The 70,083-nt window shown below is 43.4% G+C and overlaps 2 protein-coding genes and 1 long non-coding RNA gene across 7 annotated transcripts in view; all 3 read left to right on the top strand.

Annotated features, from left to right (window-relative positions):
- Positions 1–9,761: 9,761 nt before the first annotated feature.
- On the top strand, positions 9,762–51,792 carry crtc1a (CREB regulated transcription coactivator 1a). Of its 2 annotated transcripts, XM_041992361.1 has the most exons (14): positions 9,762–9,944; positions 12,004–12,120; positions 16,939–17,064; positions 17,423–17,484; positions 19,150–19,244; positions 19,756–19,841; positions 19,918–19,958; positions 20,274–20,464; positions 20,584–20,729; positions 22,844–22,936; positions 26,383–26,487; positions 35,481–35,564; positions 35,683–35,860; positions 48,602–51,792. In XM_041992361.1, the coding sequence occupies exons 1-14, from the start codon at positions 9,819–9,821 to the stop codon at positions 48,805–48,807; spliced, it is 1,656 nt and encodes a 551-aa protein (XP_041848295.1). In that variant the 5' UTR covers positions 9,762–9,818; the 3' UTR covers positions 48,808–51,792. The 2 variants fall into 2 exon arrangements, with proteins under 2 accessions (XP_041848295.1, XP_041848296.1); XM_041992362.1 differs by lacking the exon at positions 26,383–26,487 and having other exon boundaries at positions 9,763–9,944.
- LOC121644443 lies at positions 40,375–43,084 on the top strand. The gene is made up of 3 exons (XR_006011275.1): positions 40,375–40,406; positions 42,077–42,078; positions 43,007–43,084. It is a non-coding gene; the product is annotated as an uncharacterized LOC121644443 (long non-coding RNA).
- Positions 51,793–65,343: 13,551 nt separating the features above from the next.
- crsp7 (cofactor required for Sp1 transcriptional activation, subunit 7) overlaps positions 65,344–70,083 on the top strand; it is a 5,823-nt gene continuing 1,083 nt past the window's right edge. For 2 of the 4 annotated variants that reach the window (XR_006011248.1, XM_041992113.1), the window contains exons 1-3: positions 65,344–65,702; positions 66,702–66,776; positions 66,856–70,083. The exon at positions 66,856–70,083 is cut by the window's right edge. Coding sequence is in view for 1 of the 4 variants with exons in the window: in XM_041992113.1 (XP_041848047.1) it covers positions 65,631–65,702; positions 66,702–66,776; positions 66,856–68,502 (1,794 nt within the window). In the remaining 3 variants the exon portion in view is untranslated. The remainder of the gene's footprint in view (positions 65,703–66,701; positions 66,777–66,855) is intronic. The other 2 variants (XR_006011246.1, XR_006011247.1) reach the window with 2 other exon arrangements.

The following is a 70,083-nucleotide window of genomic DNA, read 5'->3' on the forward strand; positions in this document are numbered from 1 at the left end:
AAATCCCACCGAACTGAGTCAAACGCTTTTTCAGTGTCAAGGCTGAGAACAATCAAGTTAATTTTTCTTTTGTTTATCTGTTCAATTATATATAGGGCCCTCCTTATATTATCCTGGTCTGTCTATTTTTAAGAAGCCAGTTTGGGTCCTCATCAATTAGCGAAGGCATCACAGCATCCATTCTCCGGACTAGGATAGCAGTGTATAATCTATAATCAATATTTAAATATACTTTGCAGTCCAATTTGTCTTTTCCCTCCTTAGGTATCACCGATATAAAGGCCTCTTTCCAAGAAGGAGGTACTGGTCCCCCTTTCAAAATATAATTAAAACTGATTTCTAACAAGGGTACCAGACCTCTCATTGCTTTATATCATTCAGGAAAACCAGTTAGAACCAAGCGATTTGTTAGATCTAAGACCAGAAATAGCCCCATTTATTTCCTCACGTGTTATTACTGATGTTAGCCTATTATTTGTCACCCTGCCAAGTGAAGGGAGGTCCAAGGAACCCAAAAAGGATTTTATCACATTCTCATCAATCCGTTCAGACTGACTGTACAAAGATTTATAATATTTTTCAAATGAGTTTTGGATCTTATCTAAATCGGTTTCAGTTTTATTAGTTTCAGGGTCCCTAATTTTGTAGATTGTATTTTCAGCTTGTTGGTTTTTTGAGCCTCCACGCTAAAAGTTTAGAGGCTTTGGTTTCCTACCTCATAGTATCCTCTGTTTCATAAAGCATATATTTCTCTCCACTTCTTCCCTAATATCAGATCTATTTCCTGTCTAATTTGTCTAATTTGATGGGTTATAGTGGGACTTTTGTTCATCAAATGTGTTTCCTCTAAAACTTTCAATCTTTCCTGTAGCCGTGAGAATTCAATAGTCTTTTTCTTTTTAAGCATAGCTGACCTCTAAGGACAGCTTTAGCTGCGTCCCACACAATACTGGGATTTGTCTCCCCGTTATTATTGTCCTGTAGACACACGTTCAAATCTGAGGTCATTGCCTTTATAAATGTGGGATCATTCAGCATACCAGAATTTAGTCTCCACAATGTTTTCCTCTGTCTGGCCTCCAGGTGGATATGTAAATAAATTCCAGAGTGGTCAGAAAAATCTCTCTGACCAAGTCTACAGTCCTTTATCTTATTTAAGTCCCTATTATACATAAAACAGTAGTCTATCCTGGAGTGGACAGAATGACGTGCAGAGTAAAAGGTAAAACCAGAAGCTGATCCATGTATAGACCGCCAGACATCAGCGAGTCCTAAGTCTGATAACATTCTTTTTACACGTTTCTCTGTAGAAGTGCACTTTCTGTTGTTGTTAGTTGTGTCCAATTTAAAAATTTAAGAGTAGACTGAAGTCTCCTGCACAAATAAGAGAACCGTAAGTTTCTGTAGTAATCAGCTCAAACACCTTCTTGAAAAAACTTATATTACTCCCAGGGGGTGCATAGACATTTAACAATGTTACATCCTTTTGATCTATTCTACCCTTTACTAGAATGAATCTGCCTTCCTTATCACTTATTTCAGATATGAGTTCAAATTTGATTTTATTAGAAATTAGGATAGCCACTCCTCGTTTTTTACCACTTTGGTGAGATGAAAAATAGGTGTTCCTAAAGCCCATCCTCTTCAGTTTTACATGTTCTGGGTTAGAGAGATGAGTTTCCTACCAATAGGCTATATCTACCTTCTCTTTCTCCATTTTTGCGACGTGTTTACTCCTTTTTATAGGGTTATTTACTCCATTAACGTTTAGCGACAATATATTATACAATTTATAGGACATGACTTAACATGCGAGCATAATAAACCATCCCAGACCTCAAAACAATAACATCAGAACATGAACTCCTAAACCACACAACACTAAACAAGGCTTCCACAAGGAAGGACACAAAATTGTCCTTCGGTAGTGAGGGGACTGGCCACAAGGTGGGGCCCCTCGCCAAAACGAGCATCGGGAGATAAGAAAAAAAGAAAACGTAAAATAGAAGAAAAACTTTAATAAGCACGTCTGAAAGTTATTTGGTGACCCTCTTTCATGTCTATAGGCACCAGCCCCTTAGTAGAATATGAATTAGGACAGGGCTACATAGTCATTGCTTGTATGAGTATCTAAACCGAGAAAATCTAAGCAATGTGGAAATATCTAACTGTAAACTGGGTATATTCTCCCGTAAAATCCTCATTTATTTACCGTGTGTTTTCCTGCTCCCTCCAGAACTCTTTCAGTTTCTCCCGAACATGCTTCTGGAAATTCCCGCGGCGTGTCGGCTGTATCTCCCAGGGTAGAAGTCGCGTCAGTGCTTCCTCCGTTATCTGGGCTGATTTGGTTCCCATGACGAGTTTTTCCACAGCTATACCCTGCTTCTGAAGATCCTCCGCAGCCTGACTTGCGTTGCTGTACAGTACGCTGCCAGATGCATAAAAGACCTGCATTTTGCTGAGTGGCGTCTGAAAGCGAATTCCTTTCTCCTTCAGGACCCTTTTAATGGGGATGTATTCCTTTCTCCTTTTCTGCACTTCCAATGCATAATCATGGTCAAAATACACTGGCTTGTTTTGGATGCGCAGGCCTGCTCCCTTTTTCCAAGCGGTGCAAAGGACCTCTTTTTTAACGGAGAACCGGAGAAAGTGGACTATTATTGAGCGTGGTGAGGCAGTCGCCGGTGGTTTTGGTCCTAAGGCGCGGTGGGCACGTTCAATACCAAGGTCGCAGTCCGGGCCCATGTCAGTGCCTAATTCACACTTGATAAGGTTTTCAATGAAAGCCGTCACTGAGGTGCCCTCAGATTCTTCGGGCACGCCATAAATTCGAATATTATTTCGTCTAGCTCGGCCTTCTAAATCGGACACTTTGTCCTGTAGTGCCCTCTGATTCTGCGTGTTCTTGACGCTGATGTCCCATCTTTCTGTATCGGCCACATTATCCTCGACACGTTGTATACGGTCCACCACCTCTTCCACCTGATTGGTAGCGTCTCAGAGTTTTTCATTAATTTCTTTACTGAATTCGTCCATCTGTCTCTTTATATCCTCCCGAAATCCAGAGCAAATCTCCTGCAAGTCACTTCTAAATTCAGCTTGTAGCTTTGCCATCCCGGCCGTTATAGTCTCGCTCACAACCTCGCGGATCAAGTCCAGGCTTACCATGCGGTCGCCATGTTGCGCAGATGGTGATTCGTTAGCCAGGATTTCTTTTTCCATTTCATGGTCCGGATTATGTTGTAGCCCGTAGCCTCCTTTCTTGGTTTTGTCCCCACTCATTGCTGCATCAAAATATAACAATTTTATCCAAATAAGAACTCGAGTCTGGGGAAACACATAGCTAGTGCCAGAGATCAGCTTTTTATGCAACCATGCCATGTAGCGAGCCACCGGAAGTCTCTGACTAATCGTTTTGAAGGCCTGACTAGTTGACTTCAAAAATCACCAAAATTACACATCCCTGATGTATAAGTGTCCCTACAGGACCATCATTATTAACAACTATCATGTTATAACAACTGTGAGTTGACATTGAGGACAGATGGATGAGATTTTTTTATTCTTTTTTTACATGAGCAAGGCAGAATGGCTTCCATAGTCCTGGATTCTTTTTTCCTTGACTCTGGCTAAGGTTAAGGAGATGCTGTAGAATCCCACATGGCTGCTCTGCACAGGCCTCTAGGACTTTGGGGTTGACACATCTGGACATGCAGCCTTATTTCTGCTCAGTCTACCAAGCTGTCTTCATATATACAGTTACTATTTCCTAAAAATACTGTCTACAATTCCCAATATCTAGACCAGTTGTTTGCAGTGTGATGGTCAATGCTGCTGATAGACCATGACAAACACAGACAGGAACTCTGACTCAACAGGGCCAGAACTGAAACTGCTAGCTAGCTATGAGGACTTTTGCCTCCCTCTGTTGTCTGGTTAAGAACCAACATGCAAAACACATAATGCATGAATAGTTCAGGCACATTTCAGGTGTAATTTCAGAGCCTACATTCAGGGCAGTTAATTAACTGAAAGCTATGTGGTGTAAATGACATCCCTCGTTATTCACAGACCTGTGGAGAATTGTTTTTTCTACAAAAGCAATTCCATATGGAAACGTATTGCTGTTAATTTAGTGCACCATAAACAGCTACAGCATGTCTGAAATTTGGTTGAGGTTCAGGTTTTAACTGATAAAGGGAAGTGAGATTTTCTTGCTTGACGGTACTCCTGCTAGCCTATCTGTTCCTGCACGTCAACATGATCGGGGTGAGGACAGCTGGGTGCAAAAACCTTCTCTACATGTGCTTTACAACTTCAGGCCTTTTTTCCCTGGAAGCTTGTTCAGTAATGACTCAATAATCCTGCACACACATACACCATCTCTCCACCTGCCCTGGAGTTGCTTCCTTTACTATGTCACCATGGGAACTTCACAACTGAATTAAAAACTCCTTGTCGGCAGGTAACACAGCTCCACTGAGTTTTCACTGAATGGAAAAATAAATAAATAAATGGAGGCCAGATAGCAGACCACATGCCAAGATTATTCACTATTTATTATAGACATTTATTATTTTAAATTTTATTTATTCAAATTGATCTATTTATTTAAATAGGTAAATAAATAAATAAATGAAGAAATAAACATGTGACTTATGTTTGCTGTCTGGCCACACCAATTTAAAGTTTTTCAAGGACTGAAAGATCAGGAGATAAATGAATGAATGAATGAATGAATGAATGAATGAATGAATGAATGAATGAATACATTTTATATAAAAATATACATTTTTATTCCAAAATGTCGATGTTTTATTTTTTAGACTTAGTCAGCTGTTCTTGTGTTTACGGAAAAAATAAACAACACAAATAAAAATATTAATAATATCCACAATAATAATAATAGGTTAATTGGTTTGTTCTGTAATGACAACAGGAATAGACAAAATCATGTCTTAAGTTGTTCGGGGGCTGAATTTATTGAACTAGAATTACTCCTAAAAAACTTAACTTACGAATAAAAACATTCCTCACTAAAAGCTGCACTTAAAGTTACATATCGGGTGTCTCAGTCACACTTTTAGTGAACTCAAACTTAAATGTCAGCCACAGCGGAGTTACGACAATACTAGGTTAGCGCTGCAACTAATGACTATTCTGGTAGTTAATTAGTCATCGACTATTAAAATGACTAGTCGATCAGTTGCATTATCCATCCATTTTCTGCCACTTATCCGGAGTCAGGTCGCGGGGGTAGCTGCCTGAGCAGGGAAACCCAGACATCCCTCTCCCCGACCACATTCACCAGCTTGTCAGGGGAGATCCCGAGGCGTTCCCAGACCAGCCAAGAGATGTAGTCTGTCCAGCGTGTCCTGGGTTTTCCCCGGGGCCTCTTTCAGGTGAGACATGCCCGGAACACCTCACCAGGGAGGCTTCCAGGAGGCATCCTAACCAGATGCCCAAGCCACCTCATCTGGCTCCTCTCGATGTGGAGGAGCAGTGACTCTACTCTGAGCCCCTCTTGGATCAACAAGCTTCTCACCCTATCTCTAAGGGAGAGCCCGGCCACCCCGCGGAGGAAACTCATTTTGGCTGCTTGTATTCGCGATATCGTTCTTTCGGTCACTACCCACAGCTCATGACCATAGGTGAGGGTAGGAACATAGATCGACCGGTAAATCGAGAGCTTAGCCTTTTGGCTCAGCTCCTTCTTCACCACAACAGACCGATGCAGAATCCGCATCACTGCAGACACCGCACCGATCCGACTGTCAATCTCCCGCTCCATCCTTCCCTCACTCGTGAACAAGACCCTGAGATACGTGAACTCCTCCACTTGGGGCAGGACCCTATTGCAGACCCGGAGAGAGCACTCCACCCTTTTCCGGCTGAGGACCATGGTCTCGGACTTGGAGGTGCTGATTCTCGTCCCGGCCGCTTCACACTCAGCTGCAAATCGCTCCAGTGAGAGCTGAAGATCACGTCCCGATGAAGCCAACAGAACCACATCATCTGCAAGGAGCAGAGACCCAATCCTGAGGCTACCGAACCGGATCCCCTCAACACCTCGGCTGCACCTAGAAATTCTGTCCATGAAAGTTATAAACAGAATCGGTGACAAAGGGCAGCTTTGGCGGCATCCAACCCGCACTGGAAACGATTCTGATTTACTGCCAGCGATGCGGACTAAGCTCTGACACCGGTCGTACAGGACCGGACAGCTAGTACAAGCAGGTCCAGCACTCCATGCTCCCGGAGTACCCCCCACAGGAGTCCCCGGGGGACACGGGGACACCTTATCCAAGTCCACAAAGCACATGTAGACTGGTTCAGCGAACTCCCATGCCCCCTCAAAGATCCCAAAGAGGGTGTAGAGCTGGTCCACTGTTCCACGACCGGGATGAAAACCACACTGCTCCTCCTCAATCTGAGGTTCGACTATCCGACGGACCCTCCTCTCCAGCACCCCTGAATAGACCTTACAGGGGAGGCTAAGGAGTGTGATCCCCCTGTAGTTGGAGCACACCCTCTGGTCCCCCTTTTTGAAGAGGGGGACCACCCACCCCCAGTCTGCCAGTCCAGGGGAACTGTCCCCGATGTCCACGTGATGCTGCAGCGTGTCAGCCAAGACAGCCCTACAGCATCCAGAGCCTTAAGGAACTCTGGGCGGACCTCATCCACCCCCGGGGCCTTGCCAGCGAGGAGCTTTTTAACCACCTCAGCAACCTCAGCCCCAGAGATAGGAGAGCCAGCACCAGCTACCCCAGACTCTGCTTCCTCATCGGAAGACGTGTTGGTGGAATTGAGAAGGTCTTTGAAGTATTCCCTCCACCGCCTCACAACGTCCTGAGTCGAGGTCAGCAGCCCCCCATCCCCACTGTACACAGTGTTGACGGAGCACTGCTTTCCCATCCTGAGCCGCCGGTAGTGGACCAGAATCTTCTCAAAGCTGTCCGGAAGTCATTCTCCATGGCCTCTCCAAACTCCTCCCATGCCTGAGTTTTTGCCTTAGTGACCGCCGAAGCTGTGTTCCGCTCAGCCCGCCGATACCCATCAGCTGCCTCTGGAGTCCCACAGGCCAAAAGGGTCCGATAGGAGTCCTTCTTCAGCTTGACGGCATCCCTTACTGCTGGTGTCCACAAATGAGTTCAGGGGTTACTGCCACGACAGGCACCGACGACCTTATGGCCACAGCTGTGGCTGGCTGCCTCAACAATAGAGGCACAGATCACAGCCCACTCGGACTCAATGCCCCCCACCTCACCCGGGACATGGTTGAAGCTCTGCTGGAGATGGGAGTTGAAACTCTTTCTGACAGAGGACTCTGCCAGACGTTCCCAGCAGACCTTCACAACATGCTTGGGTCTACCAGGCCTGAAGGTGGAGGGAAGCTACCCTTTCATCCATCTGGTTAAACCCCAACGCACAGGCGCCAAGTCCAGGGGGCAATGACCACGCCCACACCAGCTCGGCACCTCTTACCAGGAGCAACTCTAGAATGGAAAAGGGTCCAGCCCCTCTCGAGGGCAGTTGTTCCAGAGCCCAAGCCGTGCGTCAAGGTGAGTCCAACTATGTCTAGCTGGAACCGCTCAACCTCGCGCACCAGCTCAGGCTCCTTTCCCGCCAGAGAGGTGACATTCCACGTCCCTAGAGCTAGCTTCTGCAGCAGAGGATCAGACTGCCAGGGTCCCCACCTCTGGCAGCCGCCCATTATGTATCTCATAATTATTAAATGGATCTTATTTCACTTTCAGCTTTGAAATTTTGGATGAGGTTGTTATGTAAGTCCTACATGCCTCATCTTTAAATATTCAAGCATTGCAGATGTACTTCTGTGGTACGCAAGGTCCACTTTATAAACCTCACATGTATTTAATATGGGGCGGCATGGCTTAGTGGGTAGAGTGGTCATCCTGTAGCCCAAGGGTTGCCGGTTCGATCCCATCTCGTCGAGCTCATGTCGAGGTGTCCCTGAGCTAGACACGGAACCCCTGATTGCTCCTGATGGGTCGTGGTTGAGCACCTTGCATGGCAGCTTCTGAATGGGTGAATGTGACGTACATGTAAAAGCGTTTTGGATAAAAGCGCTATATAAGTACAGACCATTTAATTTATTTTATAAGTTTAACGTGAAGTTATCCCAGACTTTTGACATCCTCTGCCGCCATTTTGCTCCCTGGTCCGCCGTCATATTTTTCCCCTGGCAGACTGGAAAAGAAGACGATGTGTCACTGTGTAGTTTTTTTTTCTTTGCGCATATGCAACTCTCAGGGATAGGGAAGCAGACAAACAACAAAAGATGGAAGAAGAAGTGTTGAATAACATTCGTTCAGGAGTTTACGTCCTTAAAAAGAAGAAAGAGGGTCAAATGGCTAAATCACAGGTTTGGGACAGGTTCAACGAGGTAATCAGTGCAGACAACAGCAGCAGCATTGGCTATGTGCTTTATAACACTTAAATGCTTTGAAACACTTTATTTATTTGCCTATTTATGTTTATAGGCTTAACGTTCAAATGAAAATACATTTTGTGTTGCCAGTTTCCAGTGCCAATTTAGGAGACCATATGCACCTTTCTCAGACTAAATAAAAGCATTCGTCAATATCATAACATGTATTTTAATGGGGCGGGTCGGGGCGGGGCAGGTCGGGTTAAAAAAATAGAAGCGGAGGTGCGGGGCGGTTTGGTGGGGTCCAATTTTTTTAAAAGAGCGGGACCCGCGGGTCGGAAAAAACCCAGACCCTGCTACGCACACGGTTACGAGGAAGTACTCCCTTGTGATTGGTCAGTTTGAGATTACGCGTTTCTGGATTTCTGGATCTTCTCACATTTGTGTGGTAACCGCCTTTTTAAAAAACAATAACCAGTGTATCAAATTGTTGAGAGGCTGTTTGCTTCCACGAGCTCATAAAGACACTGCAACATGTTGGACGTCTTTGCTTTTTTAAAACTGGAAATACTAAAGTGACCTATCAAAAAAAGTCCCTCCTGTTGAGTTTACCAGCCAATACCAGCCCTGCTGCCACCTTCAGATTAGGAAGAAAAACTGCAACATGACAACAAAACAAGGCTTTGCCCCTACGCAGCACGTCACTCACCAGCGTCAGCTACGCCGTGACGACCGCACGCACGCAGAGCTGCGCGAGTATAAATCCAGCTTTAGACCTGAGAAAGTTGATAAATAGCTTTTATTCTTAAGTTGAAAGTAGAACTAAATTCCACAATTTCCCAGCAGTTAGGACTAAAATGGCTCTGAGACACCTGATAAATACGGCCCCAGATGTGCCTCCACAACATGCCCGCGCATGAACGGAACACGCAAAGCATTAGTGAAGCAGCTGGGTCAAATTAGACAAACTAGCCAAAAATACCGGAAACCAGCGCCTAGGACCGTCACAATAAAGATACTTGTGGAAGAAAATAAAGTCCATCAGGTTTAGAATCATGAAAAGGAGTCATTTGCTCCGTCTAATTATACAAAAGAATGAATTAAAAGTGCTTCCTGGATTTTCTGGCAGCATAATTGAACAAGTAGCCTAGATGTGTTAGCATCTGCACTGTGACAGAAGTAAATCTTTGTAAGCTGCTAGCATACCAGAGCAGGGATTATATGGGCCTTTTTATTATGTTGTTGTTGTCCATCAGACGGATAAAACATTTTAACAGCGTTATATTTACTTTATTGTAGTCCTTTGTTTATTGTTTTATTTTGTTTTGATTTTCGCGCGGCGTGGATCTCTTACCGGAAGCTGCCCGGTCTTACTCCGTGTACCTTGACACTGAACACTGAAGGAAAACGAGCAGAGGAGCGAAACATGGCGACCTCGAACAATCCGCGGAAATTCAGCGAGAAAATCGCTTTACATAACCAGAAGCAGGCGGAGGAGACCGCGGCGTTTGAAGAAGTGATGAAGGACCTCAGCATTACTCGGGCGGCGAGGGTAAGGACCCGCATCTTCATGTTTCTCCTCTTCTTTTCCAGCGTTTGTTGTGAGCGAGCTGTCAGATGAGCGCGCGGCGGCAGCACGCAGCCAGGGCTCAATTGGTAAACAATAACAAACGACGGCCAGCTGGAGCTCTTCTCTCCCGCCGCTGACAGCGAGCCAAGCTGGCGGGAGACGTCGGTCCTGCGGGTTTTCTGTGGATTGCGGACACCTCGTCCTAAAAAAGTTATTGCATTTTTTCTCGTCCCACGCCAGTGAAAAGCAGAGGGGCGTGCATGCCTGTTTGACAGCGCGCGTCCCGCCACAGACATGGAGCTTTCAAAGGCGATTTTACATAAGACAGATGGATTTTCTTTTTATTTAAAATGGAGATTTATGGAGCGTGCATGGTAATGATATATGGAGAGATGTGTGTACACTGCAGCTTTGCAAACTTGTCCGGTAGGTTTTCAGGCCTGTGTACACCACTGTATGAGTGGCAGGTACGCCAAAGATGAAGGCTATCAGATTATGTGGAATTTAAGCCATACAGCACAGGCCTTCAAAAAACAAATCCATGCTTCTGCTGCTGCATGGAGGCAGGGTCCTGCTTGTTGAGATGGATGCTGATCTCAACTAATCAAGCAGAACAATGTCACTGTCAAGGCATAATCTATCCCCTCAGCTCCTCTTCATTTGCAGCCTCCGCTGGGTCTCTGCAGCGATATGAGCTCATGTTTCAGTGATAAAATTTGCAGCTCATTCACCACTTCTTTTTTATACTTTGTTTCATCAGATCAAATGTTAGTATTTTAGTTCTGTCCTCTGACCCGCCAAATAAAAATCATTAGAGTTAATGTTATCAGCAGATCTGTGTAGCAGAATGCCTGTATAGATAGGCTGGACTCTTAAAATAACATTAATGAACTTCAGAAAATATTGTCTGAGTGTTTCAGTCTCACTTTATCTTTTTGTACCAGCCCGATGGCTGGAAAGAGTCCCGATCCAGTGTCAGCCAAGAATAAATGTTTGTGTAGGTAAATAAATGCACTACAGTGGTGCAGGAATCCTATTTGTTATCATTTCATTTCTTCCCTGCTGACACAGCAGTGGGCTGGCATGAGTGGATTTCAGTGGTATTCTATTCTATTTTTTTTTTTATTGTACAGTCATTTAGCAGACGCTTTTATACAAAGCCACTTACATCTGAGAGGAAGAACAACACAAGCAAGAATTCAAACACGATGGACGTCATCATTAGGTGATAGTCAGACTGCTGGAGTCCAGGTGGACCAGGTGCTGTCATGTAGTGCTAGAGGCAGTGCATATAATATATATATATATATATATATATATTTTTTTTTTAAGTCCATTCATCCATTTTCTGCCGCTTATCCGGAGTCGGGTCGCGGGGGCAGCTGCCTAAGCAGGGAAACCCAGACTTCCCTCTCCCCGGCCACATTCACCAGCTCATCCGGAGGGATCCCGAGGCGTTCCCAGGCCAGCCATTTTGTTCAAATACAAACATCACGATTTCATCACACAGCATCATCTTGGGCATAAGTGCAGCAGCTTCTTCAGTACCTGGTTGAGCCAAAGAGCTGGACAAATCTTTCTAACTCATTCTGAGTAGAAGAGTTAAGCTAAGTGTGGAAATGCTCCTTAAACAACTGAGTCTTTAGCTTGCTTTTAAAAGTGGATAAGGACTCTGCGGATCGGATGGAGTTTGGTAGATCGTTCCACCACCGGGGAACAACAGAGGAGAAGAGCCTAGTAATGGGTTCTCCAATGGAAAGTGGAAAAGGAGGTCATTTTAAAAAATAACCTTTTAGATTTTGCAATAGGACATTTGCACATGCTACAGTCAGCAAGTATCAGATTATATTACAGCTCTGCGCTCTGAAAAAGTTATTATATTGATTTTTTGTGTGCAAACAGTCTGCATTTATCTTCAAAATGTAATTTCCATTCCCTGAAATCATCACGTCAAACAGCTGGTAAAGCAGAAATTCAGTCTCACTGCTTCTTCTGTAGTTTCCATGATCTCCTGACTTGCCTGATTTTGTCCTGCTTGCAGTTACAGTTGCAGAAGACTAATTATTTGCAGCTTGGACAGAACCGAGGGCAGTACTATGGAGGTTCTTTGCCAAATGTCAATCAGGTTGGAAACAGCACTGTTGACGTGCCTTTTCAGGTGAGGCTGATATTTTATTTACTTTAAACACCAAGCACCAACAATTCCCAAAAAATTGGAATGCTGTGTAAAATGTAAATAAAAACAGAGTTCACTTTATTCCCAGTAGCAGATCAGCATCATCTCAAGAGGATGAAACGGAGACGTTTCACCATGAGATGAAAATATGAGCTGATAGTGAATCTGATGCAGCAGCAAAAGGCTGGAAAAGTACCTGGTACAAACCAGAAACACCTGGAGGAGCATTGGACAACTAACCAGGTTACCTGGTAACAGGTCAGTAACATGACTGGGTATAAAAGGAGCATTTCAGAGAGGCAGAGTCTCTCAGATGGAAAGATGGACAGAGCTTCACCAATCTGAGACAAACTGGATCTAAAACTGGAACAATTTCAGAAAAATGCTCCTCAGACTTTGAAGATCCACCATCTACAGTGTAGAATATCATCAGAAGATTCAGAGAATCAGGAGGAATCTCTGTGTGCTGGGGACAAGGCTGGATGCTGGTGATCTTCTGCATTAAAAGCAGACATGATTCTCTACTGGAAACCACTGCATGGACTCAGGAAGACTTCCAGAAACACTGTCTGTGAACACAGTTCACCCTGAAACCCACAAATGCAGGTTAAAGCTCCATCATGCAGAGAAGAAGCCAGATGTGAACAGGATCCAGAACCAGCTTCTTCCGTCTTCTCTGGACCAAAGCTCATTTAAAACGGTCTGAGGCAAAGTGGAAACCTGGATGAAGATGTGAACTAGTTTGTGGAAAGCATGGACGGCGTGTCCTGCAGACTAAAGAGGAGAGGGAGCATCCAGCTTGTTATCAGTGGACAGGTGAAAAGCTGCATCTCTGATGGGATGGGGCTGCATTAGTGCCTATGGCGTGGGCAGCTTCCACATCTGTGAAGCTCCATCAATGCTGAAAAGTACATGGAGGTTTTAGAGCAACATCTGCTCCCATCCAGACAACGTCTCTTTCAGGGAAGGCCTTGCAGGTTTCAGCAAGACGATGCTGAACCACATCCTGCATCCATCACAGCAGCATGGCTTCACAGGAGAAGAGTCCAGCTGCTGAACTGGCCTGCCTGCAGTCCAGACCTTTCACCAGTACACAACATCTGGAGCATCATGGAAGCAGAAATCCAGCAACTAAGGTCCAGGACTGTAGAGCAGCTAGAATCCTGCATCAGACCAGAATGGGACAACATTCCTCTCCTAAACCTCCAGCAACTGGTCTCCTCACTTAACAGACGTTTCCAGACATGTTAGAAGAAAAGATGCTACACCATGCTGAACACCACCCTGGAACTACTTTTTACACCATGCTGAACATCACCCTGGAACTACTTTTTACACCATGCCGAACATCACCCTGGAACTACTTTTTACACCATGCCGAACATTGCCCTGGAGCTACTTTTTACACCATGCCGAACATCACCCTGGAACTACTTTTTACACCATGCCGAACATCACCCAGGAACTACTTTTTACACCATGCCGTGCCGAACATCACCCTGGAACTACTTTTTACACCATGCCGAACATCACCCAGGAACTACTTTTTACACCATGCCGTGCCGAACATCACCATGGAACTACTTTTTACACCATGCCGAACATCACCCTGGAACTACTTTTTACACCATGCCGAACATCACCCTGGAACTACTTTTTACACCATGCCGTGCCGAACATCACCATGGAACTACTTTTTACACCGTGCTGAACGTCACCATGGAACTACTTTTTACACCGTGCTGAACGTCACCCTGGAACTACTTTTTACACCGATCTGAACATCACCCTGGAACTACTTTTTACACCGTGCCGAACATCACCCTGGAACTACTTTTTACACCGTTCCGAACATCATCCTGGAACTACTTTTTACACCGTGCTGAACATCACCCTGGAACTACTTTTTACACCGTGCCGAACATCACCCTGGAACTACTTTTTACACCGTTCCGAACATCATCCTGGAACTACTTTTTACACCGTGCTGAACATCACCCTGGAACTACTTTTTACACCTTGCTGAACATCACCCTGGAACTACTTTTTACACCGTGCCGAACATCACCCTGGAACTACTTTTTACACCGTGCCGAACATCACCCTGGAACTACTTTTTACACCGTTCCGAACATCACCCTGGAACTACTTTTTACACCGTGCCGAATATCAACCTGGAACTACTTTTTACACCGTGCCGAACATCACCCTGGAACTACTTTTTACACCGTGCCGAACATCACCCTGGAACTACTTTTTACACCGTGCCGAACATCACCCTTGAACTACTTTTTACACCGTGCCGAACATCACCCTTGAACTACTTTTTACACCGTTCCGAACATCATCCTGGAACTACTTTTTACACCGTGCCGAATATCAACCTGGAACTACTTTTTACACCGTGTTGAACGTCACCCTGGAACTACTTTTTACACCGTGTTGAACATCACCCTGGAAGTACTTTTTACACCATGCTGAACACCACCCTGGAAGTACTTTTTACACCATGCTGAACATCACCCTGGAACTACTTTTTACACCGTGCTGAACATCACCCTGGAACTACTTTTTACACCGTGCTGAACATCACCCTGGAACTACTTTTTACACCGTGCTGAACATCACCCTGGAACTACTTTTTACACCGTGTTGAACGTCACCCTGGAACTACTTTTTACACCGTGTTGAACATCACCCTGGAACTACTTTTTACACCGTGTTGAACATCACCCTGGAACTACTTTTTACACCGTACTGAACATCACTCTGGAACTACTTTTTACACCGTGCTGAACATCACCCTGGAACTACTTTTTACACCGTGTTGAACATCACCCTGGAACTACCTTTTACACCGTGTTGAACGTCACCCTGGAACTACTTTTTACACCGTGTTGAACGTCACCCTGGAACTACTTTTTACACCGTGTTGAACGTCACCCTGGAACTACTTTTTACACCGTGCTGAACATCACCCTGGAACTACTTTTTACACCGTGTTCAACGTCACCCTGGAACTACTTTTTACACCATGCTGAACACCACCCTGGAACTACCTTTTACACCGTGCTGAACATCACCCTGGAACTACTTTTTACACCGTGCTGAACATCACCCTGGAACTACTTTTTACACCGTGTTCAACATCACCCTGGAACTACTTTTTACACCGTGTTGAACGTCACCATGGAACTACTTTTTCCAGACGTGTTGCTGCATCAGATTCACAATCAGCTCATATTTTCCATCACATGGTGAAACGTCTCCGTTTCATCATCTGACGTGTTGTTGAACTTCTACTGGGAATAAAACGTGGATGAGATTTTGGAAGTCATTGAATTCTCTTTTTATTGCCGTTTTTCACAGAGACCTGACTTTAATGGTTCTGTTTCTTCTTATGTGAAGTTTTCTTCTTCTTGACCTAGCTTTTAACTTTACTAGTTGTGAGTTCTTTGTGTATGTAACGTATGTGATCAGTAATAACACCAAATAGGTTGTTTTAAGGTCAAATGAAGGCTGAGCAACTTTCCCAAGCTACAGTCTTACTTGTTTGCTGCAGTGTGGTGCACTAATCTGCACCACACTGCAGGTTTCTTGGTGTGAGAGAGAGAGAAATAATTACCATTAATTTCTCTGTGATGGACTGGCGAACTGTCCAGGTGTATCTGCTGGGATAGACTCCAGCTTCCCCACAACCCTGAAAATGGAGTAAGCAGTACAGGAAATGAATGAATAATTAATTTACTTCCCAACATTATAATGTTTAAAATCTTTTTTATTCACAATATTTTCATCAAGTTTTCATAGTAGCTTAAAACAACAAACATTCCAGAAAACAACACAGTTCAGCCCGAACATGACTTTACAACACAAATAAATAAAGAAGTTTAACAGACACGCAGCAAAATGACAGCGTTATCTGGAGCATTTCATAGAAGCCAGAACCATGTAACAGCTAAAGCTGGATCTATGCTCACGTGGCGTCTGCGAACGGGCGGGGTCGGCACAAATTCAGGAAGACTCTCCAAACATCTGGAAAGATGTCATCACAAACCGACCAATCACAAGGGAGTATTTCTGCATAACCACGCTGCAAGCAGGGCTGCACATCGGCCTGGAAGAGGTGCATGTTGAGCCTCTACAGACCTACGCAGAGCATACGACATGACGCCGTGACCGACATGACGCAGACGCCGCGCCAGCTTAAATCCAGCTGAACCCGGTAGAGAGGAGCAGGGTACCAGCCCAGCATGTATTATGCATAGATCCTGGCCTTTGTGGAACGTATCCCATGTAGATTTGAACATGCATGTTAAATATTCAATGAAAATACAGTGTATTATAATATTATGCCAGGATTTCTTTGCTGGAACTGACAGCTTTTCCCAGAGGAGCAGGATGAACATTTCTTTTCAACCTGAGTAGAGCTAGCTTTGACTTCTGCTGTGGGCCCCAACCCCAGTCCTCAAGGCCCACTATCCTGCATGTTTTAGATGTCTCCCTGCTGCAACACACCTGATTCAAATTAAATGCATCTCACAAGCTCTGCACAAGTCTGTTAATGAGCCATTAATTAAAATGTGTTTATTTACATTACAAAGCTAGCTTTGCTAAAGTTCTGGTTCATTAAATTATGTCCCTGTTCTACATCAGCAACGTTCAGAGGATTTGCATTTTTCTCTCCTGATCTGGGCTCCAGGGCCAAGTGCAGCCGACCTCCTGCTGCAGCAGTCATTTTTCTGAGGATCTTGTGTTCGGTCTCTGGCCAAAATAACTTTTCTTGTCATCTTGTGTCAGAATTCAGGGCTTGACTCAAACAGATCGACCCGCCACCACGGGCTGGTGGACAGAGTCTACCGGGACCGGAACCGCATTGCATCACCCAATCGAAAATCCATGATGATCGACAAACATGGACGGCAGATATCCTTTAACACTGATGCTTGGAAGGTTGGACATTAGCTTCGCTGTGTGTGTGAGTGGCTGCCTCTCTGGGTTAGTCCTGAACCGCTGACCGGTGCAGGGTGGAGGTGTGCTCCTGCCTCGCAGGGCTCTAAACAGGATTAAACCGGTGCAGATGATGGATGGATGTACAGTCAGTCTGTAGATATTTAAGTTTAATTCTGAACGCGTTTGGTTGAAGGTGTCTGTTGAGACAGTCCCGTTGGGTTGATATACACACAGCTCTTTGCTTTTTGTTACAACTTCTTATGTTTAGATGAAATCAAATGAGAGACGGCACCGGATCTGCCAGCTGTATTTTCTTAACCTGTGATTCCACATTGACAGCTGTCCATATGGCTCAGTTTATCTGTCACCTCCACCTGACACCAGCTGGAGAAGGTAAGACCACATTTTACTTTTCACTGTATCAGATTTTTGACTGGCTTGCACTCATTTGCCTCTTTTCCAACTTACACTCACCCTCCTCTTCATCATCTCCACCTTTTCTACTTCCTGTTTACACTAATATCCAACCAGCCAATCACACGGCAGCATGTGGTCATGTAGACATGGTGAAGACAACCTGAGCATCAGAATGAGGAAGAAAGAGGATTTAAGAGACTTTGAACGTGGCATGGTTGTTGGTCTGAGTATTTACTGGGATTTGCACCCATAACCATCTCCAGGGTTTCCAGAGATGGTCTGAAGAAGAGAAAATATCCAGAGCAGCAGTTGTCTGGACCAGTATGCAGCAGAAGACACACCGGGTTCCTCCTGCCAGCTAAGAACAGGAAACTGAGGCTACAATTCACACACACTCACCAACACTGGACAATAGAAGATGGAGAAACGTTGCTGGTCTGATGAGTCTCCATTTCAGCTCCACATTCAGATGCTCGGCTCAGAATCTGCTGGAAACATCATGAAAACATGGATCCATCCTGCCTTGGATCAACGCTTCAGGCTGCTGCTGGTGTAATGGTGGGGGGAGATTTTCTTGGTCCACTTTGGGCCCCTTAGTACCAACGTGGCCTGGTTTAACCAGCACAGCCTACCTGAGTATTGTTGCTGACCATGTCCATCCCTTTATGACCACAGTGGAGCATCTTCTGATGCTACTTCCAGCAGGATAATGCACCATGTCACAAAGCTCAGATCATCTCCACCTGCTTTCTAGAACATGACGATGAGTTCACTGGACTCCAACGGCCTCCACAGCCACCAGATCTCAGTCCAGTAGAGCAGCTTTGGGATGTGGTGGAACGGGAGATTCTCATCATGGATGCAGCCGACAAACCTGCAGCAACTGTGTGATGCTGTCATGTTAATATGGAGAAAACCTCTGAGGAAGGTTTCCACCACCTGCTTCCACCCATCACACCAGGATTAAAAAGGTCTGACCCGGTACTAGAAGGTGGTCCTGCTGAAGAGGACGACCCGGTACTAGAAGGCGGACCTGATGAAGAGGACGATCCGGTACTAGAAGGTGGTCCTGCTGAAGAGGACGACCCGGTACTAGAAGGCGGACCTGATGAAGAGGACGACCCGGTACTAGAAGGCGGTCCTGATGAAGAGGACGACCCGGTACTAGAAGGCGGTCCTGATGAAGAGGACGCCCCGGTACTCGAAGGCGGTCCCGATGAAGAGGACGACCCGGTACTAGAAGGTGGACCCGATGAAGAGGACGACCCGGTACTAGAAGGTGGTCCTGCTGAAGAGGACGACCCGGTACTAGAAGGCTGACCTGATGAAGAGGACGACCCGGTACTAGAAGGCGGACCTGATGAAGAGGACGACCCGGTACTAGAAGGCGGTCCTGATGAAGAGGACGACCCGGTACTAGAAGGCGGTCCTGATGAAGAGGACGACCCGGTACTAGAAGGCGGTCCTGATGAAGAGGACGACCCGGTACTAGAAGGCGGTCCCGATGAAGAGGACGACCCGGTACTAGAAGGCGGTCCTGATGAAGAGGACGACCCGGTACTAGAAGGCGGTCCCGATGAAGAGGACGACCCGGTTCTGGGGTTGTAAATGATTAACTCTGTATTTTTTGTTTGTCTGCAGGACAAATTCGGACTCAGCGTTGCACCAGAGCACATTAACTCCGGCACAGCAGGCCTCCTTCAATGGAGGATCTCAGGAGCTCCAGCCAAAACGAGGTACAGGAACACTTTTTACTTCAGTTTTAATTTAACCTCTGTTTTTATTTAGTCAGCATCATCTGCCACATGAAATGTGAAAAGAAGGTTGAGATGTGGTAACTGGATTTTTGTTTCTGCTTGAACTGGGTCAGTTTGGGTTCTTAATGAGGTGTTTTTCTGTGATCTACTGGAGGTGCTGGTGGTCGGGTGAAATCCTGTTTATCTTCCTGGTATTCTGTTGCTTTCTCTTGATGGTTCAGTCGAGTGTCCTCCAGTTAATGATGAAAGGGTTTGAATGTGGCTTTGAAGGCAGAGGAGGAAAAGTGAATAAACTATCTAATGAATTTTCCTGCTAATGGCCACGTGAGTCAATTTAACAGAACTTTGGCTGAATTTTAATTTTAGATGTTTTTTTAGTGTATACCCTGTTTTCATTCAGTGTTTATATATATATTTGTTTATTTTTGCTTTCATAATATCACATAATATCTCCTTTTCCTGCTCATGTAAATATAATTTTACTTCCCAGTTCTGTTGCTGACAGTACCGGGTTCTGGAACAGTTAAACAGGAGGTCCGTGAAGATGGACAACATCAGAACTGGGACTGTAAAAAGGTAAAAGCTGGACATCAGTTTACATTTTTTGTCTGAGGTCGACTTGACGCTACAGCTTTCATTTCCTGCTCTACAGAACATGTCGCAATCCAAGCCCTGTCAAGTTCCTGGGATCCAGTGAGTATTTCACTGGTTTTCGTCTTCGGAGCTGGTCTGAACGTTCATCCTCTGTGTTCACTATTATGAACTTGTGTTGAGTTGAAGACCTTTATTACATAGTTATATATGAAATATAGTTTATATCAAAGCATTTTACTGCCATTAAAATACAGTTTTTAAATTCTCACTCGCCTCCCAAACTAATAAAAATGTGGAGCCAAAAGATTATCCAAAGCATTTAAAGCCAAGTCCAAGTATCTCTGAAGTTTGTGTAGGAGCACTTCCAAGACTTTCCATGAACTCATCCAGAATATTCCCGCCTGGTTTCTGCAGCATATTCCCGACTCCGGACCAGCACCTGACCACATCACTGAAACCAGCAGTCCATAGCAGTGGCGGTTCTCTTCCTGACCTGACCACCATCCAGTTCCCTCCTCCGCTGCCCACCCCGCTCGACTCGGATGATGCATCTGCCTCCTCGTTCGGCCCGTCCAGCAACGCACAGACTCTGGCGAACACACAAGGTATACCCCAGACCCCCCAATCGCACTCGTACTGGGAATGTGTGCAGCTTTCATTTGGTTTGGTAAGTTTCAGACTGTTCACAGAAAATCTTCTGGCTGTGCTGTTTGTGTGCTGGTAGGAGCCAACAACACTCAGCCCACAGTAACCGTGGAAATGCAGCCTGGGCAGGACGACATGGTTCCTCTCGTCCTGAATGCAGGAGAATCCCACCAGCAACAGAACCTGCAGCTCTCCCCAACATCTCCACCTCTCCCTCTGTCTCAGGTGCTGCTAGGCCCACAAAAACCAGGCAGTCAGTTACTGGTTTCGATGATGTCATTTAACCTTATGTTGTGGGAGGGGTATGGGACTATGTTTTTGTTTGTTTTTTATTTCATATTTTTGTAGCTTTTCTGCTCCTGATTGACCTGATTTGGCTGTTTTTATGTTTAAAGTCACTTTACTGTGTTTTTTTTGTTTTTTTTTTTTTTTTTACATACAGAACGGTGGTGTGTGTGCCATATTTTGCTTGACAGATTTGCTCTGCCGAGGGAGACATGTTATATACATGGCTGCCCTTGATATTTTTATTATTTTTATTGTAATCTTATTTTCTTTAGTCTTATATGTCAGTGCTGAACCTGACAGGGAGATAGAGGAAGAGAGAGAGAGAGAAAAAGAAAAAAAAAAAAAAAAGGGAGAAAAGGACAGGATTAAAATGTGGAAATAACAGTTGTCTATGCTGCCCAGAACATATCACAAAAAAAAAACAACAACATAAACTACCACAGTACTACATGATACCGAAAGAAAGATAGAATGATGATAATATAAAAAATTACAATAGTCATCAAACGTACCTGCAGATAAACGTACCAACACACAAACATCAGCTACATCTAGTGAGAAGCGGATGGAGAGACGAGCACGTTTGTGAGCATGCACGTGTTAACATGCATGTGTGGCCATGCAACAAGGAGGAAATGTGTACCCACAAGGGGGCCCCGATCACGCCGCACCCCGAAGCATCAGCGGGGGACGGGGGGAGCCCGAGGCCCCAAAGGCCAAGCAGGTCCACAGAGTACCAAGCCCGGGACAGCCAAAGCAGACAGAGCAGCGGCCCACCCGGACCAGAGCAGAGGGGCCCCCAGACCGGAACCCCCGGCGCGACGGGGCAGGGGCACCGGGCAGCCCAGGGCGATGGCGAGCAGGCCCAGCGGGCGCTGCGGTGCGGGCCGCACGGAGGGCAGGCTCCCCACAGGCCCAAGGGCCACCCTTTCCCCCCAGCAAAGCCCCACCCAGGAACCCGACGGGGCCCGACCGCCCCAGGCAAAACCACCGTGGGCCACGCCAACCCAACACCAAGGCTAGGCACCCCAGGGACAAGAACATGTCCGCAGGTCCCCCCCCCCCCCCCCCCCCCCCCCCCCCCCCCCCCCCTCCCCCCCAAAAAAAACCCCTCTTTACCCCAACCCTTACCCATTCATTCCCCACCCCTCCCCACCCGCTCCCACCCCCACCAGGGGCAGCCCAGGGAGTCTAGGGCCTGGTGGGCCCCAGACCCGACCCTCTGCACATACACACACCCACACAACCACATACATTCTCCCCGGGGTCTCACCAGCCCCCCAATGCGGCACCGAGGGCAGCCCCCAGGGCAGACGGCGCCCAGTAGCACCCCGCACAGGACTCCAGGCAGGCACCGAACCTCCACCCCCGGCAGCCCCGAGTGCATCCCAGGACACGAGGGCGTAGGAAGACCCCGGCCCCCCTGCCCCCCAGCCTGAGTTGTGCGTGCATGAGTGTGGGCTATTTATAATGCAATTAAAAACTGGAAGGAGCCATGAGATGGTGATGGGTCCCACTGCTGCCAGGCAGCAGGACCCCCTCAGGACTCCCTCAGTGTGTGTGAGTGTGTGTTATGTGTGTAGTGCAGTACTGTTAAATGTGGTAGTGTCTAACATGTAAATAAAATCGGGGGGAGAGAGGTCACAAAGGGAGGGGATGGAGGAAGGGACACCTCGGTGGCTCCTGTCCGCCCACCCACAGCCCATGTGCCCATCCCCCCGAGGCCCTAAATGTATATTGATGTCTAGGTTGTGATTAAAAATAAGTGGGGCGGGCAGTCGCAGGGGTCCACCGGGGGATCCCACAATTGGGACCCCTCAGCCAAACCCACCGCCTCCACCCGCCCCACAGTGCCCTATGTGTAGTGTGTATGATGTGGGTGTGTGTTTTAATGGAGCTGCTGCTGGTCTTTATCGGGAAACTTTCAGCTAAATAATCCCTCAGTCCTTGTTGATTTAAAGGAATGGATGTGAAATAATACGTCTTAAAGATTGATATACGAGTTAGAAGATGTGTTGAGTAAATCATATCAGTGTGTGTGTTCTCTCCAGGCAGCCATCAATGCCATGAACCTGGAGCAGCAGCTGTCCCAGTATACCTTCTTCAACCAGCAGCAGCCATCTCAGACACAACAGAACCAGCAAGTGAGTTTCTGGCCCAAAGAAAAAAAAAGAGAAAGAAGCAGCGGCTGAGCTGCTCGTGTCGATTTTGTGGTTTGATGTTTAAGTCGGTGAGATCATATGAAATGTGAAATAATAAAATGTGGACATGGAAATATTTCCCTGGGCCTCAGACATTGCAGATATCGATGTCTCCCTGTTGCAACACACCTGAGTCACATTAAATGGATCTCTAACAAGTTCTGCAGCAGTCTGCTGTGGAGCCATTACTGTGAGTCAGGTGTGTTGAAGCAGGGAAACATGGAAAGTCTGCAGGACTGTGGGCCTTGAGGACTGGAGGTGGAGATCCCTGCTTTAAACCTAATGGATGGATAGCTAACCCTCATATATATATATATATATATATATATATATATATATATATATATATATATATATATATATATATATATATATATATACATATGTGTGTATATATAAGCCAGAGATTCTGGTCCACCAGAATCTCCACGAAGCCGTCCGGAAGTCATTCTCCATGGCCTCTCCAAACTCCTCCCATGCCAGAGTTTTTGCCTTGGCGACCACCAAAGCCGCGCTCCACTTAGCTCGTCGATACCCATCAGCTGCCTCTGGAGTCCCACAGGCCAAAAAGGCCCGATAGGACTCCTTCTTCAGCTTCACTTTATCCCTCACTGCCATTGTCCACCAACGAGTTCGGGGGTTACCGCCACGACAGGCACCGACAACCTTTCGGCCACAGCTGCAGCTGGCCGCCTCAACAATAGAGGCACGTAACACAGCCCACTTGGACTCAATGTCCCCTGCCTCAGCTGGGACATGGTTGAAGCTCTGCTGGAGATGGGAGTTGAAACTCTTTCTGACAGGGGACTCCGCCAGACGTTCCCAGCAGACCCTCATAATACGCACGAAGTTAATGTCTAGTTTTTACCAGAAAGCTGGTCAGACAGAGAAAATTATGCTTGTTCTTATAGAAGCGACCCCTCCAGACTTCAGCTCTGTGGTTGGAGCTAGATCACATCAGAAAGGTGGAGGAGGGGCTGTTTGCTTTAATGCAGGGGTGCCCAGGTTCAGTCCTCGAGATCTACCATCCTGCAACTTTTAGATGCAACCCTTCTCCAACATATTGAATCAGATGTCATCTGCATGTCATTCAGCTCTGCAGAGGCCTGGTAACGAGCCAGTCATTTGATTCAGGTGTGTTGGAGAAGGGTTGCATCTAAAAGTTGCAGGAAGGTAGATCTCGAGGACCGGACTTGGGCACCACTGCTTTAATGACTCCCTCCAACGCAGCAGGTATCTTAGAAAAACTTTGTGTCTCTCCAGATGACCTCCCCTCTCGTGGTGGTCCTTGACATACACAGGCCACCTAAACACTGAGCAGCGTTTCTGATGACTGATGATTTGAAGCGTATGAAATATGTCACATTAGGTTGAAGGTTGGTTGATTCGGTGCTACCCAGATTAACTGAGGAGGACCATTCTGTTCAGGCCAGCTCAGCTGGAAGGAGTTTACAAAGGTTGGCCCAGATTTCTACTTGTGGGAAGTTTTAAAATGAAGGAAGTGGAAAATGATGTGAGTCTGCTGTATATTAATATGAAAACTGTCTCCATCTCACTTGTTTCACACAGACTGGCCGTCTCTCCCACATCTCCTCACTCTTTAGTTCACTTCTGCTTTAACTTCTCCTTCAGTTTTCTACAACATGACAGAAATGACTTCCCCGGGCCAATGCTGAACGATTGCCTCCTCCAGTAGGAAGCTGGTCAGAGGTGTCTGGGTAGATTCACATCGAGCGTGCTGTAAAATACGCGGTGGGAGTTCATTCTGATCTAAACTTTATATCTCACAATAAAACATAACGAAGACGAGGTTCTTTCATCTCAGGAATGTTCAGGCCAATGCAGAGACACTGATCCATGCGCTCATCATCTGTAGAATAGTAGTTATGCTCTTACGTCTTTTTCCTAAGACGTCTAGAAATCTATTCCAGCTTTTACAAAACTCAGCTGCTTGTCTGCTGATGAAGAACAGATAGAGAGCTTGCATTACTGCGGTTTAAGCAGTTTTCTGGTCCTCAGCGATGGAACAGCCTTCCATGCGCCCTGAGGACGGCTGGGAGTGGTGCTGTTTTAAAGAGAAAACTTTGAACTTTTATTACTATTCATAGTCATTATTTTATTTCTTTATGAGTTTCCTGTGTTAAATTAACACATTTATATGCTTTATATTATTAATGAACTTGTTTGAATATTTAACCCCTTGTGTTCTTTACATCTTTTATTTGATTGTGAGGCTGCAGCAGAGCTGGGACGTAAACCGAGGGTGGGGCGTGCAAGGCTCTGTACACAAGAACATAGATTTGAAATCGTAGATCTGATATGGAGCCAGTGTGATGAATGTAGGACTGAAGGGATGTGTTTTGGTCTGGCATCTGCATCCTGGACCACCTGCAGACGGATCAGAAATGAACTGGACCAGACTAGTAACTGTAACTGGTTACTTATTTCCAGTAACTAGCACAACACGGGTAATAAGTCACTTTGTTTTTGGGTCTTAAACTTTTGATGAAGTGATGTCTACTCTGTAGTTTGTGTCTCTTGTTTCCTGCTTGCATTTTGAAGCTGTGCTTACAACCTGGTTGCAGTCCACCAGCACAGATGTGGATACTTGTACTTCTTCCCAGGTCTTAAGATGTTCATCAGGAGTGTGTGACAGCAGAAATGTGCTTTCTGATTTGTGTGTGTGTGAGTGCATTTATGCACAGCCTAAATGAAGAGATGATGAGTCAGTGCTCGTCGTCAGGTCTTGGCTCTGGCTGTAGCACATCAGCTGCAGTGGGAACGTGTTTGGATTCCTGCAGGAATTATGTGACCTACATTCTGTTCATCAGAGTTCAACACTTTGCAGTGTGGGGGGGTCAGATGGAAACACAGAGAGGAAAACTCAGATTCATGCTCTGCTTTATTTCTTCCATCTGGCTGCAGACAGATGATGACTTTGATTCTGTAATTAGAGTTTAACCAGAACTTGACATGCACGTCTTGTCTGTGCAGATGTTCTTTTGATTTGGTTGGTAAGACCAGAAACAGCTGATATGATGCAACCTAACAAAAGGGAGCAGTCCAGTCTCTCTGATCACTGGTTTCACTGGATTTACTTGCCTTAATTTAACTGCTGGCAATATCTTTTCTTCTAATTAATCCCTTGTAGTTTTCACTGTTTCTCCCACATCTTTATCTTTAACTACTGCATTAATGTGATATGCAGGACTCGATGTTTACTTTTCTGTACATGCAGTATCTATTTGTACTTGTGAGTTAGATACTAGAAGCCGAGTGAAGACACTGAATCAATATGCTCCATATTTGGTAAGAAAAGGTTTGCATACAGGCACCAGTAAGAGTTTTTCCTCCAGTGTGAATAACTCGGATGTATCCTCTTGTATCAGGCTTCCTCCCTGCAACAGTACCGGAGCAGGGTTGGATCATCTGCCAATCAGTCTCCAACCTCTCCCATCTCCAATCAAGGCTTCTCACCTGGAGGCTCGCCTCAAGTAAGGGCGTGTGAACCAATGAGGTGCTGGCTCACTTCACATGAACATCACCGTCCTTTGTATTGTAGTTCTGTGATAATTGTTGGAGATTAGGACCCTGTGGCTGCTCCCCCACCTACCCACCCTTCCTCTCAGCAGCTTGCTTTTCTGGATATTAGCAGATCTGGGCAATTATTTTTTATTTATTTAATTTTTTTTTTTGTCTCGTCATCTTTGATGATTTTACATAATTTTGTACATTTCCATCATGTACATCTAAATAATGTACAACATGAGCAAAATAACAGAGTTCATTCACTTGTTCATTTGGTCTCCAAACATGGATAATACACCTCCAATTCTATAACTAGGGTTGTGACTTCATGGAAAATATGAGCTGATAGTGAATCTGATGCAGCAACAAAAGGCTGGAAAAGTACCTGGTACAAACCAGAAACATCTGGAGGAGCATTGGACAACTAACCAGGTTATCTGGTAACAGGTCAGTAACATGACTGGTATAAAAGGAGCATTTCAGAGACGCAGAGTCTCTCAGATGGAAAGATGGACAGAGCTTCACCAATCTGAGACAAACTGGATCTAAAATTTGAACAATTTCAGAAAAATGTTCTTCAGACTCTGAAGATCCTTCATCTACAGTGTAGAATGTCATCAGAAGATTCAGAGAATCAGGAGGAATCTCTGTATGCATGGGACAAGGTTGGATGCTGGTGATCTTCTGCATTAAAAGCAGACATGATTCTCTACTGGAAACCACTGCATGGACTCAGGAAAACTTCCAGAAACCACTGTCTGTGAACACAGTTCACCCTGAAACCCACAAATGCAGGTTAAAGCTCCATCATGCAGAGAAGAAGCCAGATGTGAACAAGATCCAAAACCAGCTTCTTCCGTCTTCTCTGGACCAAAGCTCATTTAAAACGGTCTGAGGCAAAGTGGAAACCTGGATGAAGATGTGAACTAGTTTGTGGAAAGCATGGACGGCGTGTCCTGCAGACTAAAGAGGAGAGGGAGCATCCAGCTTGTTATCAGTGGACAGGTGAAAAGCTGCATCTCTGATGGGATGGGGCTGCATTAGTGCCTATGGCGTGGGCAGCTTCCACATCTGTGAAGCTCCATCAATGCTGAAAAGTACATGGAGGTTTTAGAGCAACATCTGCTCCCATCCAGACAACGTCTCTTTCAGGGAAGGCCTTGCAGATTTCAGCAAGACGATGCTGAACCACATCCTGCATCCATCACAGCAGCATGGCTTCACAGGAGAAGAGTCCGGCTGCTGAACTGGCCTGCCTGCAGTCCAGACCTTTCACCAGTACACAACATCTGGAGCATCATGGAAGCAGAAATGCAGCAACCAAGGTCGAGGACTGTAGAGCAGCTAGAATCCTGCATCAGACCAGAATGGGACAACATTCCTCTCCTAAAACTCCAGCAACTGGTCTCCTCGCTTAACAGACGTTTCCAGACATGTTAGAAGAAAAGATGCTACACCATGCTGAACACCACCCTGGAACTACTTTTTACACCGTACTGAACATCAACCTGGAACTACTTTTTACACCATGCTGAACATCACCCTGGAACTACTTTTTACACCATGCTGAACATCACCCTGGAACTACTTTTTACACCATGCTGAACATCACCCTGGAACCACTTTTTACACCATGCTGAACATCACCCTGGAACTACTTTTTGCACCGTGCTGAACATCACCCTGGAACTACTTTTTACACCGTGCTGAACATCACCCTGGAACTACTTTTTACACCATGCCGAACATCACCCTGGAACTACTTTTTACACCATGCTGAACATCACCCTGGAACTACTTTTTACACCGTGCTGAACATCACCCTGGAACTACTTTTTACACCATGCTGAACATCACCCTGAAACTACTTTTTAGACCGTGCTGAACATCACCCTGGAACTACTTTTTTAACTCTGGAACTACTTTTTACACCGTGCTGAACATCACCGTGAAACTACTTTTTACATCGTGCCTAACATCACCCTGGAACTACTTTTTACACCATGCCAAACGTCACCCTGCAACTTCTTTTTACACCGTGCTGAACACCACCCTGGAACTACTTTTTCCACCATGCTGAACATCAACCCTGGAACTACTTTTTACACCGTGCTGAACATCACCCTGGAACTACTTTTTACACCGTCCCGAACATCACCCTGGAACTACTTTTTACACCGTGCCGAACATCACCCTGGAACTACTTTTTACACAGTGCCGAACATCACCCCGGAACTACTTTTTACACAGTGCCGAACATCAACCCGGAACTACTTTTTACACCGTGCCGAACATCACCCTGGAACTACTTTTCACACCGTGCCGAACATCACCCTGGAACTAGTTTTTACACCGTGCTGAACATCACCCTGGAACTACTTTTTACACCGTGCCGAACATCACCCTGGAACTACTTTTTACACCTTGCCGAACTTCACCCCGGAACTACTTTTTACACCGTGCTGAACATCACCCTGGAACTACTTTTCACACCGTGCCGAACATCACCCTGGAACTACTTTTTACACCATGTTGAACATCACCGTGAAACTACTTCTTACATCGTGCCTAACGTCACCCTGGAACTACTTTTTACACCGTGCCGAACGTCACCCTGCAACTTCTTTTTACACCGTGCTGAACACCACCCTGGAACTACTTTTTCCACCATGCTGAACATCAACCCTGGAACTACTTTTTACACCGTGCCGAACATCACCCTGGAACTACTTTTTACACCGTGCCGAACTTCACCCCGGAACTACTTTTTACACCGTGCTGAACATCACCCTGGAACTACTTTTCACACCGTGCCGAACATCACCCTGGAACCACTTTTTACACCATGTTGAACATCACCGTGAAACTACTTCTTACATCGTGCCTAACGTCACCCTGGAACTACTTTTTACACCGTGCCAAACGTCACCCTGCAACTTCTTTTTACCCCGTGCTGAACACCACCCTGGAACTACTTTTTCCACCATGCTGAACATCAACGCTGGAACTACTTTTTACACCGTGCCGAACATCACGCTGGAACTAGTTTTTACACCGTGCCGAACATCACCCTGGAACTACTTTTTACACCGTGCCGAACATCACCCCGGAACTACTTTTTACACCGTGCCGAACATCACCCCGGAACTACTTTTTACACCGTGCCGAACATCACCCTGGAACTACTTTTTACACAGTGCCGAACATCACCCCGGAACTACTTTTTACACAGTGCCGAACATCACCCCGGAGCTACTTTTTACACCGTGCCGAACATCACCCCGGAACTACTTTTCACACCGTGCCGAACATCACCCCGGAACTACTTTTCACACCGTGCCGAACATCACCCTGGAACTACTTTTTACACCGTGCCGAACATCACCCTGGAACTACTTTTTACACCGTGCCGAACATCACCCTGGAACTACTTTTTACACCGTGCCGAACATCACCCTGGAACTACTTTTTACACCGTGCCGAACATCACCCTGGAACTACTTTTTACACCGTGCCGAACATCACCCTGGAACTACTTTTTACACCGTGCCGAACATCACCCTGGAACTACTTTTTCCAGACGTGTTGCTGCATCAGATTCGTCGTCGTTTGAAAGCATTTGCTAAATGCTGGTTAGGCTCCAGCTTCCCAGCGGCATTTAATTGGACAATGCGCTATAGATGATGGTTGTTTGAGAAGTTGTTTTTTTTCTCAGAAGTTGCAGAAATTATGTTGTGTTGATAATTCACACAAAGATGAATAATTTGTAATAAAAATCAAAAGTCTGTATTTTGCCCAGATCTGACCACCAGGCTCTTTATGTAGTCGGTGTCTTTGATGTGTTGTGATGCAGCTGTCCATGAACCTTCCCTCTGCTGCTTCTGTAGTATTTACGTTACATCTCTGCTGCTTCATATCAACTGAAGTCTTTTTGTTTTCTATGTTTGTCAGATCTTTGTGTTTATTGAAGGAGATATTAATCCCCTTCACAGGATTTTTGAGTGTTGTTAACTAATGGTTAGAGTTCAGCAAACTGGAGTCTACTTCAAGGTGTTACTTTCAGATAAACTAAACACACCCAAACTAAATATGGATCAGGTTCTTTTAGCTGTGTCAGATCTAAATCTTAAACTAGAAGTTGGAGCTGCTGGATGTGGATGGAGAAGTGGTGATTGATTCTCTAAAAGTTCCTCCTGCAGCTTTGTTTAGGCTTGTCCTGCGCAGCTCGCTCATCGTCTGGGGTTAGCCTCAGGCGAAGCCACAACGGCTCGCCGTGTGCGCCATTATCCTGCTCTGCAGCACACACTGATAATTTGGTTTTGAGCTAGGAGGAGCACGGACTGAGAATATAATCCAATTACTTCTGCATTATGAGACCACGATGAAGCAGGAGATTTTCTGTTGCTGACTCAATGAGGACATTCAGATGAGAGTTAGCTTGCGCTGGATCAGTCAGAAAAAGGAGAATAATGCCTTTATTTTGTGTCTATTACATCCACTGAGCCTGATTTAATTAAAACACTAAGGCCAAAAGGCAGCAGAGGAACAGAAATGAAGCGTCTCTTTCTGTGTCTTTGAAAGTTTGGGTCTAATCCAGCAGAATTTAATGTACAGAATCCTTTAAATTCATACACCTAGAATTCTTATTATTTTTCATCCACGTCCTATTAATTTAAAGTGATTTCACTTTTACCTCTGCTGTGTTTCTGAATAATGTCTGTTCACTGATCTTTCGTCCTTTACACCAGTGGTTCTCAAACTGGGGATTGCCAGATAATTAAAAAAATATATATCCTACATTTGTCAAATAAATTTGGGATTTTTACCAGGGCTGTCAAAATTAAACCATTAATGAAGAGAGATGTCTTTGAAATTAGCACCTTAAAATTTTTTAACACAGTAACATGTAAACAACAAAGTTAGCACAGATGCCTTATCAAAAATCAGAATTTGGCATTATCTCCATGAAAGAAACTGATTTTGACTTGTAGATGCCTTGTCACAGCAGTGAACCACCTAAAACCACTTTATCCTCCTTTATCCAGTAACAATATACTCCAGATGCATCCAAGATTGCAGCCAAGCCACACCTGTGTGTGGATCTCAATGCTTGAGATTTCAACCATTTTTAAAGGTTTTTAAGGTTTTTATGATATTTTATGTCTTTTGGGTTCATTCTGAATTATACATCTCGAAAAAGAAGACATCTACTCCACATCTGGATATTTTGTCATTTTTATTAGATGATTAAGCCAAATTTAGAACTCTAAACCTGTACTATCCTACTAGCCTAACTGGAATCCACCTGCTGGAGTACTGGAGACAAGCTGTGCTACTTTTCATCATATATACTGGACTTTGCACAGTTTTAAATGTATTGGTGGACAAACAACTCTGAAAAAGGTATGCAACCTCCAGTTGCTAGTTAGCCAGCTAAAGATTGCCTGCACTCATTTGTTAGCGCTGTCTGTTAGCCTCTTCTATTGTTTGCTGGCCTGATGTGGATAGCCTTGCTTACTAGCCATTACTGGTAGTCCTGGCTGCCAGCCCTGTATGGTATCACTGTCTGCTAGCCACTATCTGGGTGCCCTGCTTGCTAGACTGCTATTGATAGCCTTATCTGCTAACCACCCACTTTATGCTCTGCTAACCTGCTACTGGGAACCCTGCCTTCTAGCCAACCTCTGGATAACTCTACTAGCCTGCTGCTGGGAGCCCTGCCTGCTAGCTTGCTGCTAGTAGCCCTGCCTGCTAGCCACCCACCGGATGCTCTGCTAACCTGCCTGCTAGCCACCGATTGCTCTGCTAGCCTGCTACTGGGAGCCCAGTCTGCTGACCTACTGCTCGTAGTTCTGCCTGCTAGCCACCCACCGAATGCTCTGCTAGCCTGCTGCTGGTGGCCCTATCTGCTAACCACCCACTGGATGCTCTGCTAGCCTGCTGCTGGCAGCCCGCCTGCTAGCCACCCACCAGATGTTCTGGTAGCCTGCTGCTGGCAGCCCGCCTGCTAGCCACCCACCAGATGTTCTGGTAGCCTGCTACTGGGAGCCCTGCCTGCTAACTTGCTGCTGGTAGCCATGCCTGCCAGCCTGCTAGCCTGCTGCTGGTGGTTATTTGCTAGCCACCCACTGGATGCTCTGTTTTGGGAGCTTGCTGCTGGTAATCCTGCCTCTTAGTCACCACCACCTTAATCTTCAAATTAATTGGGTAACTTGCCATCATGTATTTGTTTATATTCTTCATAATGATAAACTCCAGCCCTGTATTAGATGAAGTAAATAGGCACAAAATGAGCAATAATATAACAATACAGTTGAACATTTGTCAGTTCTCCACCTCGACTAGTCATTATGAGTTATGCCATCATTGTATCAGTTTGTGTCACCAACAAAACATTTACGGTTCACAAGTACAAGTTACATTGGTTCTGTATCTTCAGAACCTACTGTTGTTAAATGACCATTTTATTGTCTCAGATTATTCTTTCGTTCAAAAATTTAGAGGTCAGTGGTAATGATAAATATTATTCAAGTAAACAAAAAGTGTGTTGTATGATTATGTTCAGCCCAATCCTGGTCCTGCCACCCCTTTGCAAACCTTATCCACTCCTTCTGATTTTAAAAGCAGACATGGACTTGGTTTTATACATTTAAATGTTAGAAGCCTTGTCCCTAAAATGGATATGCTCAAGATCTGGGCAAATACAACCAATAGTGATGTCATTATTATCTCTGAAACTTGGCTCAAAAGATCTGTACCTGATCAATTAATATATATTGAAGGTTACAAAGTTTATAGATCTGAGGTGGGGTTGCTATTTATGTTAAATCTAAGTTTATAAGCTTTATAACTCAGTAACTAAAGCTAAAGAGTTTGAAATTCTGGCAATCAAAATAAAAATGTCAAAGGATTTTGAAATAACAGTAGTTGGATGCTATAGACCTCCGTCTGCATCAAAAAATGCTTTTTAGTCTATGTCCAATATATTACATGAAATAAATAACATGAATTTATTCTTATGGGTGATCTAAATTAGGACTGGTTTTCAGGAAATTCAGATTGTCTAAAAGAATTGTGTAATGGCCTAAATTTGGAGCAACTTATAAATGAACCAACAAGAATAAACCCCAAAGCACAAATAAAATCTACCCTGATTGATCTAATCATAACAAACACAGCTCATAAATACACCTCAACTGCCGTATTTTGTAATGTCAGTGATCATTGTGTAGTTGCTTGTGTAAGAAATACAAGAATCCCCAAGGTAAAACCTCGCGTCATCTTAAACAGACACTTTAAACGTTTTGATCAACAGGCTTTTCTGCATGATCTGTATCACAGTGATCTTAGCAGGGTGTCTTTGATTTCAGATGTTGAATTGGCATGGGAATTTTTTCATTCAATTTTTCTTTCCATTGTAAACAAACGTACCTATCAAAAAGTTTAGAATCAGTGGGAAGGACAATCCTTGGTTCTCAGACAGTCTTTCAGAACTAATTTGTTTGAGAAATAAGTTGTGGGCACAAGCTAGATTTTCCAACTCTGCAACTGACTGCATTCAGAACTGTAAGAAATAAGTATACTTTAATGATTAGGAAGTCCAAATCTGAGTTTTATTTAAAGTCACTTACAGACAACCCAAATAACCCTTTAAAGTTTTGGAAGTCAGTTAAATCTTTGTCTGGTGCCCATGTGACCTCAAACCTCCCAGAACAGATTATTGTAGGCTCAGATGCAGTAAACGATAAAGCAACTGTGGTCAATCAATTTAATAAACACTTCATTCAGGCTGGATTAATATTTGACCGAACTGTAAATCCATCTGTCCCATGTCCTGCCATTTCAAAAACAGAAAATGAAAACGTTAACTCGGAACTCTTTCATTTCAAAACAATTTCAGTGTCAGAAGTACATAAAGCTCTGAAAGACATTGATAACAAAAAGTCTGCAGGTCCAGATAATCTGGAACCCTTCCTGTTAAAAGTGTCAACTGATATTATTGCAGAGACCATTACTCATATTTTCAATCTGAATCTTCTTTCCAACTCCATTCCTGAATGTTGGAAAGCAGCGTATGTCCTCCCTTTACATAAAGCCGGAGGCCCATCAGAGTTGAATAATTATCGTCCAATATCAAAACTTTCAGTTCTGCCTAAGATCCTTGAATCACTGGTAAACTCACAGTTAAAAAATTTTCTTAATTACCAATAACATTTTAAATAATCTCCAGTCAGGCTTTAGAAGTGGCCATAGTGTCACTGCTGCTACAATTGTGACAAACAATATTATCTGGGCCTTGGACAGAAAACAACACTGTGCTGCATTATTTGTTGATCTTTCTAAGGCGTTTGATTCAGTTGATCATGATTTGTTACTAACCACATTACAATCAATTGGTTTATGTTCGAAGGCTGTTGCATGGTTCCAGAATTATCCCTTAGATCATCCTCAGTGTGTTTATGCTGAAGGTTATTCATCTGAATCTCTGGAGATAACCAAAGGTGTCCCTCAAGGATCAATCTTGGGTCCCATTTTCTTTTCTATCTTTATAAATGATTTAGATAAAGACATTCAAGCAAAACTACATCTATATGCTGATGATACAGTGATTTACACCCAAGCTTCCACCATTGCAGGAGCAGTACATGAACTTCAGGCTGCATTTCAGGCATTGAAAAATACATTGAGTCTAAAATTGGTTTTAAATACACAGAAAACAAAGTCTTGGTCTTCTCAAAAGCTCGATCACAGCTACTTGACAATTGTCATATCTCGTCTTTAGATGGACAATCCATAGAGTATCTTCATACAAGTACTTAGGGATATGGATTGATGATAACCTCTCCTTCAATGTACATATTACAACTTTAGTCAAAAAGCTTAAAGTAAAACTTGGCTTTTATTTTAGAAACAAACCTTGCTTTACTTTACTTGTTTGTTTTTTGGGGGTTTTTTGCAGCATAACTCCATACTGGGCAGTGTGTTTGCAGACTTCTATGACCAACAGCTGCCGTCCATTCAAGCCAGCGCTCTCTCACAGCAGGTAAAAACACTCTGCATGTGTCAGACCAACAACTTTCACCTTCTACCATAGTTGCCGTAGGAAAACAATGAGAAAAATGGGTACTGCAACGTTTCTTTTCTTTTCCTGTGATTGCCAGTTGGAGCAGTTCAACATGATGGAGACCCCCATCAGTTCTGACAGCCTGTTTAACCAGACCTCCACCCTCAACTATTCCCAGGCTCTTATGATGGGTTTGACTGGCCATTGCAACATACAAGATGCACAGCAGCTGGGATACAGTAGCCATTGCAACATCCCCAACATCATTCTCACAGGTGCTGCTTCAGTCTTTTGTTAAGGCAGATACATCCAGCACAAAGGTTGGGGTTCATTCTTGCTTACCTAGAGGCATTTGACACAATAGCCCCATTTCCACCTACAGGGACAGGTCGCTACGCATTTTTGTATATTTCCACAGGCAAAAACTGGGAAGGTGCCACAATATCTGACTGAACCTTCCTCTTTTTTTCTAGACCCTTCATTTGGAGTCCCAGTCCTAACCCTTTAACCTGGAGCTTGACACACTAGAATTCTCTGATTGGTGGATAGAATCTTTCTTTTTGACTCAGCAATAAGAACAAAGCAGGAACAGCTCAACTTTTAAATATACAGAGGATTTATTGTCAATGAGAAGCCAAGAGGAAAGAAGACATCTTGCTGGATGTCCACCATTCTCTTATCCGATACACTGCCTACCAGCTGAGGGTTCCTGCAGAAATGCGACAGAGATCAGGGTTTACCGAACTAAACTATCCCCTAACAACCCGGACCTACTGGTGGAAACGGGGCTAAAGATGCACATATGTACAGTATGTTTTAAAAAAAACAAAACGTAGTTGTTAAGCAGAGAAAATGCTGGAAGACGAAGCAGGGTCACCTTTGGTCATTTGACCAAGTACAAATTAAAAATGGAGAGATATGTATTTTTATTATCCACTGGGTATGTTGTGTTTCTAAGTTGTGTTGTCTGGAGACAGAAGCAGCTGATCGCTGGTAGTACTGGTAACCCTGGTTCAGGTATCCAGTGTGCCAGTAGAGAACCACTGCCGGCTCTTAAGCAAGGTCCTTAACTTCCAAATGCTCCCTGGGTGCCTGAACATGGCTTAAAACATGGATTAAACTGCTCTCTACTACACCTAGACATGGGTCAAATGCAGAGCCAAATTTCCTAATCGAGATTAATACAGTAAAATTTATTAATCTTTATACTATAATCTGATTTTACTCTGTCAGATAATGGCAGTTATCTGATTATGAGAAATGAAAGAAACTCACCTCCTGGGCTCGTATATCCGATTTTTTTAAGTTGTTTTGTCTCACATTTCATAGAGAATTTGATGAGCAGACATTTGTGGGTTTCAGGGTGAACTGTGTTCACAGACAGTGGTTTCTGAAAGTCTTCCTGAGTCCATCCCGTGGTTTCCAGTAGAGAATCATGTCTGGCATTTTTAAATGAAATGAAGAAATACTTTATTAACCCTCTGAAGGGATATTACAGTGCTGTGGTAGGTTTTTGGCTGCTGTCAGGAATCACCTATGGCAGAGTGCGAACCATACCGTGGGCTTAGGGGGAGCCTCTTTTTTGCATTTCCTATCTTTTTTTCGGCAAGTAAGAACATGATGCCAGCTGATATTACAGCTTGCCCCACAGAACATAGGCATACCAATACATAATGGTTAACAACTCTTATGCAACAATAATACATAACAGGTGCAAATGTCCCTTGCAAAAAAAATTTTTAACACTCTTTTTGCGAAGATTAGCTTACATAGTTAATATTCCCCACATATCACACACGTACACAGTGATGCTTGCCATACACAATATAATGAGCAATGATAGTTTCCCATATTGTAAATAGTTAAAGCAGGTCTTACCTTACCTTTTACGCATTTACTTCTTTTATTTTGTATTTAACGTAGATCTACAGGAAGTTTAACTTGGAGTGCCGCCACGCTTCAGTGGTCACAATAATTACAGCATCCATAGTCATACTTTAGGCTACAGTGAATTTGTGAGCAATCAGCATACATTTTATTGTCAGTATTATATAGCTCCCCCAACATTTCATAAATCCTGTTTGTAGGGGAGCTCATGTTTCATTAAGGGGAGCTATAGCTCCCCCAGCTCCCCTGTGGTTCGCTCCCTGACCTATGGTGTCTTTCATCTTGCAGCTTCTTGAAAAAACCTCTGACTGAACACACTCTGCTGTTTCCTCGCGGTTTAGAGGATGTGATGAATCCTCCATCATGTCCAGCAGCTTGTACAGCATTCTTCTCTGGAGAATTATCTCCAGGATCCAGATCAGACCCCAGAACAGAACCAGAACTTCTAGATCCTGATTCTTTAAAGACAACATGGAGGAAAACTCACTGCTAACAGTTTGATGTCTTGTGTACAGATCTTTTCCTCTACTGGGACATGTCCACGTTGAATAGTCCAGTAGGACCTCCTCCTTTTAGCTTTCTGCTGACTTTATGTCTCAATGTGCTCGTACAGTCTTAAAGCAGAGTGGAGACACAATAGAGTCCTGCAGCCATGTTCTGGTGAGAACACATAACACTGCGTTACCTGCATTCTGCTATCATCATTAGCACTTGGAGCTCATCCATTTTGTTAGCTAACAAAGTGTTATTACCATCAGAACGCTTGGAAGAAAAGGTTTGAATTTCCTCCTCTTGTCTCTCTACCTTGCTCCAGTTCTGCATCCTCCTCGTTTCCTCTTCAACTCGTGTGGGATTTGGTCCAATGATCTTTAAAAAACTTCAGTTTCTCCTTCATGTATCTAAAGACGTGCCCAGACTGAACAGCCTGTTACATGTCACATGAGGCATATCACATCACATCGAATAATGAATGAAATGGTGATCTTAAAGATAATCATCAATGTGACTGACTGCCCGTCAGTCCTGTCGTTCTAGTATATGGACACCAGTCCAAGGTCATCATAGACCAGAACTGCTCAGAAGTCTCACCACACTGAGTATCCAGACCTGCTCTAAGGACTCAGTAGGTGTTTTTATTCTGAGCAGCTCGTCTATAAAGGGAGCAAAGCTCTGTGACGATGTCATGGCCGTACTCACAACAGCAGGTGAGATATGTGATAAATAAAGTGTGAAATGGGGTGTGAAAGGGAAGACAGAGCAGAGGAGTAAACAAGCAGCGTCTATTAAAAAAACGCCATTTTAACTTTACCTCACCATGTGTGAAATAAAGTCTGACCTTAAGTGTGATAGAACTACAAAGGAAATCAGTTTCATATACATATTATACTAGTGCACTGATTTTTTTAAAAGTATTTGCACATCTTTTATATTTTATAATTAAATGGATATGTGAACATATTTCATACATGTATATCAGTATACTGCCATTTGTCACTGTAAATATGGAGTGTTCCATCCTAGGTACCCCATGATTCGATTTAAATACAATTCAGGGTGCTTTGATTCACTTATTAAACAATTATCATCTTTTGCCTCCATTCAGGGTTTTATTCTCATTCCGTGTCTACTTCATACCTTTAAATCCACTCAGTATCCATTAATTCAAATAACCAAACAAACTTATCTCTACTCCCTTTTATTGATGTCAAACCATAAATAAACATAGTTTTCATATTATGTTCATATTTTCCATGGAATGTACAGGAAAGATGTGTTAGCAATGGTTAGGAGCAGCAGCAGGTGTTCTGGTGGGCATATGTTATAGCTACACCTGGTTAATGCACATGTGTAGCACAGAAATCTGCAATAATCATCAATTCAGCCCAAGCTGCAGCCTCCACTGGTAAAATGTGAAGCCAATGTGGAAGTGCAAAAAATTGTCTCCAAAACAGAGCAAATCCCATTTTAAAAAGACCAACTTCACAGCGTGTCCTTTTAATTGACAGGTATCCCAATATCCGCGGCAAGAAGAGAGTGCAGCACAACTGCGGTTTTTAGCCGGCTAACAGCGCGCCTTAGCTTTAGCCCACCTACCTCCATTAGCTGGTTAGCTACCGTTAGCTCCAGGTTAGGTCTTAGCTACAGGCAGCTCGGAGTTTGATTGTTGTCAGTAATCCACCACCACCTTCACAGTGCCCCTCTGAGCTCCACCTCTTTGCCTATTTTTGGATTTACCGGGAATGACGGCATGTGTGACGCTGCCAAGATGGCGATAGTTGTAACCGCACAACAAGCTTCAATTCAGTTCTTTAGAAACCTACGGGTGACATCACGGGGGCTCCGGGCATCTTTTAGTCTATGATTCAGCCCCCAGTGACTGCTGTGTCGGCACACAGTTGATAGTAGGACTGGGCAATATATCGAGATTTTCAAATAAATCGAGACTTTATCAGACACAATATAGAAGGAGGGAATATCATTTATATGGAGATAGCTTGTTTTGAGTTAAAAGCATCTTTTCTTTTGCATTTTGCACAGCTGTATTTTTGTCATGGTCATTAAAAAGTACTTTTCAATTTATTTTGTTTTAGGAGCAATTAATTTAATATAAAGGTACTTTAATTTCTGCTGTTTTAATGCACATGTGCTGCTGAACCATAATAAAAGTATATTTAGCACTGAAGGCTGTAAATCAGACCTGTCTCTTTGGTTTCTTGACAAAAAATATATATATTGAGATATAGAATAGAATAGAATGCCTTGTCATTATACACATATACAATGAGATTAAGCCATCACCAATGTCAGTGCAAAGAGAGCAGTATAGAAGATAAATAAATAAATAAAAGATCTAAGGTATAAAATATTTACCGAAATAAACAGATGTGCACACTCCTTGAGTTATTTGCAGATATAAGTATGATGTATATACCTGTATACTATACATGTATATGGGCCATTCTACAGAATTCGTGCAAAGTCCAGAGTTGGAAACATATTTTAAAAAGATGTTTTTTTTCCAAAAACCTCGTCCATACATATATTGCACCATATTTCTATGGTACATATCTAGTAAAGGTGCAGTCCAATTTCATATATTTATGTCTGTCTGTTCTTGAAATGTTTTTCCACTCCTGAAAGGTGTCACTACCGTAACATAGAAACACACTGCAATAAAAAATCATTACATTAATCTGTTAATATTGTGTGTCCATACATCCTCTAAAGAATATTTTTAGAAATTTTTCATGAAGGGTTTTACAACTAAATAAATTAAAACTATTTTTTAAACAAATTTTGAAGTTTATTTTCTAAGACTTCATTAAAATTTAAATGCAATCTTTTTTGTAAAATAAATTACACTGATCATAGAGATCTCAGAGTAAATTAGTTGTTAAATTGAAGTTACATTTAACCAGCAGTTATCATAAAATGTTATTTAATGACTCAGTTATTATTTTATTTTACAAAACATTCAGCGTTACGGTAGTGACTGCACTGTTACGGTAGTGACTGCACTGTTTTGGTCATGACCACAGTATTATGTTTGCAAGGTTGCATTATTTCCCCTCAACCTTATTGCTTAATTTTAACTCACAACCAGCTTTTCAATGTGAATTTTACAAACACAAATGTTTCTAATCAATAAAATGAGGTTATTTACTATTGAAGAGTCATTTATTTTACATTACTTCAACCTCGTAGCGCATCTACTGCAACATGACAGTAAAACAACTAAAACAAATATGACTATGTCTTGACTAGGTTTAAGGTTTTGTGTTGGGCAGTTTTCTGATAGATGAACTTTAGATGTGGGTTGTCTGCAGTCTTGTTGATCACTCTGTGGGAGCTGCCTAGTGTTATGAAAAAGAAGGGTCTTTCTGATATGCACAGGAACTCTGTGCTTCCTTACTTCCTTCTGAGTTTTTGATCTTGGGGAACATTTTGACTTCTCTGGATTCATACACAATCTATAGCCCCGTTTTCTATATTTTTCTTTTTTCCGTTCAAGGTCTTTAATCTTCAGCTCAAGGGTCTTTATTTTTCTGTGGGCACGCATTACCAAACGTCTCTTATGAATCTCATAGGAAGTGTGTGGAGTAACAATCTCACTAGAAACGTGTGGAAGTTGGGGAGGTGTGGGTGAAGACATGGCAGAAGGCGGGGCAGAGGGTGTGGGAGGTGGCGTGGAAGTTGTGCACAATCTCTTCATCTCTCTTTGACTTTTCACCAATACCCTGTGATGCTGCTGTCGTTTTCGCCATGATCGTCTGACCTTCCTTTGCTCCCTGTCAGATAAATCACTGATAGATTTGATCTTTCCTTCTTCCTTTCGTTTCTTGTTTCGTTCTCTTCCCTTCTTTAAATATTCTTTGTACTTCTCTGGGTCTTCCCTCAATCTTTTTCTGTATTCTCTCACCCTCTCTGCTCCACTCTTTTTATGTTCTTTTGGCATTACTGCTCGCTTTCTCCCAGCTTAGCTGTATAACGTGAAATATAAGTCAGCATTATCATCATGTTTATCATATTAAACATTATTTAGCACTTTTAAGAATGAAATGTGTTTTACAAATCAAATATATTATTAATATTATTGTTTCGAGGAGTATATTGTAATAACAATGATCAAATATTGCCTTAATTATGTGGAACATTACAAGTTGTCACTACCGTAATGATTATGTCACAACCTTAACGTTACAATTTGTTACGGTTGTGACTGTTACGGTTGTGACATTTTTAGCTAATTCCTAGCATAACTCAAACATGCAAACAAGTAAATGGCTAGCAACAGATGTTTTGAACAGTTGTACACACAACAAAAATTAACTTTTTGGTTTGAGCCCTCAAAAGTGTACTTATTTGCAGATAATATGTGTACGGTTGTGACAGTTATTAATGTAACATACTGATATTCAGACTTTGGAACACATTTACTTGAAAATGATGAGAGGTAATCACTCACCATGCACCATGAGGGACAGGGACGCAGTTTGACTTCCTGGTCAGAATTTCAGGTGTCTGACTAACACTAGGCTCCAACCATGAAGCAAAATGACTCGTGTTACGGTTGTCACATAAAAGTGTGGGACACCATTTTTTAAAGCATGCTTTTGTCGTTTTAAAATAATTTCAAAATGAATCTAAATATTTTACATTCTGTTTAAAATAAACCAAACATATGTTTTAAAATACACCATTGGAAAAAATTACAAAATTCTTTTAAGTATTATTTTCATGAGTTGAAATTTAGGGCTTAGAGATTGGGACAACTACTTCCCAATAGAAAGTACCTAGGAAGGTAGCATTAATGATGATTTTCTATATATTTGGCTTAATTATTATTGAGTTACAGTCTTGTGTTTAACTAGATAATACCATAATCTTAGTAAATGTTGAAGGTCTGAATTTTTAATTGTTTTGTTAAATAGTTTTTTTTATGTGGGACAGCAATTTGCACAAATTTGGTAGAATGGCCCATATAGTGTTTGAGCTGAAAATATATAAATTACACTGAAACATATCCAAGTCAGAAAATGTATTGCACATTCAAAGTATTCTTGCACGTATCATGATATGTTGTACATGTCACATGACAGAAAGTATTGCACATATGTCGTTAGTGTCCCAAGTATTTCACATTTGAATTCCTACAGGAGTTTAGGGCAGTTATTGCTTTTGGAAGGAAACTGTTTTTGAGTCTGTTTGTTTTAGTCCTGATGCACCTGTAGCGCCTCCCAGAGGGCAGCAGGGCAAACAGATCAGAGCCAGGGTGGGAGCTGTCATTTATGATGTTTCTGGCTCTGCTGAGGCAGCAGGAGGTGTAAATGTCCATCAGGGAGGGGAGAGGGCAGCCAATGATCTTCTGTGCTGTCTTTACAACTCTCTGTAGCCTCTCCCTGTCTGCTACAGTGCAGCTGCCGTACCATACTGTGATGCAGTATGTCAGCAGGCTCTCGATGGATGAGCGGTAGAAGGTCAGCAGCAGGTTGGAGTTTAGTTTGTGCTTCCTGAGGACTCTCAGGAAGCGTAGCCGCTGCTGAGCCTTCTTGGTGATTGACGTGATATTCTCTGTCCAGGAGATGTCGGCCGAGATGATGACGCCAAGAAACCTGATGGTGTGGACCCTCTCCACACACTCGCCGTTTATGTAGAGGGGGGCTGGGTCTGTGCTGAACCTCCTGAAGTCGATGATAATCTCCCTGGTTTTCTTGGTGTTGAGAGTGAGGTTGTTCTCAGAACACCAAGCAGCCAGCTTCAGGATCTCCTCCCTGTAGGCAGCCTCATCACCCCCAGAGATGAGTCCGACCACTGTAGTGTCGTCAGCGAACCTGACGATGAGGTTGTCATTGTGGGCCGGCCTGCAGTCGTGGGTGTAGAGGCAGTACAGGAGGGGGCTCAGCACACAGCCCTGTGGGGAGCCGATGCTCAGCGTGCGGGTGGAGGAGAGGTGGGGACCTAGTCTCACAGTTTGGAGTCGGTCTGTTAGAAAGTCCTTTATCCAGGCACATGTGAGAGGGGGGAGGCCAACAGTGTCCAGTTTTGTGCATAATCTGTCCGGGATTATTGTGTTAAACGCAGAACTGTAATCCACAAAGAGCATCCGGACGTAGCTCTGCTGCTGCTCCAGGTGGTTCAGCGCAGAGTGAAGAGCTACAGCTATGGCGTCCTCAGTGGATCTGTTCGCGCGGTATGCAAACTGGTGGGAGTCGAAGTCTGGGGGGAGATGGTCCTTGATGTGCTGAAGAACAAGTCTCTCAAAGCACTTCATGATTACCGGAGTGAGGGCCACCGGTCGGTAATCGTTCAGGCTGGTGATGGGAGATTTCTTCGGCACCGGGACTATTGTGGAAGATTTGAGGCAGTGTGGGATGACTGCCTGATCCAGGGAGAGGTTGAAGATCCTGGTAAAGGTGGGGGCGAGCTGGTGGGCGCACGCTCTGAGCACCTTGCCCGGTACTCCGTCTGGGCCAGTAGCCTTCTTAGTGTTCACTGCCAGGAGCACCCGTCTGACATCGTGCTCCTGGATGGTGAGTGGGGTGGTGCGGGAGCCAGATGGGGGTGGGGGTGGGAGCATGGTTGGAGCAGATGCATGCTGCTGTGATTCAAACCAGGCAAAGAAGCAGTTTAGCTCCTCTGCCAGTGTTGCGCTCTGATCTGCTGTCGACACATCACAACCTCTGAAGTTAGTGATGTCCTGTATGCCCTGCCACACCTCCCGAGTGTTGTTGCTGGACAGGTGGGACTCTATGCGCATCCTGTGGTCCGCCTTGGCTCTTTTTATGCCTCTTTTCAGGTCAGCTCGAGCAGCACTATACAGTGCTCTGTCCCCTGACCTGAAGGCAGCGTCCCGGGCTCTGAGGAGTGCACGGACCTGGCTGGTCATCCAGGGTTTCTGGTTAGGGAAAGCCCTGATGGTTTTGTCCACAGTCACATTCCCGATGCAGAACTGAATATAGTCCAGTACCGTTCCTGTAAATGTCTCCAGCTCCTGTTGTTCAAACACGTCCCAGTCTGTCTGTTGGAAACAGTCTTGGAGTTTGGCGAGGGCATCTTCAGGCCAGGTTGTTACAGTTTTTGTGGTGGGCCTGTTCCTACGTCTGAGGGGGGTGTAGGCTGGGGGAAGCAGGAGGGAAAGATGGTCTGACTGTCCGAGGTGGGGGAGGGGTACGGCCCTGTATGCATGCTTGATGTTAGTGTAGACATGATCCAGGGTGTTCTCCCCCCTTGTAGCACACTTAACATGCTGGTAGAACTTCGGTAGTACAGTTTTTAAGTTGGCCTTATTAAAGTCCCCTGCAATAATGTGAACATCGTTGGGATAGGCCCGCTGTTGTTCATTTATGGTGTTCAGCAGGAGAGAGAGCGCCGTGTTTACACTGGCGTCGGGTGGGACATACGCAGCTGTGACGATAACAACAGTCAGCTCTCTCGGCAGAAAAAAAGGCCGACATCTAACAGACATGTACTCTATGTCCGGACAACAGTGTTGGTCTATGATTGTCCCGTTGTTACACCAGTTGTCGTGCACATAGATACAGAGCCCCCCTCCTCTGCTCTTACCAGAGTCCTCTGTCCTGTCCCAGCGTAGCAGAGTTCGGCCTGCTAGCTGCACGCTAGCATCGGGTATGTCCGGGTGAAGCCAGGTTTCAGTGATAATCAGTACACAACAATCCCGGACATAGCAATTTTCCAGCGAGTAGTAATTCCAGGTCGTCCGTTTTATGTACCAGGGATCTGGCGTTGGAGAGATACAGGCTCGGAAGAGGTGGCTTGTGAGGTTGTTTTCTTAGCCGTAGCATAACGCCGGACCTGCAGTCCCGCTTCTGCTTCCTCTCCCTCCTCCGTCTGCGCCGCCTTCCAGACCCGATAACAATCCACAGAGAGTCCGGTGGTCTCGCTATGTCGTCTGGAATTTTGTGCCTGTGGTGAAAGTCACTTGAAATAGATATCTGGTGTTGGTTTCCGATATCCAAGAGCATCTGGCGGATGTACGGGATGTTCGCATGACCAGTCATGCACAAAAGAAAGAAAAACAACAGAAAAAGAAAGAGAAAAGAGCACTGGAATGGGGAGCCATAAGCCGCCGCATCCATGTGCACCGCCATCTTGTATCATATATCTATATTGTGATTCAGGTAAAAAATATCGAGATATAAGATTCGGTTCATATCACCCAGCCCTAGTTGATAGTGAAGCAGCAAGTCAGTTTAGTGTTTTATGTTGCATGTAGGGCTGCACGGCGGTGTGGTGTTTAGCACCGTAGCCACAGTAAAGAAGATCGCTGGCTCGAGACTCAGCTGGGGGATGTTGGAACAGCGACCTCTCTGTGTGGAGTTAGCTTGTTCTCCCGTCTATGCGTGGGTTCTCTCCAGGTACTCGGGCTTCCTCCCACCTTCCAATGCACCTCCTGGAGTGTGAATGGTTGTTTGTCTGTCTGTGTTGGCCCTGTGATGGACTGGCAACCTGTCCAGGTGAACCTGTCTCTTGCCTGCTAATTGCTGGGATAGTTTCCATCTTCCCCGCGACCCTAAATTTGGGCTAAGTGGTGCAGAAAATAACATGACATGCTGCATATTAACTGCACATTGCTCAAGTGCATCTCATGTATGACTAAACTTGAGGGGAAACTCAGATGTAGTGTATGAAACTGTACTTTTAATACAGTTTTTTTCTGTTAACCTTTTTGGAAGTGGGGTCATAATACGTATTGAGCATCCAGTGCCTTCTTCCTAAAACGTGTCGTAGGGGGGAGTAGGGTTTTCCATCGCAGCCAGGTGCGGACGCAGCTGCCGAGAGTGCATCCAATCTACCTGCAGCCTGGGAGTGGAGCGAGGGGGGAAGGGTCCAACATTCCAGGGGAACTTGATAACCAGCCATCCAAGACCAGTTCAGGGAGCCAGATTAAGGTAACAGCATTTGTTTTGTTTCCAGGCTAGAGGTTGTTTCGTCTGCCTTAAGTCTTCAGTGGTCTCGCTGGCTACGAAGTTTTGGGTCAGTTTCCACCGAGCTGAGCCGACAACTTCTCCAAGTTGGTGTCCACCCCATGTACAAGCTCTGAAACTGCAACCAGCCTGCCATTCTGAGCTAGGATGGCATCCAGTTTACGGTTAAGCTCTTGCAACGCCATAGTCTGATTGTTTGTAGCTCAGCACAGTACACCTGCACAAAAGTCCGGCAGCTTGCCAGTGGCCGCCAACAGTGCCCGAATTTTGTGATACACCAGGAAACCACTTGCTCCAAACATCAGAAACCCAGTTTTGATGAATCCAAATGTGTAGATGTCCTCAACGGAAAGAATAATAAATAAATAATAAATATCATTGTAGCCCATCTATCAAAACAGCACATGTGGTTTTGATTAAGTAGTCTAATCAGAGATAGGAGGCTATGGTATGCTACCGTATGCCAAAGCAACAGAACTCTGGCAGCTTCTCCTCCTCTGACCTGGGCTAGGAAACCATGAGGTGCTGTCGTAGGTTTTATTATTATTATTATTACATTTTTGGGGGCTTCAAACAACTCACATATGGAGTAAGTCTTGTCCAGGCCGTGTCCGTTCTCATGTCCATAACAAGCGGCAACCTCCACCTGTAAAATGTGAAGCCAATGCAGAAGTGCAAGAAATTTGCAGTTCCCCCCTCGTCCACTAGGGGCTCCACAACAGAGTAAATCCCCATAGACTCCCATGTCAAAAAGGCCAACTTCACAGCAGAAATAAACATGTTTAAAGCCTGGTACAAAAACCCATTTTAGGATTAATAGGTCAAGTTTACCTTCATGACAACTGTGAGGGGAGTGAATTTTTTTTTAACTCATCCGTTTGGATGTTATTTAATCTTGAAAGTCAGCATAATTAAGGGCGTGTCCTTATGATTGACAGGTATCCAATATCCGCGGAAAGAAGGGAGAGTGCAGCACAACCGCGGTTTTTAGCCGGCTAACAGCGCGCCTTAGCTTTAGCCCGCCTACCTCCGTTAGCTGGTTAGCTACCGTTAGCTCTGGGTTAGCTTGGTTAGCTCACAGTCTCCCTCTCAGCTCGACCTCTTTGCCCATTTTTGGATTTTCCGGGACTAACGACAGGCGTGATGCAGCCAAAATGGCGACGGTGGGAACACCCAACAAGCTTCACTTTTGCTCTTCAGAAACCTACGGGCGACATCACAGAAGCTCCGCCCATCTTTTATATACAGTCTATGGTCCATAGAAACCAAACAGTTTCCAACCGTTAGCCTTCAGAGCTGATCTTTGTGATCTCATGCTGAGTAACAGAGGCTGAAAACTAGATGCTGCCTCCTGGTATCTTTGTTGTTTACGCCCGGACTCTTGAGGGGGACGGACTGGACAGTTTGCGGCTGTGTTCCTGTCATTTAGTTACTATGAAAAATAATAGATTTTGAACATTTACGAATCGTAATTGAATTGATACGTGTCGCCTCGCAATGAATCGATCAAATAGTGAACCAGCTACCCCTAGTAAATACAGAATAAAAAAATCATTTGTGAGCATTTTTCATGAAATCATCTGAAGAGGATGTCAGGCAGAGTTTGGATCAAATGTCATCTCATTTTAGCCAAAAAGCGTGAACATCGTTTTTTTACTGTTAAAATGTGTTGTTTGTGTTCAGTGAGCGGTGAGTCTCCACCCAGCCTCCCCAAGGATCTGGCCGGCTCGCTGTCCACCGACATCAGCTTCGATGTGGACTCCCAGTTCCCGCTGGACGATCTGAAAATCGACCCGCTGACGCTGGACGGCCTGCACATGCTGAATGACCCGGACATGATCCTGGCCGACCCTGCCACTGAGGATGCGTTTCGCCTCGATCGGTTGTAACCGGCTATACTCAACATGCTCGTGCACAAGTGTGTGAACTCTGCTGAGGAGAAGACATCTGGAGTGGGATGTTCAGGGGCCTTGTCTGGCTAGAGATCATCTTAAAAGAGGCCATTGTAGGAAATCAAAATGTTTAAAGACTGCTGCCAAGTCCCCGTTAAGGTATGGAACTTCTACTTCTGAGAAAGAAACATCCAGTTTGGTTAATTCAGACCAGTGGTTCCCAACCTGTTTTCCTCGAGGACCCCCTTCATGCAAATACTAAATGCCATGGACACTCCACCCCACCCGTACTGAAACCATGCTGGTTTTATGCTTTCAAAAAGAAGATTCTCACCACAAACACTGTATTCTGGCTGAGCCCTGACATTCCATAAAGCCAAAGTTAAGTTAGCAACATACAGACATAATTTTTTCTTAAAATCGGGACAGTGTGTGGACATTAATCGCAATGGCTCTAAACGTTCAAAGCTGCACTTTTTTGGCGGACCCCAGGTTGGGAACCACTGTTCTAGATTCCTAGTACTCATTTCAGTAAGCTTGATGAGGAAGACACTGATGATTTATTCCTTTTAAATAACTAAACTATATCTGCAGAGAATCCTATAAGAAATTCCAGGACACATGAAATACCTCTTCCTGCGAGGCAAGCTAGCTGTTCTCAGCTTGGATATATCTTTCGTGCTGTTATCTGGATGGTTTGTAAAATATGCCCCAATGAGGCAGTGACTCATAATTTGACAGCCTAATTTATTTTTAGGAAATGCTGAATTTTGATTTTATTGTGGGAAACAGGCGTCATCAGTTATGCATGAAAACATAAATCACTGTGGAAACTTGTTTTGCCTTAATAGCTTAACGTTTTGGTTTTCATGCAAAGAGAAATATGTAAAAGAGGGAAAAATATGAATTAAGCAATTTTTTATTTACTTGCAGTTTGTTTGGCGTGCATTGTTCATTGTTATGATGACACTACCATATCGGTTCCCATGTTCATTCACACAACTGAAATGGGAGGAAGTGAGGTCTATGTAATGATCCAGATGTTTACAACCTTGTTTTGTATTTTACATGTACACAATGTGGTTGGAGTTTGCGTAATTATATCTATGCAAAACTACAATGATTAATAGGACTGTAAAACAAGGGATACATGTATAAATGGGAGAATACTTATCAGATCCCCTGCTGTTTTTGCAAGCTCACCTCCTTACACAGACATGAACTGTCCATCATTCAACGGTAGATTCCTTGTAACAGATACAGAATATCAACAAAAAAACCAAAAAAACTAAAGTAATGACAGTTTAAAGATCTATTTGTATGTATGTGAAAGAGTAAATGTGACTCAGTATTTGGTGGAGAAACTCTTCTTGCTCCTCTTTACAGATACTCTCCAGTCATTTGGCAATGTGACGTATCGTTTCCCACCACAGTTTTCTCCTGGACAAAACCCGACGACCACGGCTGCCTCGCATATTTACTGTTTGTTTAAAGCATCATTTGTGCCAAGGGTTGACTACGTCCAGCCTAATAAGTTGCTGTTTTCTTTTTTGCAAAAAGACTAACACAAAAAAACTAATGAACACAAGCTTGAACGGGTATAATCTCAGATTTTAATCTAAATATGCAGCTCATGTTGACACGTTGATGCAGTATGCTGGTGAGACTGTTTCAAAATCATTTATACATTTCAACACTTAGTAGTTAATATCTTGTTATGTATCCTTACACACATGCAACTTCGCATTTGAATAAACCTCAAAATAAATGACAACAGTCTGGATATTTATAGCAGTTAACAAGCAGATTGCAAATTCAAAAGAGAAGAAAGAGATCATGACTCCCATGTCTTCTTTTCCACGGATTCTTTTTGCTGCTCCGGACTGACTCCAGCATGATTTTGTCCTTTTGCACAGCCAGAGAAAAGTCCTTGCTTGACATGTCACAGTCCGTTATGTGAAGTCCATATTGGATCTGTTCAGTGCTGCATCTGTTTCTAGAATCTGACCATTTCTTGGTCATTAAAGAGAAAAGCCTCAACAAAAGCATTTGAGCCTCGCACACTTAGGACAAATCAGGGCAAATGAGACAATCTCGAACATGGTCGGGTTGGCTTTGCCTGGGTTTGAAAAATTGCCATCCACTTCTTGCCGGTAAGGACACAACTCCTCATCAAGTTGATCCATGTTGGTGGTCATTTTCAGGATGTCACACCTGCTCCAGGTGAGTGAAGGTGAGCTTCTCGTAGAGTCCAGTAGGCTTCAGTTTCAGCAGTCAATAAGTAAAGACAGTGTCATAGAACTTCAGAAAGTCCTGTTGTACTTTGATTTTTGTTTGCTTTGTTTCTCCACCAGCTGCTGGTCTGATATCCAAAGAAGCTGTCCTGTTTTGGTTACAGTATCTTAGTTTAGCTTCTGCACTTTATAGACGTCTGTGATGCAGAGCTTTGTTTCCTCCAAAACCACACCCATGTTGTGAAAGAAACACAGTTAAATCTCTGCTGCATCTGTTTTTTCTTCATCCTAAAACTCCTTAGAGCTACAGGATAGGTCTCCCCGAGTGACCTGAAGTAAGAGGTGGGAGCTGGCCACCTTTCAACGGCTGGATGAAGCTATCGGGTTCAAATGTGATGCAGAATTTCATGCCACTCGATGTCACACACTAAAACCATCTTTCCTTTGTTCGAGGCACCTGATGCTACAGAAAAACACACGGGCTCAGCTTCTTGTGGAGACAGATCATCCAAAATATTCTGCCATGTTGGGTCGCAGCACATTCGTTGTGATCATCTCTGCTTTCATTCGGCAAAAGTGAATCTTTTTCACCACATTTGAATCACTTAATAACTACGTAGCTGCACTACATAGTGACTCAATCTCTTGGCAATTCGGACACAAGCTGCCTATTTTTTCCTCGCTGCAAGCCACGTGACTACCGCTGTCACCACGGCAACCACAATGCACGTCAAGATGTCATTCCAAATCCAATCCAAAGTTGTGTGTAAATATTTTTTTTATTCCTTATGTTGTAGTTTGTACTTTGTTTGTTTGCTTATAGGTAATTTTGCGCAGCTCAATTTTTTCACCTCCTTGCGCCATATTGAGCTTCTGCCCGCAATGCATTGTGGTCTATACTGACCCGTCTAGTGACCATCAATGCTCACTACTTTTCAAGATGCATTGTGGGTAATTTTGAGTGCTCTACTTTTTTCTCTCTGGACATTCGGACATTCCGACAAAATGGGGTGACCCCTATACAGTGTGTGCAGAATTATTAGGCAAATGAGTATTTTGATCACATCATCCTCTTTATGCATGTTGTTCTACTCCAACCTGTACAGGCTTGAAAGCCTTCTACTAATTAAGCATATCAGGTGATGTGCAGCTCTGTAATGAGAAGGGGTGTGGTCTAATGACATCAACACCCTATATCAGGTGTGCATAATTATTAGGCAACTTCCATTCCTTTGGTAAAATGGGTCAGAAGAGAGATTTGATGGACTCTGAAAAGTGAAAAATAGTGAGATGTCTTGCAAAGGGATGCAGCACTCTTAAAATTGCCAAGCTTTTGAGGCGTGATCATCGAACAATCAAGCGTTTCATTCAAAATAGTCAACAGGGTCGCAAGAAGCGTGTTGAAAAAACAAGGCGCAAAATAACTGCCCATGAACTGAGGAAAATCAAGCGTGAAGCTGCCAAGATGCCATTGGCCACCAGTTTTGCCATATTTCAGAGCTGCAACATCACTGGAGTGCCAAGAAGCACAAGGTGTGCAATACTCAGGGACATGGCCAAGGTAAGGAAGGCTGAAAAACGACCACCACTGAACAAGACACACAAGATAAAACGTCAAGACTGGGCCAAGAAATATCATAAGACTGATTTTTCTAAGGTTTTATGGACTGATGAAATGAGAGTGAGTCTTGATGGGCCAGATGGATGGGCCCGTGGCTGGATCAGTACAGGGCAGAGAGCTCCTCTCCGACTCAGACGCCAGCAAGGTGGAGGTGGGATACTGGTATGGGCTGGTATCATCAAAGATAAGCTTGTGGGACCTTTTCGGGTTGAGGATGGAGTCAAGCTCAACTCCCAGTCCTACTGCCAGTTTCTGGAAGACACCTTCTTCAAGCAGTGGTACAGGAAGAAGTCAGCATCGTTCAAGAAAAACACGATTTTCATGCAGGACAATGCTCCATCACACGCATCCAAGTACTCCACCGCGTGGCTGGCCAGAAAAGGTCTAAAAGAAGAAAAAATAATGACATGGCCTCCTTGTTCACCTGATCTTAACCCCATAGAGAACCTGTGGTCCCTCATCAAATGTGAGATCTACAGGGATGGAAAACAGTACACCTCTCTGAACAGGGTCTGGGAGGCTGTGGTTGCTGCTGCACGCAATGCTGATCGTGAACAGATCAAGACACTGACAGAATCTATGGATGGCAGGCTTTTGAGTGTCCTCGCAAAGAAAGGTGGTTATATTGGTCACTGAGTTGTTTTTGTTTTGTTTTTAAATGCCAGAAATGTATATTTGTAAATTTTGAGTTGTTATATTGGTTTTCCTGGTGAAAATAAATAAGAGAAATGGGTATATTTTTGGTTTTTGTTAAGTTGCCTAATAATTATACACAGTAATAGTCACCTGCACACACAGATCTCCTCCTAAGATACTAAAACTAAAAAAGCCCCACTCCAACTTCCAAAAATATTCAGCTTTGATATTTATGAGTCTTTTGTGTTCATTGCGAACATAGTAGTTGTTCAGTAATAAAATTAATCCTCAAAAATACAACTTGCCTAATTATTCTGCACAGCCTGGACAGGGCACCGTCCTCCTCCTCCTCCTCTGGTCACATGTCAGCTTTACTCCTCTGCGCTGCCCCCGTGGGTTTTGGTGGCATTGCTTCGTTTGTCTGTGTCAAGCAACAGATCCTCAAGACCTCGGAAAACGCAATAATTATGCATGTAAATGGTGCAGGAGACACTTTGTCTCCTGAGTATCCATCTTCTGTTTCAAGCATAAATGGGCCTTAAATCACCAGCAGTTCCAATTTGACTGGAAGACAGCAGTAAAGATAACGAAAAGAGAAGGCATGCTTTTTGTAGGGATCTTACAAACTATCTATTAGTTTGTCTGCAAGTAGCGAGAACTTTGTTCTTGTTCTCGAGGCCACAAGAACAAGAAAAAAGCTGCAACGCAGCCTCAAGAACAAGGAGAAAGTTCTCGCGGAAGATGGAACAGGTTTTATGGCTCTGCTGTCATCTTCTTTAGCCATGATCTCAAAATAAACTTAAAAGTACTTGCTGCCTCTATTGTCGTGATGTTTAGCCAAACCAAGCTAACTTTATTTATAAAAGCACTTTACGACAGCAACCACTGAACAAATCGCTAAACATAAAATAAAAAACATTAACATTAAAACATTAAATAATAAAAGATGAGACAATAAAATCAGTGGAAAATAAAAATAATACAAGCAACAAAGCAAGCACATGCTAGGTGAACCGCCAGTGAAAGAGGAGGGTCTAAGCCGGGATTAACTGAACAGTGATGAAACCGGTCTGACTTGCAGGAGACCGGGACCAGGAGAGACTGGGAGGGACCGGAGGGACAGGGAGGGCTAGTACACGTGAAGCAGCTCTGAGGTAGGACGGGGTGAGGTCATTTAAAGACTTAAAAACAAATAGAAGGATTTTAAAATGAACCCTAAAAGAACAGGAGACCAGTGCAGTGTGCCTACAACTGGATAAATGTGCTTCTCCTTGATGGGATAGAGATTTCTGGAGTTTGATTATTTGGTCTGGCTTTTGTTTTCTTTTGGTTTTCAGTGTCAGTTAAAGTAAACCTGCCATAAAAATGATGGACTGTTCATGTCTTTCCAGGGAGGGAAACTTACAGAATCAGCAGATGAAATATGTGTTTCCCGGACCGTACGCGTGGAGGAAATGTTCAGGGTTCCTAGCGAATGATGCGTGGTGGTGCCACGTCACTCTTCTTCTTTTGTGCTAAGGTGTAGTAGAAGGAAAGAGTTTAATGCGTGTGGCGTAGCATAGATACTTTCCCGGATTCCTCCTAAATATGTGACCTCAGAGTAATTATATATATTTTTCCAGACAATTGATCTGCCTCTATACTAGAACAGCATTATGGATGCAATGAGAATGTATTTAGGTCACATCTGTGCAGTTTTGTGGTGCCATCTCATCATCCTCATCCTTTCTGGTTGTTACATCCTGTAGGACCAGACACTCGTTATGTTTTATAAATAACTTCTTTTGTTTCCTCAGGACTAAAGGGACGCTGGATATCTCTTTCCTTGTCATGTTCATGTTGTCTTTGTCCTTTTAGTCCTTTTTTTCCATTTCTCTCCAGTGGTTGGTTGTGAATTTGGGAGAGTCAATCGTTTGATTTTGTTTGCAGCTGTGTTCCACTTCTCATCATTGCACTTTATGATATTATGTAAAACATTTATACCCCGTACCTGGACTGTTACAGTGAACTACACCTGTTTGCCCTGCCTTTGATAAAAAACTTATCTTCTAGTACAGAAAAAAACTAAAAAAGATGTGAACAAACTAATTATGGTTATTTTTGAGGAAAATTAGATCTGTGTTTTTACTCAACTACTATTTTATCTTTCTAATGATAAACATGATGTCCTTGGTCATGTGTTACAGCAGGTCCTGCAGGGTTTGAGTGTTACCGATCGACATAAAGGAAAAATGTTAATTACTAATTAGAACATGAATTGTAGCTAAAATGACCCGTTATATTAACCCTTAAAACTCCAAGCCATTTTTTTATTTATTTATGAGAAAGTAAGAAAACGTCTTACGTGCAACAAAAAACTAATTCAAGAAGATATATAGGAAGATGTTGTGAATGAGGCCCAGGATGTTTCCAGCCTCAGCTGTCAGACTGGGAGGTAAAAAGATGTCAAATGAATGTATGAATAGATATAGCAGCATAAAGGTCGAGCAGAAGAAGAAAGCAGAATTTATTACTAACAGAACTTTGTAGAAATAACACACAGACCAACAGTGACCAAACCTTTTCTCATCTCATCGTTCTCTCAAGTCTTGGCTTTCAGGAGAAGAAATATTGTTATTGAAACAAACACACAACAGAAACTATTTCCATGTTTCCACTTTTTCCTCATTTCCAGTTATTCCTGCTACTATTTACCTGCTATCCTCACTAAACCAACTCCAGCTCAGCTGCTTTGTGGCGCCACCGTGCATCAGAAACGTCTTCTTGGCTTTATTCCAGCCATAGAGGAGCATTATTTTTCTTCTTTTCACACACACATAGAACTTTCTGCTCACTGGTTGATCTTTGGCTGCTCCTGATTGGACGTTACCGTCAATCTAAGCTCTCTGATTGGTGGAAAGTCTGACAGGAAGTGGCTTCATCATCATGTCCAGGTCTAAATAGAGGTCTCTTAGCAACATAGTAGTGATGGTGATGTTTTTATGGTGAAATGTGATAAATAATGCTGTTATCATGGATCATTGTGGATTTACCAGATAGAGTCTCTGAATAAAACTACATTTAGTGGCTGGATTGTAAACCTCCTGGACGGGATAGAAATGCTGGAAAACTTCTGTAGATCATCTAAAGGGTTAAATATCCATCACAGTTTACCCCACAGAGATACATGCTACCTCCTGGTGGAGGAGGTAGACCTCAGGGAGACCTGCTGGAGGTTTAAGGGTTAAGTGTAGTTCTCAGTTTTGTGCATCTGACTCATGCAGGACAAACTCTTGAGTCCCTGAAGTATTTTACACAATTCCTATTGAAATTGTGGCAAAAAAGTTTCTGATTGAACCTGTTAAGAACTTTTCTAGGATACTATTTTGCATACATTTTTTCAAAAGCTGCAACATTATATAAGATGTAAAGGAACTCCTGAACAGCATATTTTACTTTAATTCCCACAGTTTTATAACAGAAATCTGTCATGATCGTGTTTCAGTTAGATTTTTTTTTCCCCTTTTGTAACTGCATGAATTTCTGAACTTAATTTCCACGATTTGTGGCTGTTTTCCTTTTTAAAGATGGGATAAGTTTTGTTTCTTTTCCCTGAAATGGTCATTTGTCTCGTTTAGAATTTGTTGCCACGTGTTCGTAACTTAGTGAAGCCTAAAAGCATTTTGGTGATCAGGCTTTTTACGCACATGTAGAAAATGTTGCTTGGTACTTTGTTTTCTACTGTAATACAGTATGTGCTTATTCTCTTTGCAGCATCCACAGAGTTTATTATTATGTCAAATGAACTCTTTAGACTAGCTTTGTATAGCCTGTTGCTGATGGTAGGAGCAATGTTTTTCTTGCTTAATGTGATATGATGTCAAAGTGAGAAAATGCACTATGTGCTGCAATATGTCACTGTGGCTCCATGTTCTCTGCTGGACCTCCAGACTTTATAATGAGCCTAACATCTTTTCTGGGTTCTATTTCTGGCTTTTTGTTTTTTAAAAACTCGAGTAGATAGCTGTGACCGGTGTGCCACCTGTTACTGTCACCTTTTTATGCATCAGCATTCAGGTATCCATTGGTTTTACAGAGATCAGAGCTGACAGTGGAGCAATGTTTGTTTGTCCCTCTAAGGATTTCAGCTTAGTTCAACATTGACTGGACGGAGTGCTCTGTAGATCGGTGTTTAAATGTCACAAATAATATCATTTCCAGGGTAACACTATAATCTCTTTCACTATAAAACGGATATGCTTTGTTTCGTGAGGTTATAAACTAAATGGGTTTAGACCTTATGCACATGCATTTCGAGCCCTGACAGCACTTTCTTTTATTCCCTTCCTTTGTGCTTGTTACAAGCAAGCGAGATCAGAAAGTTCTGAATGTAGATAATTACAACACTTTAGACTTTTACTTCAGAATCCCGAGTTCACTTAAAGTCAGGTCTCTGTGTAAAATGCAAATAAAACCAGAATCTCATCATCCATCCTTTACTCCCAGTAGAAGATAAACAGCACGTCAGATGATGAAACAGAGACATTTGATGAAAAATATGAGGTGATAGTGAATCTGATGCAGCAACACGTCTGTAAAAAGTAGTTCCAGGGTGATGTTCAGCATGGTGTAAAAAGTAGTTCCAGGGTGATGTTCAACATGGTGTAAAAAGTAGTTCCAGGGTGATGTTCAGCATGGTGTAAAAAGTAGTTCCATGGTGATGTTCAGCATGGTGTAAAAAGTAGTTCCAGGGTGATGTTCAGCATGGTGTAAAAAGTAGTTCCATGGTGATGTTCAGCATGGTGTAAAAAGTAGTTCCAGGGTGATGTTCAGCATGGTGTAAAAAGTAGTTCCATGGTGATGTTCAGCATGGTGTAAAAGGTAGTTCCAGGGTGATGTTCAGCACGGTGTAAAAAAGTAGTTCCAGGGTGATGTTCAACATGGTGTAAAAAGTAGTTCCAGGGTGATGTTCAGCACGGTGTAAAAAAGTAGTTCCAGGGTGATGTTCAACATGGTGTAAAAAGTAGTTCCAGGGTGATGTTCAGCATGGTGTAAAAAGTAGTTCCAGGGTGATGTTCAGCATGGTGTAAAAAGTAGTTCCAGGGTGGTGTTCAGCATGGTGTAAAAAGTAGTTCCAGGGTGATGTTCGGCACGGTGTAAAAAGTAGTTCCAGGGTGATGTTCGGCACGGTGTAAAAAGTAGTTCCAGGGTGATGTTCGGCACGGTGTAAAAAGTAGTTCCAGGGTGATGTTCAGCATGGTGTAAAAAGTAGTTCCAGGGTGATGTTCAGCATGGTGTAAAAAGTAGTTCCAGGGTGATGTTCAGCATGGTGTAAAAAGTAGTTCCAGGGTGATGTTCGGCACGGTGTAAAAAGTAGTTCCAGGGTGATGTTCAACATGGTGTAAAAAGTAGTTCCAGGATGATGTTCGGCACGGTGTAAAAAGTAGTTCCAGGGTGATGTTCAACATGGTGTAAAAAGTAGTTCCAGGGTGATGTTCAGCACGGTGTAAAAAGTAGTTCCAGGGTGATGTTCAACACGGTGTAAAAAGTAGTTCCAGGGTGATGTTCAGCATGGTGTAAAAAGTAGTTCCAGGGTGATGTTCAGCATGGTGTAAAAAAGTAGTTCCAGGGTGATGTTCAACACGGTGTAAAAAGTAGTTCCAGGGTGATGTTCAGCATGGTGTAAAAAGTAGTTCCAGGGTGATGTTCAGCATGGTGTAAAAAGTAGTTCCAGGGTGATGTTCAGCATGGTGTAAAAAGTAGTTCCAGGGTGATGTTCAGCATGGTGTAAAAAGTAGTTCAGGGTGATGTTCGGCACGGTGTAAAAAGTAGTTCCAGGGTCATGTTCAGCATGGTGTAAAAAGTAGTTCCAGGGTGATGTTCAACATGGTGTAAAAAGTAGTTCCAGGGTGATGTTCAGCAAGGTGTAAAAAGTAGTTCCAGGGTCATGTTCAGCATGGTGTAAAAAGTAGTTCCAGGGTCATATTCAGCACAGTGTAAAAAGTAGTTCCAGGGTGATGTTCAGCACAGTGTAAAAAGTAGTTCCAGGGTGATGTTCCGCACGGTGTAAAAAGTAGTTCCAGGGTGATGTGCGGCACGGTGTAAAAAGTAGTTCCAGGGTGATGTGCGGCACGGTGTAAAAAGTAGTTCCAGGGTGATGTGCGGCACGGTGTAAAAAGTAGTTCCAGGGTGATGTGCGGCACGGTGTAAAAAGTAGTTCCAGGGTGATGTGCGGTATGGTGCATGCTCTTCTCCTTCAAAGTCTGAGGAACATTTTTCTGAAATTGTTCCACAGTTTTAGATCCAGTTTGTCTCAGATTGGTGAAGCTCTGTCCATCTTTCCACGTGAGAGACTCTGCCTCTCTGAAATGCTCCTTTTATACCAAGTCATGTTACTGACCTGTTGCCAGGTAACCTGGTTAGTTGTCCAAAGCTCCTCCAGGTGTTTCTGGTTTGTACCAGGTACTTTTCCAGTCTTTTGTTGCTCAAAAAATGGATGGATGAGATTGTGGTTTTATTTACATTTAACACAGAGACCCAACTTTATTTGGGGGGGTCAACACTATATCTTACAACTTGTTTTTAGTTTGGTGTTAAATCAAACAACTGAACCAAAGTTTTAAAAAATGAGCCATAAACAAGTACTGAGAGTACTGAAACATTTATAAAACATTTATCCTTCAAACTCAGAATTTCAATAAAATATAAACTCATCATGTTTACATGGAACATAGAGAAATATTTTGCAGCGTAAAGAGATGACTGATATCTCCAGGACACAGGAGCTGTCTTTTCTGTATGATCCTGAACTAGAAAAACATTTCAACCATTTTCATTTAAGTTAAGATTTTACTTTTCTTGTGTTTCAAAAGCTTTGTTGTTGTGAAATTATGATATATTATTTAGAATAAATAAAACCTAGACACAAGTAGGACTAGAAACAAATACTTTTCCCAGTCAGAGTTTATATGTAGTCTGGCTTTGTGACAGGACATGTATAAACACCGGGGGGATCAGGAGGATGGAGTCGAGTCAGGGACGCATGGGCTGGGTTACCCACAGCCAGTGTGCAGCCCAGGGCTGGTTCAAGCCTCACACAATGGCAGCTAAAGTATTACAAGATGTGTTTACCTTCTGAGCAAAATTAAACTTTTCCAAACACTAAAAAAGCATTTTACTGGCTTGAAGAGGTGCACTGCACTCCCACGGTGTGCTCACAGCTACAGGAAACATTATGCTTACACAATATGCAAAATCCTGCATCTGCAGCACAGCTTGGAAATGGCTCGGTTTTCTTTGTGCTTCTGCTTTTGTTTTTTGAGCTAACCCTTTAAAAATGACTTGTTCAAACCCTGCTCCTCAAATTGTGTTTCTATTCTGTTAATTGGACCAAAATAATTCAAGTTGGCTGTAAGTGTGTTCTGTGCTGAAGAACTTCTGTTTGAACCGTACCTGATGTATTTTTCTTGTGTGACGGCTTCTGTCTTTGTATCTTTGCTTTATTATTTGTAAATTTAATATAAATAAATAACCCTGAACAAATGAAGACTTGCTGTTTTGTAGTAAATGTAGGATATAAGCGTAGTGGGATGAGTGGGATCAGTGAGTGACTATCAGCCACTCCGCAGCCCTGCCGCTCCCACTCAGCCCACATGAACAGTGTACATGAGTTTTTATTTATTTATCACAGATGAGACGAGTGGAACAAGTTCATTACCAGGAAGATTTCTGGTTGTTGAACAAATGATAAATGATATGATTCATTTAGGACTGATACATGACGTTTATTCATTTGAATAAAATGTTAAAATACGATTCTTTTAAGATAAAAAAAAACAGAAAATATAAATATAAAAACAGATGCTCCAGCTACTGAGCTGTCCACAGCGGGGAATGTGTGGAGGGTTTTACAGTGATAACTAAAACGTTGGTTGGCGTTGTGAGAAGGAACAGCAACAAGATGCTAAAATCTTTCTGGGTCAAATTTGTTTTAGGACGTGTTGCAGGAACGGCTGTGACAAAGTTCACAAGACAAAATATAAAATATGTTAATAATAAACTGAAAGTCCAAGTAAATAAAAGAATCATTGCTTTCTTCTATTTATTTTGCTTTCCTTTTAGACCGGCTTCAATAACACAAGTTTTCCCTGTTCATCAAGGAGCAGCTGAAATATTCAAGCCGCTCTGTAGGATACAGAAAAAATGCAACAAACATATGAGCTTAAATAAATCACAGGGGCTTAGTTTACATGTATTTATAATATCTCAGAAAGCTTAACGGCATTTCTGTTTTCCAGATTTAAATCGTTCTCCAATGCAAGAAAATTGGGGGAAACATTGAAAAATCTTCACTTGTGTATAAAAAAAAATTATTTTCAGAATATTTATTTGCTGTGTCCAACTCCTAACTTGATCTAAACCAAGTTAAAGCAGGTTTAACGAAGCTACAGGAACATCTGACAACATCTGTTTTAGTTCAGTAGTTTCAACAGAAGCAGCAGCTGCAGGTCAGAGGGCGCCACCTGCTGGACGAATCCTGTAATAGGAAATCATTTTTTGTTGAGTATATTTGATGCAATAAACACATCCATGTTCAAATTTTGTTTTAATGTCTTCCACAAAATCTGCACTGTACAAGTGGACCTGCTGAGTAATCCAATATGTAATTAAGTTATATTTTTCCTTTAAACACCAGCTTTTTGTTTGTTTTATTTGTTTTTCATACCACAGTTTACTGTCAGTCAACAGTAAATTAATGACAAATTCCAAGACTTAAGACTGGTTTTGATCATTTACTATGAAATAACAACAGTGAAGGTGAAGATGTATATTTTTTTTACTTTTAATCTTAAAATGAATTATACCCTATATGATGGGCCATACCGAGCAAGTTAGACAATAAGACATTTTTTAAAACTTTATTGAATGAAAAAAGCAAGACAGAATTTATTCATGACAATAATGAAAAACGAAACTGTACAAAAGCTGTCAGCTAGAAAAGTTTTAATAGCGTATTTTGGTCATTTCAAAGAAAATAATACAAAATCCTCAACAGGATTTTCTGCAATAAAAAACAATGATTTTTGCCAAATATTTGAACATCAGGGCGACAGCAAAACAGCAGATTCTGGTCGAATCTTCCAAAATCTACAGTTCACATCCATGTCCATCTTAAATTTGACTTTGAGATAGTTTTTGGTTGGATAAACTCTATGAACAAGTTTTAAAGAAATGTCCTTAACTTAGGTATTAGGTAGCCACCAGGTTTCTTTCCAGCTTATACTGTCCACAAAATGGTTCCAAAAAGAAATTGCATTTGGTAATGTGCTCATTTTTTGCTGAAATAAATATCTGATAGATCGGTTATTATTTTTAGAGAAACTGGTGATAACAAGGGCAAAAGTTGGGAATGAACTCTTGGCTGATATTTAAATAACAGATGGTACTGCACCAAACACTTTGACAAAATCTCCAGGAGTGACAACAATATTATATTTTATTAGGAAATTTATCTTCACAGGAGAACAAACACAATATTATCAAACCGATATTCCAGGAAAAGAAATTTCCTTTTGTTAAAAATGTCCTTGTTCTTCCATATAAAACAACTATTAGGACTAAAATTAGGTTTGTAGAAAAGTCTGTAAAAAAAAAAAAAAGGCGTTGTGGTGAAAAGCCAACATTTTTATAGGAATTTTATTTATATTAAAATTACAAACAGACCATCTTTTTTTAACTTTATTGCCTTAGAATGCAAAATCACAGGCAATTAACATAACATATTAACAAACATTAACACGTGTGGCTCATCCTAGTAGGTACAAAGAAGGCAGTAGGCATATGCAGAATGGGGGAAATACACAACATACATTCCAATACAAAACCAGTATTAGTCAAAAAGAGTAGACACTCTCGACCATCTTTCTGAAAAAATTTCCATTTTCAGTTGTAATTGGGTAGTCAGACATTCCATCAAATAAATCTGTTTTAATTTTTTCTTCCACTGAGCTATAGTTGGTGGGCAAGGTTCAGGGTGATGGTCTTTCATGCAACCAGCAGTAGGACATGCAAAATATAACACTGATCTTTGGTGAGAGAGTCGTTGGTGTATAAGTCCAGAAGGAATATGAGAGGATCCATGGGGAGATCTGTCCTTAAGATGTCCTCTATGTTCTTTTTGATATTCTCCCAGAATGATCTTATTTTTGGGCAGTCCCAAAAAACATGGATGTAGTCACCAACCATGCCACAGTTTCTCCAACACTTGTCTGTAGAGGTACTTTAAGACATGTATGTCCTTAAAGTGGTTCTAAAAAATCTAGTTTTTGTTTTCCAGTCGAACTCTCTCAGACCATTTATGTAAATCTGCAACATTAAACCCACAATTTTCATAGGAGTTCATAAGGTCTGTTTTTCTGATGTAACGTGTTCTATTTCTCCACATGAAGAGTCATTTGTCTGTCTCTTCCAGGAGTTCATTAAAGTGTAGCTCAACCCCCTACTGTCTGTGTAACTCCACCCACTGCCGATTTTGAAACATGCCAGAAACTCCAAGGGTTGTGGTGGGACCGAGTGGCAACCTCCGCCGGTAAAATGTGAAGCCGATGCAGAAGCGCAAATAAAATTGCAGTTCCCCCCTCATCCACTAGGGGCTGGATCCAAAACAGTAAATCCCCATAGACTCCCATGTTAAAAAGACCAACTTCACAGCAGAAATAAACATGTTTAAAGCCTGGTACAAAAATCCATTTTAGGATTCATAGGTCAAGTTTACCTTCATGACAACTGTGAGGGGGGTGATTTTTTTTCTAACTCATCTGTTTGGATGTTATTTAATCTTGAAATTCAGCATAATTAAGGGCGTGTCCTTTCGATTGACAGGTATCCAATATCCACGGCAAAAAGGGAGAGTGCAGCACAACCGCGGTTTTTAGCCGGCTAACAGTGCACCTTAGCTTTAGCCTGCCTACTTCCGTTAGCTGGTTAGCTACTGTTAGATCCTAGGTGGCTCAGTTTGCTCTTAGCTACAGGCAGCTCGGAGTTTGATAAACGTCAATCATACACCTCCACTCTCACAGTTCCCCCCTCTCAGCTCCGCCACTTTGCCATGTTTGTATTTTCTGGGAGACGGCAGGTGTGACGCTGCCAAGATGGCGATGGTAGGAGCCGCCCAACGAGCTTCACTTTTGCTCTTTAGAAACATATGGGTGACGTCACGGAGGCTCCACCCATCTTTTATACACAGTCTATGGGTAGGAGGTGTGAGGTGATCAGGGGGCGGAGAGTGGGCGGGTCAGGATACACAGGCAGAAATGATTGACAGACAGCAGCTCAGCTCACTGGCAGGATGCAAAGCCAGATTCACAAAGCAGCTACGCTACAGAGCGTCTTTGAGGTAGAAGACTTTTCCCCTCCAGAATCTCTTCAGCTACACATGAACCAGGTGGTCCTGAACGTATCAGTGTGAGCCGTTAGCGCTGTTAGCTGTTAGCTGTCTGTCAGCAGCTCCAGCAGCTCTGGAAAGCTGTGGAGACTCGCAGCAGGTTGTAGCAGCTGCAGGAAGAGCTGCTGCTACAATTTGAGCTGCTGTCTGTCACCAGATGAGGATCAGCAGGTAAAGAATAAAGTCCGGTGTTCCTTTTACACCCTCAGAAGCACAAATCTGTCCCATTGCAGGAACATTTCATCAGAAACTCTGAGAAAGAACAGAAGTCTGAAACTAGCAGATCTACACCAGATAAGCTCTAAGGGCTGTGGGATTTTTAGAATTTTCTCATGACGTAGATGACGTCTCTATGTCACAAAAAACATCACCTGGTTTTACCCTGTAAATAGTACTGAGCCATTTTTACCCACAAAATCCCATTTTTAAAATAAATTTTAAAAAATACAAATTTTATCAACAGTATATGTGATTTTCAACATAGTTATGTAATTCTGGGTTGTTTACAGCTCAAAAGACACATTTTTGGGCGCACTACCCCTTTAAACAAGGCGCAGAGCTAATATGAGGCGAAATATTCTTGCTGCTTTGAGAATGTTTACCTGCTTACGTACTGACGCCATGACGCACACGTCCTATCCCAGCATGCACCAGGAGGCCCTTGAGAGATCCAGCAGCTGGTAGTGAATTGCGCGAGCGCCGTAGCAGGCAGCAGGCAACGGTCAACACAGCCCACACATTTCTTCGTCCATGTGAGTTAAACTGAGACGTCTACTTTACATGCTACAGAAAATATGCTGTTCGGGCGCCCGACGAGTTCCCGAAGCGGCTTTTGAGTCATCATATTCACCCGGCTTTCGTTTTGGAGGATTCCTCCCTCCATCCTCCGGATCCCACCGAACAGGCAATGACAACGGTCTCAGCAACCCCGCAGCAGATGAGGGACCGGCTGCTGCAGGCCATTGACAGTCAGAGCAATGTGAGTAACGTTGAAGCTAACAGGCTAACTTGCTAACGATAGCTAATTTACCTACAGTCCGGTAAACTGGACATGACAGTTCGCTCGCCAGCTGTCGGTTAATTGCTTTGTTTTTATACGAAAACGCTTTACTGTTGGCACCGACATGTCGAAGTCTCGGAAACACAGAAGAGCAAGGCTCCTGAGTTGACAGCTAGCTTGCTAGCTAACATAGCAACAGCGTTCCCTTGATTAGACAGAAATCTGCCGTTGCATAGCATGCTAGCTGCTAACCTAGCCATAACACCAAAGCAGGTTTAGTACAGTATACAGTAACATAATACACTCATTGGCTCAAGGAATGTTTATTTCACTTCAAGATTATTTGTATGCGTCACTAGATGACTGGGGGTTCGTTGTAAAAATTTTTAACCTAAGAATTCCAAAGTATGTGAGGTCGAAACTAACTCTTAGCTCGAAGAGCTAAAGATGCGTTTTAGGAAATAGTCGGATCCTTCCTTCTCAGATGAGTTATATGCTAACTTTAGCCAAATTAGTTAATACAGGGCAGTCAACCAGCACTCTTCTTCTTTAATAAGATTTGAAATTCGACTTAGGTTTCTAAGTTTGTGTCCTCCGTACGTGTTTCATGTGCTGCACTTTTGTTTGGACGTTTCAAACGACGAGGGCATTAAGTTGTCACTTTGCCATCATTTCTTTGCAACGTCGTTCTACTTCTGAAACAGAAGCTAATGATCTCCCAGGTGAACTCATCCTCGGACGCACGTTGCAGGGAAGATTTAACTAGCTCAGAGTTGATTAACAACAATTGTGTTTCTATCATCATCATTAGTAGTGTGGGGGTTTGACCAACCAAGGGAGTATCAGTTATTGGCACCTTCTTCTCCATTATATCAGCAGTTTCAGTAAAATTCATTATTTATTTCCTCTGTTAATTAGAGCAGTTCTAAACTTTGTGTTTGTGTGGAGAATAAGTTGTACACGCTGTCTTCATTACAGATATGCAATATGGTGGTTGTTCTGGAAGTAATTGCTTGTTTAGAGAAGTATCCTATCACCAAAGAAGCACTTGAGGTAAGAGAATTGATGATATTAATGATCGGAGAACAAAAACTTCATGGTTTTAATTTTTCTGGGTTTTTGTTTTTTACAGGAAACTCGGCTTGGAAAGTTGATAAATGATGTTAGGAAGAAGACCAAGGATGAAGACCTTGCAAAGCGTGCTAAGAAACTCTTAAAAAACTGGCAGAAACTGATTGAACCAGGGCCAGCTGTGCCTGCAGGCGCCCCAGGGTCTACCAATGGCAGTTCGCATCCCTGCAGAGCGGACACCGCTTCTCCTGACATTTCTGTTCTGGGGAAGGGAGTCCCTGAAGTTAAAATCAGGAATGATGTTCACAACACATACTCACCTAAAGCTGAAAAATCAAGCAGCCGCAAGCGTCGGGCAGAGAACAGAGACAGTGGGGTGCACTTACCAGAAAAGATCTCCAAGATGGCTTCATATGATAATTCAGTTTCACCACCACCCACCAACGGGATCACAGGCAGCCCAGATGCTGTGCCTGACCAGGAGGTGGTCCCCTCTCCTGACAGATCTCGATTAGACCACCTTGATAATGACAAAGTTAACAGAATTCCAGTGAACGCTGTCAAACCTCGCCCTAGCTCCCCTGGAGTGGCCAAACTACCTAGCACTTCCTCTTTGATCAAGGTTGCTGTGATGCAGCAGCAGGCTAGATTGGAAGAAGGCTGCTATCAAGCCAGAAGTCCCCGCAGCATTTCTTCCAGCCCAAGGAGCCTGAAGCAAGACTCTGTAACCAAGCGCTCCTCAGCATTTGCAGCGAAGGGAACGCCAGTCCCAAGTCCTCCTTCTAGAGACTCTCCGGTGTCTTTTTCTCAGCCTCTGGCCTCTCCCAGCCAGGCGGCGTGCATTGACAAGCTGCCACATTCTTCTCAGCGCTCTTCAGTGCACTCGGCCAGTTCGTCAGAAGTCTCCTCTTATTGCCCATCCCATGACATATCTGCAACTCTGGAATTCCCATCAGTCTCCCCTTCTCAACAGAACTCTGAATTACACAGATTGAAATTTGAGGGCGCCATGACTGATGACCCAGACGGGACAATGGTTCCCAACTCCGAGCATAAAAGGAGGAAGTATAGATCTAGAGACTACTCTGTCAACATAGATGGCCAGAAAATAGAGGACACAACTAAACCTGTACGGTTAAAAGAACGCAGACTAACATTCGACCCAGTCACTGGTCAGATTAAACCTCTGGTGCATAAAGAATCTTCTCGGACAGAGGAAGCCGCCACTCCCGACCCTGCGGAGTTCAGGCAGAGAACTGAAAGCTCCGTACAACAGCCTGCTGCCACAACCCCAAGCCAAGGTCCCGGCCCGAGCCCTTTCCACCATACTAACTGGAAGGATCTGTCTAGGAATGAAATCATCCAGTCCTACTTGAACCTTCAGAGCAATGTGCTCACCTCATCGGGGGTTCAGGCCCCCAGCGCACACTTTTTCATGTCAGAATACCTGAAAAGGGAAGAACAGGAGATTAAGGAGTTGAGGAAAACACACGTTTTGCAGACAGACAGCTCAGTGGGGGATTTACCAGGCGTGAGCCGGGACGTCACCGATGTGGACTTGGATAGGATACATACGCAGCATTGGCCGGGGGTGAATGGTTGTTACGATACCAATGGCGCCTGGTTTGATTGGACAGAGTGCATATCACTGGACCCTCATGGGGATGAAAGCAAATTGAACATCTTGCCATACGTTTGCCTAGACTGAGGGGCTGGGGAAGGTTGCTGTTTCTTTTCCACTCCTTTCTTCATCTTCCCACAGAGACCAGATAGCTTGAGATTTTGTTTGTCCACTGTGAGTTTGGCAAGAACCGGGCCTGCTAAACTCCCCTCCCCACGCCTCTTTCTGTGATAATCTATGACGATCTGGTATTAAAATGCAAAGATTAAAGGAATAGTTGAGTTTGTGATATCAAGGGCTGTTTGTTTTATTTTTCAAAGTGAAACAGGAAAGCAGAGGCCCATAAAGGCCGAATTTTTACAACAATGGGAATGTTTAAAGGTTTGAATTGTGCCCTCCTTCCAGGCAAACTGAGAGGATCCTGTTTTCATTTTACCTTCTTCTTTCTGTAACGAGGGGGTTAAACATGAGGAAGGCTGGGGTTTAGCTGACCTGTCCATACCGCCATGTTGGTGCCCAGGATGGTGCTGGTGGGGTCCATCTAGCCCAGTTAGAGCCCAGCATGCCCCAGCTGTGAAATTCAGGGGCATGGTTTGGCAGTTAAGATGCTTTATGTGAAATATAAAGAGTAAATTATAAGTGTCTTATCATGTAAACAATTATTTATTTTTGACCATTTCATTTCTGGGATGTTCATCCAAACAGCTTTTCAGAACCTTCTTTTTTGTTTGGATTAAATTGTCTGCCTCAACGTTCAGAGCAGGTAAACCGATGTTAGCATGATGTTAGCATGATGTTAGCAGGTAAACCGATGTTAGCATGATGTTAGCAGGTATACCGATGTTAGCGTGATGTTAGCAGGTAAACCGATGTTAGCGTGATGTTAGCAGGTAAACCGATGTTAGCGTGATGTTAGCAGGTATACCGATGTTAGCGTGATGTTAGCAGGTATACCGATGTTGGCGTGATGTTAGCAGGTATACCGATGTTAGCGTGATGTTAGCAGGTATACCGATGTTAGCGTGATGTTAGCAGGTATACCGATGTTGGCGTGATGTTAGCAGGTATACCGATGTTAGCGTGATGTTAGCAGGTATACCGATGTTGGCGTGATGTTAGCAGGTATACCGATGTTGGCGTGATGTTAGCAGGTATACCGATGTTGGCGTGATGTTAGCAGGTATACCGATGTTAGCGTGATGTTAGCAGGTAAACCGATGTTAGCGTGATGTTAGCAGGTAAACCGATGTTAGCGTAATGTTAGCAGGTATACCGATGTTAGCGTGATGATGGCAGGTAAACCGATGTTAGCGTGATGTTAGCAGGTAAACCGATGTTAGCGTGATGTTAGCAGGTATACCGATGTTAGCGTGATGATGGCAGGTATACCGATGTTAGCGTGATGTTAGCAGGTAAACCGATGTTAGCGTGATGTTAGCAGGTAAACCGATGTTAGCGTGATGTTAGCAGGTATACCGATGTTAGCGTGATGATGGCAGGTAAACCGATGTTAGCGTGATGTTAGCAGGTAAACCGATGTTAGCGTGATGTTAGCAGGTATACCGATGTTAGCGTGATGATGGCAGGTAAACCGATGTTAGCGTGATGTTAGCAGGTATACCGATGTTAGCGTGATGATGGCAGGTAAACCGATGTTAGCGTGATGTT

The sequence above is a fragment of the Melanotaenia boesemani genome, chromosome 8 (assembly GCF_017639745.1).
Source record: "Melanotaenia boesemani isolate fMelBoe1 chromosome 8, fMelBoe1.pri, whole genome shotgun sequence".
Classification (NCBI taxonomy): domain Eukaryota; kingdom Metazoa; phylum Chordata; class Actinopteri; order Atheriniformes; family Melanotaeniidae; genus Melanotaenia; species Melanotaenia boesemani.

Excerpts from the sequence above, each read along its gene's own strand:
- crtc1a (XM_041992361.1), top strand. The coding sequence starts at position 9,819 with ATGGCGACCTCGAACAATCCGCGGAAATTCAGCGAGAAAATCGCTTTA. Across the intron at positions 26,488-35,480 it reads CACCTGGAGGCTCGCCTCAA|CATAACTCCATACTGGGCAG; the intron begins GTAAGGGCGTGT and ends GGTTTTTTGCAG. Across the intron at positions 35,861-48,601 it reads CCCCAACATCATTCTCACAG|TGAGCGGTGAGTCTCCACCC; the intron begins GTGCTGCTTCAG and ends GTTTGTGTTCAG.